This window comes from Benincasa hispida, chromosome 10 (genome assembly GCF_027475165.1).
Source record: "Benincasa hispida cultivar pf3 chromosome 10, pf3_genome.v1.1, whole genome shotgun sequence".
NCBI lineage: Eukaryota > Viridiplantae > Streptophyta > Magnoliopsida > Cucurbitales > Cucurbitaceae > Benincasa > Benincasa hispida.
Genome location: NC_143487.1, coordinates 6976290 through 7048378, shown reverse-complemented (window position 1 = coordinate 7048378; position 72089 = coordinate 6976290). Strand labels below are relative to the sequence as shown.

General features: G+C 34.7%; 3 protein-coding genes, 2 long non-coding RNA genes and 1 pseudogene across 5 annotated transcripts in view; 2 read left to right on the top strand and 4 right to left on the bottom strand.

Annotated features, from left to right (window-relative positions):
* The window catches only part of LOC150033078 (uncharacterized), a 1814-nt gene extending 1789 nt beyond the window's left edge, over positions 1–25 (bottom strand). Inside the window, exon 1 of the long non-coding RNA XR_016523865.1 lies at positions 1–25. This exon is cut by the window's left edge and continues 515 nt beyond it. This is a non-coding gene — a long non-coding RNA (uncharacterized LOC150033078).
* Positions 26–1182: 1157 nt separating this feature from the next.
* On the top strand, positions 1183–9531 carry LOC120088280 (linoleate 13S-lipoxygenase 2-1, chloroplastic-like). Its single transcript, XM_039045464.2, has 9 exons — positions 1183–1683; positions 6244–6512; positions 6634–6871; positions 6976–7296; positions 7399–7484; positions 7569–7679; positions 7798–8099; positions 8236–8502; positions 8630–9531. The coding sequence occupies exons 1-9, from the start codon at positions 1329–1331 to the stop codon at positions 9387–9389; spliced, it is 2709 nt and encodes a 902-aa protein (XP_038901392.1). The 5' UTR covers positions 1183–1328; the 3' UTR covers positions 9390–9531.
* A 23227-nt stretch (positions 9532–32758) lies between these two features.
* On the top strand, positions 32759–33536 carry LOC120088833 (uncharacterized; annotated as a pseudogene).
* Positions 33537–50471: 16935 nt separating this feature from the next.
* On the bottom strand, positions 50472–53132 carry LOC120088581 (G-type lectin S-receptor-like serine/threonine-protein kinase LECRK3). The gene has a single exon (XM_039045977.2). It carries the CDS (start codon positions 53093–53095, stop codon positions 50603–50605), a length of 2493 nt encoding a protein of 830 aa, XP_038901905.1. The 5' UTR covers positions 53096–53132; the 3' UTR covers positions 50472–50602.
* A 5182-nt stretch (positions 53133–58314) lies between these two features.
* LOC120088640 (G-type lectin S-receptor-like serine/threonine-protein kinase LECRK3) lies at positions 58315–61097 on the bottom strand. Its single transcript, XM_039046056.2, has one exon. It carries the CDS (start codon positions 60902–60904, stop codon positions 58457–58459), a length of 2448 nt encoding a protein of 815 aa, XP_038901984.1. The 5' UTR covers positions 60905–61097; the 3' UTR covers positions 58315–58456.
* A 4223-nt stretch (positions 61098–65320) lies between these two features.
* Positions 65321–68948, bottom strand: LOC120089211 (uncharacterized). Its single transcript, XR_005485094.2, has 2 exons — positions 68750–68948; positions 65321–65581 (listed from the first exon to the last, which is right to left on the bottom strand). It is a non-coding gene; the product is annotated as an uncharacterized LOC120089211 (long non-coding RNA).
* Positions 68949–72089: the final 3141 nt, after the last annotated feature.

The window sequence follows — 72089 nt, the reverse complement described above, 5'->3', positions numbered from 1 at the left end:
GCAACATGGTGAGTTGCTATTGGATGGAGTATAACCGTATGATATGAAAAGAGGAAAAATTCATTTTTAGAATATTCATCAAATTAGTACATTTAAGATAGTTGGCATGTGCCAACTAAGATTGCCAAGTCATAGGCCACATCATCGTAGGACACTATCCACACCATCATTTAACTGATCTTCAATATACTCAAAATGTTCACATATCCGTCCCATACTTCATGTATAAACTTTTTTCAATGGATTGATTTTTTTTTTCTTTCAATGAAAATTAAAATCCATTGTGCATATAATTTCAAAGTAAAATTAATAAATTATTGCATAGAAAATTAATTCAAATTATATTCAGATTTCAAATATGTAGAAAATTTGTCCCAAAATCCCTTAAATTTGAGCGACAAATAGGTACAAGGCCGTAGGCGCCCTTGGCCCATGACTCTCCCTGACATAACTGTTCCTTTCTGTTTTTTTGCATTAATTGTTTGGACGTGTAGAAGAGATTCGTAATGTTCGAATCAATATCATCCCACTTCTCTTCACCTTTTCGATGGAATTTAATCACCAATAAAAACTTATATCCGCGTTATCCAATAAAAATTTGTCACGTAATCCATGAGATATAAACATCTATGTAAGATAAAAGAATTCATTAGATACATATTAAATATCAATACTTTTAGATGTTTCTTAGATATGTCGATTTGATTTATCTATTTTTATGTTTACATTTTTTTTAAAAAAAAAGTAATTCATCTAATCTTTTTTAATCTAAAAAATTTACTACTCGAATTCAAGACTAAAAATAATAATAATAATAATAAAAGACAAAAACCTAAAATCATCTAATCTTCATCTCCACATTTGAGTCTCCGCAAAATCTACTAAAATATAATTCACTTAAACATCTTCAACAATTCAACGAAGAAGTATTTTGTTTATCTTCATACTTCTTTCTTTAATCTTTTTCTTCCTGTATGATAAATACGAGTCACTTTTTTATTGCATTTTATTTTAACATCTTAGATGTTATTTTTTATAGTATATTTCAGTATTTGTATTATAATTATTAACTTGTATATTAAATTTATCTATACTGTAAATTTTTTTTTTCAGAAAAAGAAAATATATTTTCACCGAATCAATATCTTGTACACGCTACATAACAGACATATACTCTTTTCAAAGAATTGAATTAATCATGGCCCCCGTTAATTACAATTGGGATGGTAAAATTAAACCACATTGGAAGTATATATACACACAAGGGGAAGTTCCCCGGGGGAATTAAGTAGTTGTGTAGATAAAAGAAAGTGATAAAGAGGGGAAAAATGCTGAAATCTCGAGTCTCCTCCCATACGGGTTTAGAAGCAGCCGTGTTTGTAAACCCAAAGCCTTTTCTTCTAAGTAATGCGAAGGCTCTGCTTCCAACACGGTGGGAGTGTGGAGGGCAGAGGAGGAGACAAAACGCCAAAGTCCATCGCCTCCGCTTGGCCGGGCGGCCTGCCGTTATCAAAGCCACCTCCGTCGCAAGTTCGACGGAGAAGGCGGTTTCGGTTAAAGCTTTTGTGACTGTAAAACGAATCCTGGGGACTGGGTTATATTTGGAAAGAGGGCTTGATGATATTGCTGATCTTTTTGGTAAATCGCTTCTTTTGGAGCTCGTCAGTGCCGAGGTTGATCCCGGTCAGTGCCCTTCATTTAACTTGAACTTACTCATGCTCTTCCTTCTCATTCAACATTCAAATGAAATCTGTTCAAAGTTACTTTTTTTTTAAAAAAAAAAAAATAATAATACATAAATAAAAACCTTGTAAATTTACTTTGCTTTTTCAACACTAAAACTTAACATTATCTTCTGGTTGCTCAGCATAGCTAAACTATTTGTATTATTAACTTTGAAAACTTATACTCTAGATGTGTTAAAAAAATCCGTTAATCCGAAAAACCCAAAAATCCAACATAATCCTTATAAACTCTTTTATATTGGATTAAGTTCAAATAAATGAAAATTTTATAAATAAGATTAATTTATTAGTTCACCTACAATATTTCAAAAAACTCGAAGCAAGTATTGTTTTTAAAAAAATGTTGTTTTTACTTATGATAATTTATTTTTCAATAATTTCTAAAAGTAAGTTTTACATTTTACCATTTTTTTTAAAAAAATTTTCACAGATAGAAAAAATGTCAAACTATTTATAGAAATAATAAAAAATGTCAAATATTAATAGATATTGACAGACTTCTATTTTCATCATGGATAGATATTGATAGACCTCTATTAGTCTCTATAAATCTCTATTCAAGAAGATTTAAATTTTGTTATTTTTGTATAAATAGTTTCCTTGTTTTTCTATTTTTGAAAATTTTCTCATATTTTTATAATAAAAATGGAAATAGAGTAATTAATCTTAATTCAATATATAAAAATAATTAAACAAAACTTTAACATATTAACATTTTACTTGTTTTTAAAACAAAATTAAAATAAATGACTCTATCAATCCGAACCTACTCACCCTAAATATTTCATGGTTAGATTGAGTTGGGTTAGGTTTATTAACATCATAAAGGTTATTTTGGGTTGAAAAAATTTACAAATCGAACAATTGAATTTAAAATGTGCTACAACTCCATCCAACCTAACCTGCGAATACCTCTACTCCCTCCATATATTGTCCAAAAAAAAACACTCACTATCATTTATTTCTTTTAACTATAATTTTTCCTTGAGCTTTGCAGAAACAAGTGTATTTAGTCTTAAATTTGAAAAATTGTGAAAAATAATAGATTTAGGTTTTTACCTTACAAAATTAGCACGTTTTTCGAAAATTTGTAAAAATAGTTTTTCTCAATCTATCTTTGGTGAGATCGATCGCCGAGAATAAGTTGAAAAATCTCATTGATGATTTTGTGCCTTCTCGATACATCTCACCGGATACTTACAAAGATTTGTTGATTTTTTTTTTTTGTAATCTTCCCAAATCTTATATTATTTTCAAATTTTTTCCAAATTCGGTTATGTTTACTAAATATTATATCAAATTATTAAGTAGTTTTCTAAATCTTTAGCATAATTTATGTTTCCACAATTTTATGAAATTCAAAAATTCTAAATGCATTTCCCATTGATTAAATTAGTTTTTCCAAGTTGATTCAACATTTTTAATTTCGAAAAAGATCAATTTTTTGAAAAATTGGGTAAGATTTGGGATATATATAAAATATTGGTGTTAATGCTGCCCAAGATTCTATTGAGAAAACTCAAATATGTAGAATCTCGGTGTTATTTTGCCCGAGATGCACATAATATCGGTGTATAATCTAACGAGATGTGTCAAGAAAACCTCAAACAATCGATAAGTTGAAAAAGTTGATTATTTAACTAAAATCTGGTGGTCGATCTCGTCTCAGATGGACTGAAAAAAATTGTTTTTAGGAGTTTTAAAGAAAGATGTTAGTCTTGTAAGTTAAATCTTAAATGTGATAATTTTCCCTTAAATTTCAATTGAGTCCCTCAAGTTTGAAGAACTTGTTTAAAATGTTGTTATTTTTATTATATATTTATATTATTAATTTACACTAGAAATATCATTTCTAAATTAAAGAAAATTGAAGGGGAAAAAATTTTCTACTTTCGTCCCTCTCCACCAACTTCTTTATTTTCCCCATTTTAAATCCAATAAGGCAGCGTTAGATTGTGTCATGGACAAAAGCCTGTGCTTTAATTATGCTATCGGCCTACTCATCGCCATCACTGAACCATGAGGTGTACGGTATCATCTTCATTTCTCACAGACACATCACGTTCAAGTTTCACAAGCGAACAAAAAGTAAAATAAAATAAAATAAACAGTGGAACCTCTCTCACCAAAATGGATATAATTTGGGGAATGGAAGGATAAGAGAGTAAGATGAGTAGATAGAGGAGTGAGAAACTATATATATATATATTTTTTAAAAATTCAATTAAAAAAAAATCATTTTCAGTATTTAAAATAATAACATTATTATATGATTAAGGTAGAAATTAAGATTTGAGACTTTTAAACTTATTTTTCATAATTGAGAGACTAAATCGATTAAATTGAAATTTTAGAAACTAAATTTATCTCCTCTAAAAAAACTAGGGGTTAAAAATATAATTTTCCATTATTATAAATAAACAAATCTTATATAGATGTTTCACAATTTTTTCTAGTTAGATAATTGATTCTTGATTTACATCCATACTTATCAAATGGAACCTACAATTATATATATATATACATTCAGGGGACGTTCGGAGCAAAGAGTTGTTATTATAGTTGAATTATAATAGTTTGTGTTTGGGGTTTACATTATTTTAATTTGTGTTATTATAGTATATGTTTGAGGTGTAAACTATTTAGTTTGAGGAGAAAATTGTAAATCCTATAGTAAATAATAAAAAAATAATGAATGTAAAATAGTAAAAACTGTAACAAATAGTAAATACTATCGCAAATTGATGTTTTGAAATAGTGTTAATTGTAACTAATTTACTAATAGTATGTACTATAACAAGAAGTAGTTATTACAGTTTTAGCACAATCTTTAATATCTTACCCCAAACACCCTCTCAATGATTATTATGAGCAACTACTTTACGAGGGCTAAAAAAAAACATGTTAGTTTTTTCATTTTAATAATTTGTTTATTATTGATGTAGTTATTGTTAATGTGGTTATATTTCAGATTGAATTTTTTAGTGTTAATAATAATTTTAAAAAAATCTTAAGAGTCGTTTGGTTTGAGTAGAACTCATAAATCTAGAGTCAATACGTTGAAGTTAGGAAATTTTTGTTGGGATATAGAGTTTTAAGATAAAATTACTCTATAATTTTGAAAATTAAATTAAGAATAGAAGATGAAGATATTCATAAATGGAAAGACAGAGTACATTGATAAATGTATAATAATAGATAAAATTAGTATTAAAGTTGAATTATTTAAACAAACTCAAGAAGTAGGGAAATGGCTCCTTAATGACTATTTCTATTTACTTAAATGAAACGTTATTATTATTATTATTATTTTGAGAAAAACTACAATAATCATGTTTCCTCTAAATTACAATAATTCTCTATATGTTTCACAAATAATTGAAAACAAACAAAAGCAAATTGTTTTATTCAATTGAAATCATTTAATATTTTTTAAAAATTACATAAAAATAAAAAATTGTAGTAAAAACAATTATGCAAATTTTGATAGGCGGTCTACCTTACTTTTATTTTATTCTCTAGAGAATAAATGCCTATTTTAGTGATTATAACTAAATTGCTACAAATATTCGTATTTACCCAGCTCTATTTTGGATAATTTTTTCTAAAAACAAAAGTGAGCTATCAAGTAATTTCAAACCGAGCATAGTTCAATTAACATGTGACTTTGCTAGAAACTACGAGGTCCGTAATTTGTATCTTCCCACCCCCCAATTTTACTTGGGACTTGTTCGTTTTACAAATTTTTTCATAGGATTTCAAAAAAACATTTAATATCGTTGTTTGTTTTACATAATTTTAATTTTTGAAACCTAGAATATTATTATCTAGAGAACTTCAAAACCCATCTAACATGAGTTTTTTTTAATACCTTGCAAAATTGTGGTATTTTTACGCATGAGAGACAATCAGTAAAAATATAGCTTAATTAATTAATAAATCAATATTAATTACTCATTATTATTAATTTTAGTCAGTTATTAAATATAAATATTTTAATTAGACTTAATAAATTTCAACTAAAAATTTTACCATTACTATTATTATTATTATTATTGTGATGATTATCAATATTCTAGTTATTTTAGTAATTAATTTAAATTAATTAATTATGTTTAATAAAGATTTAGTATAAACGTATCCGCTTATTTTTATTTTTATTGATTAAATAATGTTAAAATTATTTAATTACTACCATAATTGGCCTCTTGTATTTAATTAAGTAATTATTTAATTTTGATTTCTATGTACAAAATTGATAAATTAAATGCACATATTTAAATTCCAAACATTATATATAATGCATATCCAAATATACCTATTAATTATCTGAAAGATTTCAATTTGGGAGCCCTTAAAAAGAAAAAGTAATCCCAAGATTAGTTTTTGTTTAAGAATGAAATAGAGGAGAATGAAGTAGAAGAGATAAGGAAAAAAAGTAGTAAAGAAAAAAAAACAAATATTTAAAGAATAAATAAAAATGTGCGTACTGTTTCAGTAACGGGATTGGAGAAGGGAACAATAAAGAAGTATGCTCATAAAGAGGATTCAGGGCTTAATGAGATCAAGTACGAGGCAGATTTTGAAATTCCACCAGGCTTTGGTAAAATTGGAGCCATTTTCGTTGAGAATGAGCATCACAAAGAGATTTATCTCAAGGATATAGTCATCGAAGGCCTTCCCACCGGCCCTCTGCACTTCGCCTGCTTTTCTTGGGTTAATGAGAAGGACCATCACGATAGCAAGAGAATCTTTTTCACCACTACGGTCATTTCTAATCCCTCTCATGTTTCTTAATTTTTATTATTGGACAACGACAAAGATGTAGATAGATAGATAGATGGATGGATGAAGTGTTAACAACATTAGCTTGCTCCATCTTCCCCAGTCATACTTGCCATCCAACACTCCTAAGGGGCTAAAGAAGCTTAGAGAAGAAGAGCTCAAAGCTTTGCAAGGGGATGGCTCCGGCAAGCGTGAGGTTCACGACAGGATATATGATTATGATGTCTACAATGATCTTGGCGATCCCGACAGAAATCTCGCCCTCAAAAGACCTGTGCTTGGTGGGAAACAATTTCCTTATCCTCGACGTTGTAGAACCGGACGTCCACGAACTAAAAAAGGTTTCTTTTCTTTTGTTTTCTATATTATAAAGTCTAATTTACCAACATTAATACTACTCATGATGATACTAAGAGGGACAATGGGTGGTTTATTATTATTGTAGATCCTTTATCTGAATCAAGAAGTTCAGGCAATTATGTGCCTCGAGATGAAGCATTCTCACCAATTAAACAAACAACATTTAGTGTGAGGACATTGAACTCATTGCTAAATGGGCTAATACCGGCCTTGGAGTCAGTTTCTACAGACTCTAATATACGTTTCCCACATTTCCCTGCAATAGACAATCTTTTTGATAATGGAGTTCCATTGCCTAAATCCCAAGGCGGTTGGAAGCTTGCTACTCTTCTTCCAAGGATTATTGACACAGTTGTTGATAAGGCTGAGGATATCCTACGTTTCCATCCTCCTGAAACATTTGACAGTAAGAACTAAACAAAATATATAACCCAACTATATGGTATTTTTATATATTTCATTTATCTAATCAAGACATTATTGATGTTCCTTAATTATTGTTATTCAGGGGACAAATTCTTTTGGTTTAGAGATGAGGAATTTGCTAGACAGACCCTTGCAGGTCTTAACCCCTACAGTATAAGGCTTGTTACGGTATGACATTGTTTGAACCATGTTTCTTTGTTTAATGTACAAAACCCCATTAAGCTAACCTGTTAAGGAGTTTAATTAATGTAGGAATGGCCATTAAAGAGTAAGCTTGACCCTGCTGTTTATGGTCCTCCTGAATCAAAAATCACCGCTGAAATAGTGGAGCAACAAATCAAAGGTTTCATGACTCTGGATGAGGTACATCCCTTGGAGACCCCTTGGAGATTCTTCACACCTGGACTTATAGATTGGTTTCCTTAATTTTGTATAACTTTTTTTTTTTCTCTTTTTGATGATATGTTTTGTGGGGGTGCAGGCTTTGAAAAACAAGAAGCTATTTATATTAGATTACCACGATCTCTTCATACCATATGTAGCCAAAGTTCGAAAACTTAAAGACACCACATTGTATGGTTCAAGGACATTGTTCTTCTTACACAATGATAGCACTCTAAGACCGTTGGCTATTGAGCTCACTAGACCACCCATTGATGACAAACCACAATGGCAAGAAGTTTTCACACCCCTTTGGGCTGCCACTGAAATCTGGCTTTGGAGGATTGCCAAAGCTCACGTTTTAGCCCATGACTCTGGTTATCACCAACTTGTTAGCCATTGGTGAGTCTTTTCCTTTTAAATGTGGACAAACTTTGGTCAATTTCTTGTTAAAATGCTGCATTACTTTGATACTTTTGGAGTTTATATTTTGCATATTCACTTCTTGAACGATGCTACGCTTTGTTGTTCTTTCCAGGCTTAGAACTCATTGTTGTGTAGAACCTTACATCATTGCATCAAACAGACAACTAAGTGCAATGCATCCAATCTATAGACTTTTGCACCCCCATTTCCGATACACCATGGAAATCAATGCACTTGCCCGCCAAGCTCTTATCAGTGCAGATGGGATCATCGAGAGTTGCTTTTCTCCTGGAAAATACTCGATAGAATTTAGCTCTGTTGCTTACAAAGCACAATGGCAGTTCAACTTAGAAGCTTTGCCTGCTGACTTAATTAACAGGTGGTTATTCTTCAGTTCTCTTAATTAGCAACGCAATCTTATTTCTCTTTATAAATTTCTCTGCCTTTTACTTGGCTTAAACTGGTTTACTAAAGTGCTCCCTCGTGTACATTGTTGTTATGGGAAGGGGAATGGCCGTTGAGGACCCAAATGCACCACATGGACTGAAGCTTGCTATTGAAGATTACCCTTTTGCTAACGATGGCCTAATCCTTTGGGATGCCATCAAAGAATGGGCAACAGAATATGTCAATTTCTATTATCCAGATCCAAGTCTTGTGAAGTCAGACGAGGAACTTCAAGCATGGTGGACAGAGATTCGAACAGAAGGGCATGCTGATAAGAAGGATGAACCATGGTGGCCAGTTCTCAACACTCCTGAAGACCTTATCAATATTGTCACCACCATCATGTGGGTAACTTCCGGTCATCACGCAGCAGTGAACTTTGGCCAATACTCTTTTGCTGGATATTTTCCCAATCGGCCCAGTATTGCTAGAATCAATGTTCCCGTCGAAGATGTTAATGAAGAGAAGTGGAAGTACTTTATTGATAAGCCAGAGAATGTCCTTTTAGATACCTTTCCTACACAGCTTCAAGCGACGAAAGTCACGGCGGTTTTGAACATATTGTCGAGTCATTCTCCAGATGAAGAGTATTTGGGAAAAGATATTGAACCAGCATGGGCTGATGAGCCTTTTATAAGGGGAGCATTTGAGAGGTTCAGTGGAAAATTGAAGGAACTAGAAGGGATCATTGATGAAAGAAATGCTAACAAAAATCTAAAGAACAGATATGGAGCTGGGATTGCGCCTTATGAACTTTTGAAGCCTGAATCAGGGCCTGGGCCGACAGGACAAGGTGTTCCTTACAGCATTTCTATTTAGAACCCATGGCAAATTGTTTTGATGTGGGATCAATAACAATCTCACTTATGCTTTAAATAAAGAGATCATCCTAAGGAAAAAGTTGGAAGGATGTTGAATGTGTTCAAACCACTTGAAAGATTAAGGATAACATTCTTAGCAATTTGTAAGATCTTAAATATCCCCATATTATAAACGGTTAATTGAAGATATAAATGATTTAGAATATTAAATAATACTATTCGAGAAACTTTAGTATAAATGACATGCGTCAAGGCAAACATATATAAACAATTCTCATGTAGAGAATTTAAACTTAATGATAAAAAAGGAAGAAGAAAGAAATCCAAAGGTTTACGTAGAAAACCGTAGAACAGAGAGAAAAAAAATCACGATAGTCGACTGATATTTTATTATTTTTGATACACTGACTCAAATAAATAGACAAGTAGGAAAACCCTAGGGATATGACAAATTACAAAAAACCCCTAGGGAAAATATTTATTTTCAACACTCTCCCTCAAGTTGGGGCATAGGCATCAACAAAGCCCAACTTGCTAACATAGTAATCAAAGCTGATTTGATTTTCAACAAAGCCCAACTTGCTAACATAGTAATCAAAGCTGATTTGATTTTCAACAAAGCCCAACTTGCTAACATAGTAATCAAAGCTGATTTGATTTTCAACACCCCCTTTTGTGAGGACATTCGCACCTTGTTGATTCGAAGGAATTTAGGGAATGCATATGCTTCTACTGTTCAGTCTCTCCTTGATGAAATGTCTATTAATCTTGGCATGTTTTGTCCTATCATGTTGAATAGGATTATTTGCAATGCTTATTGCCGCTTTATTGTCACAAAAAAGTTTCATCGGGAGTTCACTGTCTTGATGGAGATCTGATAAAACTTTCTTCAACCAAATCTCTTCACATATCCCTAGGCTCATGGCTCTATACTCAGCTTCAATGTTACTTCTGGCTACAACCCCTTGTTTTTTACTCTTCCAAATAACCATATTTTCCCAAACAAAGGTGCAATATCCAGACATCGATTTTCTATCAACAATAGAACCTGTCCAGTCAGAATCGGTGTAAGCTTCAATGCAGCGTTTATCAGATTTCCTGAACGTCAAGCCCTTACCAAGAGTTGTCTTCAAATATCTTAAAATGCGCTCCACAGCCGTCATATGTTCCTTATAAGAAGCTTGTATGAACTGACTAACAACACTCATTGCATAGGATATATAAGGTATAGTATGGGATAAGTAAATTAATTTTCCAACTAGCCGCTGATATCTCGTTTTATTGACGGGAACTCTGTTATCCATATTACTAAGCTTTACATTATACTCCACAGGGGTGTCAACCTGCTTACATCCAATCATACCTATCTCATTAAGTAAGTCAAGAGTATATTTCCGTTGAGAAACTAAAATACCTTCTTTTGATCGAGAAACTTTTATCCCGAGAAAATATCTCAACTTTCTAAGGTATTTAATCTCGAACTCCTCAGCCATTTTCTTTTGAAGTCTCATAATCTTAGTGGCATCGTCACCAGATAGAACTATGTCATCAATATAAACAATGAGGATCGCAATCTTCCCTGATACCGACTTCTTTATAAACAACGTGTGGTCTGAGTGCCCTTGATTATACCCTCTTACAAAGGTTGTGAACCTGTCAAACCAAGCCCTCGGAGACTGTTTCAACCCATATGACTTTCTCAGTCTGCAGACCCGGTGCTTAAACTGATTCTCAAAACTAGGGGAAGGACTCATGTAAACTTCCTCTTTTAATTCCCAATTAAGAAAAGCATTTTTTACATCCAGTTATTGGAGAGGCTAATATTTGTTCATGGCTACTGATAACAACACCTGGGCGGTATTAAGCTTAGCCACTGAAGAGAAGGTTTATGAGTAGTCAATTCTAAAGGTCTGAGTAAAGCCCTTGGCAATCAGTCTAGCCTTGTATCTGTCAATCGTCCCATCAGACTTGTATTTTATGGTAAACACCCATTTGCATCCAACTGTCTTGTGTTCTTTGGGGAGAACCACCTGATCCCACGTCCCGTTGTTCTCAAGAGCCCTCATTTCTTCCATAACAACAACTTTTCATTCAGGAATCTCCATTGCTACATGTATGATACTTGGGATCATCACTGTATCTAGACCGGTAGTGAGAGCCTTGAACTCGGGTGATAGGTTACTGTAAGACATGTAACTATGCATAGGATACTTTATATAGGATCTAGTACCTTTCCTTAGGGCAATGGGAAGATCGAGAGAAACGTTATGACTCTTTATCTCGTTTGACTTGTCACAACATTCGGTCGTCTACTCTAGAGGTTTATCTTCTGAGGGATCTTTCACACATTCATCCTCCCTTGTAACATTTCCACTTTCTAGAGTCTTTCCTCAACACTGTTCTTTTCAACTGTTTATACATCGCATATAGTGTCCTTGACAAAACCGTCACCAATCTCTTCATTTTTACCCACAGTGCAAGCATCATTCTCAGCACAAGTACCAATATCATTAGTGGTAGGAATAAAAATACCTGAGCTGATGCTAGGTCGGACTTATGGACCGAAGTCGGAGAAACAACATGTGATATTGTTTCCTTCCTGAGATTCTTCCTGTAGTATGTTATCCAGGAGACTTGATTGGTAGGAAGGACTGTGTCATTACTATTTATGATAGGCTCAGGTTCGGGTGACAACTCTAAAGGTATTGAAGATGTGGACCAATTAGTCTCTTCACTAGAAATCTCCCCCTGAAGATGACTAATAGGGAAAAATGGCTGATCCTCGAGAAAGGTAAAATCCATGGAAACAAAATATTTTCGAGAAGGTAGGTGATAATATTTATACCCAGGCTGATGGAGTGGATACCCAACAAACACACATTTTTTTAGCATGAGGAGTAAACTTTATACGATTAGGACCATGGGCATGAATAAAAACTACACACCCAAACACTCGGAGAGGCACATAAGGGATAAGGTGGGTGGTTGTATATGACTTCTTGAAACAGTCAAGAGGATTGTGGAAGTTTAGAACAAGGAAAGACATGTGATTAATTAAGTGGGCGGCAGTAAGGATAGCATCCCACCATAAATAGAACGGAAGGGAGGTGGACAACATGAGAGAACAAACGACTTCCCACCAAATGGCGATTCCTTTGTTCGGCCACTCCATTCTGCTGAGGAGTGTAGGCATAAGAATTTTGGTGGACAACACCCTTAGATGCAAGGAAATCCCGAAAAGATTTATTAAAAAATTCACACCCATCATCACTTCGTAGAATTACGATTTTCGTGTTGAATTGGGTTTCCACAGTGGTGTAGAACTGTTGGAACAAAGATTATCTGTAAGAAGGAAAACCCATGTAAGCCGAGTGTGGTCATCGATAAAGGTGATGAACCAACGTTTACCTGTAGTGGTAGTGATGAGAGAGGGATCCCAGACATCACTGTGGATAAAAGTGAAAGGTTTGGATGGTTTATAAGGCTGAGAGTGGAATGAGATACGACTCTGTTTGGCCCGAATACACACATCACAATTCAAGAAAGAGATATTAACATTGCGAAACAGATGCGGGAATAAATATTTCATGTATTGAAAACTGAGATGCTTAAGGTGAAAATGCCATAACATAAAATCACTCTCGGAAGTAGAATAACACGAAGAAACTAAACTAGTCCTATAACAATCCCTAGAGGAAGTTTCCTCAGTCAGGAAGTAGAGCCCTCTATCGTGTCGAGCAGTGTCAATTGTCATCCTTAAGCTCAGATCCTAAAATAAAATAGAGTCCGGTGAGAAAATGGCTTGACAACTCAGATCTCTTGTAATTTTACTGACAAACAATAAGTTGTATGAAATCTTCGGAACATGTAACACATCACGTAACATTAAACCCTCAAAAGGAGAAAGGTGGCCTTTTCACTACAACTGGAGCAAAAGACCCATTTGCAATTTTAATTCTTTCATTACCAACACTCGGACAGTTTGAAATAAACGGATCAAAAGAGCCGGTTAAATGGTTTGTAGCTCCTAAATCTACAATCCACGTTTTTAACCATTGACACTAATAAGGCCAAAGGACTGAATTGTACCTGACTGTGCATTGGCACTGACACCAATAGCACCTGAATTATTCTGACCATCTGCTGGAGGTTGAGCTTGAGGATTTCCACTCGTCGAGTCACTCACAAGAGCCCGACCAGGGTTTAACTGCCGCTGTTTTCTATTTGGAGGTCTCCCATGCATCTTCCAACACTGATCTTTCGTATGCCATGGCTTCTTGCAATATTCACAGACAGAAGGGGGTCTATTATTCTTTTTATCACTATCAGATCTAGAAGACTTCATAGCAAAAGCAGCAATATTTGTTGCGGAGACTACTGGGTTGTTCATGGCACTTGATCTATCTTCATCCAAACGTACCTCCGAACTGACCTCCATGAGGTAGGGTATGGGACACTGGCCCAATATCCGACTACGAACAACATCAAACTTTGAATTCAACCCAGCTAGGAAATCATACACCCGATCTGTTTCTTCAATCTTGAAGTGTTGAACTCCCCCACAAGGACAATCCCAAACCATCTCTCGACACAAATCCATTTCCTGCCATAGTAGGGATAATGTATTAAAGTAGGATATCACATCCATCGATCCCTGTTTACATTCATGGACCTGTTGGCGTAATGTGTACAATTGAGACGCATTCTGTCTTTTTGAATATAACTTCTACACAGCATTCCAAATGTCTCGGGCAGTTGCAACATAAAGTAAAGGCTTGCCAATCTAAGGTTCTATGCTGTTAACTAGAACCGATTGCAACAGAGAATCTTCTCCTTTCTAGATTCGTTCTTGAGGATCACCAGGCCTCGATTTTGGTATCTCACCCGTTAGGACCATGAGAAATAGTTTTGGCCATTCAACTTTTCTCCAATGATAAACCCTGCAGAATTTCCCATTGATCGAGACAAAAAATTTGTTGTGGGTAAAGCAAGGAAAGAATTTATCGAATTCTCAGAATACATCGGTAGATTGACAGAGAGATTTGGTTGTGGGTTTGTACCAAGAACTGCTCCGAAAGATGCAACCTGCTGTTGAAGATGGGCAAATTGACGTTGGATCTCATTTGGTGGAAAACTTACGGGACCTTTATTGTCCTAAAACTGGGAAGAAGACTCTCCATGCTCAAAGCCCATTACCTGATTTGTGTTGGCGGTCCTATTTAGAGCCATTGAGATCAGACGGCGAGGTGCGCCACTGTCGCTTGGCATGACTATGAAGCTTTTTGAAATGAAGGATCCTTGCTTATCGGAAGGAACAACCATGACACCAAGTGAAGGAAATTTTTTGAAAAAGGTCCTTTGAGCGGAAGCAAAGATCGACCCAAATTCCATTTTTCATTGAGTAAAAGTTTTATAGTAAACAAGAACAAGATAAGCATTTTCTTAAAAATTATAGCATGCTTTAAATAAAATACCTAGAGTTTCAGAAACCCTTACCTTTGAAGAACCCTTTCTTCAAGAATTCCCTCGTACAAGCCATGAACGGAACTCTTTCTCCACGCGGATCTCCTTTTTCAAGAATGGACACCACCACTCGAGAACCTCTATGTTCTCTTGGGATAAAGGATTCAAGCAAGAGTTGTGGGTTTTTCTTGAATCCTTGGAAGAGGGAAAAAGATAGAGAGGAAGAGAGGGAAGATAAGAACTTTTTTTCTCTGTAAACTTTTTCTTGGAGAGAACTCTTCTCTCAGAGCCAATTGAGGAAGAAAATGAAAAATCTCAAACCATCTTATTCATCATCCCACGTAAAAATTGAGAGAATAAGGGGAAGGGGTCCTTTAATTAATTTCAATTAAATTGATATTAATAGTATATATATATAATAACTACTTTATTATATATACACACGATATGTTGTATCAAATATAATATATAGCCTATAGTTTATATTGCATCAAATACAACATAAATTATAGGTTTTATTTTCTCTCAACAATATATGACATTTAATATAAATCACATTTATATTAAATTCACTTATATGAATCTCATCCATATAATTGATATTTGGATCATATCCAAATATTTAATTCCTCTCAATATAAATATATTTTATATTTAATTACATGAATCTCATTCATATAATTGGTATTCAAACCATATTCAAATTCCTCTCATATTACCTTAAATTATAATGTATCAAATATAGTATTTTAATTATATCACATATATAATCAATTTAATTAATTATATCATATATAATTAATCTCCTCAATTAATTTGAATACTTTAAATTAATCTAAAATTAATTATCAATTAAATCCCTGTTGAGCTACAGAGGGGACCTTATGGACTTGTAGATTGAAACTCCAACGGTACTCGGATAATTAATTAAACTTTTTAATTAATTTACCCAACATCCATAAACTGTCGGTCACTGCACTAAAGACCGACAGCTGCACTCTTTGCACTACAAATAATTTTACAAATAATTTTTTTTTGTCTATTGGATATAACTAATCAACTGTTCGATGACGCTTCACAAATTGCTCGTAAGTACAGTTGAGCCAAAATACCATTTTGCCTCTGTAGTTACATCTAACTCTTTAAGTACCACTGATTTCTCAAATGAACAATAAGTCATACTCTCACTATGACCAAGTCCCTCTCGAGCTAGGAGAGGATGTAACCACTATGTTCAAGATCCGGAATCAGCCCTTTAGGGAGCAATTTATCTACTTGCCCCTATATCGGAGAAGGAGTGAATTCCATCTTGTGTATCTGTATTCCCAGCTCCCCAGTCAGATGAATCCTCAAAATGCTAGGCTTGTTGAGTTAGCAATCTGGCCACTCTCATCCATACAAATCAAAGGACCGCCTTCATGCGTAGGAGTTCACAACTCACTCAGGATTCAGGTTATGTCACCTATGGTCATCCGAGTGAAATGTAAGTCTCTATTATTAATTGAGTTATATAAAGAGACTAATCGTTTCATGATCCGGTCTTATACAAAATCTTTATATACGATAACCCCGCTCACATAACTCCACATGAATGATCATGATCAGATCATTTGTAGCATTTTACAACACTTGTAACACCTACAAATCAGGCTGTATCCATAGTGTCACCAGGATAAGGTACCCAGCCTTATCCATCTACTATAGACCGTTTAGGTTGTTATTTATAAGATCCACTTGTATGTCTCTACATACTTGTTTAAATTACATGAAATAACCTCGGATCTTAGTTTATTGGATTGAGTATATGCTTATAAAATAACACTTATTTTTATTAACAACAATATGTTTATAAACTATGAGATTACAAGGATATTTAGGATACAATTTCCAACAATCTCCCACTTGTCCTAAAGCTTAGGGAACCTAATGTACAATAAAAATAAAGTACAAAAATTCGATAAACTAGGGCATACATTATGCTTCAGTAACATCTCCCACTTGCCCTAGACAATGTGTTGCATATCTCGTAGACCCAGGCTTTCTAGATGATCCTTGAACACTTTAGTCGTAAGAGCCTTTGTAAATGAATCAACAACGTTGTGCTCCAAAGAAATCTTCGTGATAATCACATCACCTCGATGCACAATCTCCTGAATCAAATGATATTTTCGTTCTGTGTACTTGCCTCTTCGGTGACTTCTAGGTTCCTTAGAATTTTGCCACAACACCACTGTTATCCCAATAAAGTGTGATGGGCAAAGGCATATTTGAAACAACTTCCAAATCAGTAAGGAACTTCTTAAGCCGAACTGGCTCTTTAGTAGCTTTACGAGCAGCTATGTTTTCGGCTTCCATAGTGGAGTCTGTGATGCATCTTTGTTTGATGCTTCGCCATATTATAGCTCCTCCATTTAGAGTAAACACTGACCCTCATGTGGATTTTCGAGAATCCTGACCAGTCTGAAAGTCAGAGTCTATGTATCTTGTAAGGATCAAATCCTTATCTCCATACACGAGCATATAGTTCTTCGTTCTCCGAAGGTACTTGAATCATTTTAATCGTCGTCTAGTGATCTAATCCTGATTGGATTGGTAACGACTAATAATCCCTATTGCATAGAAAATGTCAAATCTAGTACATAACATTGCATACATAAGGCTGCCAACAGCCGGTGCATAGGGAATTCATCTCATTTCCTCAACCTCTTGAGGAGTCTAAGGACACTATTCCTTAGACAATACAATTCTATGCCTTAAAGGTATCTAACAAGCATCTTGTCATTATACGATGCCTGAGACAAGGCCAACCTTTTGTTCTGACGATTCCTTATAATCTCAATCTCCAAAACAAATTGCGCCTGTTCCAAATCTTTCATTTGGATTTGGGCAACTAGCCATTTCTTATTTAGTAAACCAACATCATTCCCAATGAGTAGGATATCATCCACATACAACAATAGGAAAGCTACTGAGTTGTTGATGATTTTCTTGTAAACATAAGGCTCATCAACATTCTGATCAAAGCCATAAGATTTGATCGCAGTATCAAATCTTATGTTCCAAGATCGAGATGCTTGTTTTAGTCTATAAATGGACCGATTAAGCTTGCAAACCTTTTTCTCTTGATCTTGCTCAATTAATCATTCTAGTTGATTCATGTAGATGGTCTCTTAAAGATTACCATTAAAAAAGGCAGTCTTGACATCCATTTTCCATATTCATAGTCATAATATGTGGCTATGGACAAGAGAATCCTGATAGACTTTAACATGACAACAGGTTAGAAAGTTTCTTAATAGTCCATTCTCTCAATCTGGGTATAACCCTTTGGCACAAATCTAGTTTTAAAGGTCTGTACCTTTCCATCTACACCTCTTTTTCTCTTGTAGATCCATTTACATCCTATAGGTTTTACCCCATCAGGTTGATCTACAATCTCCCAGACAGAATTGAAATACATGGACTCCATTTCTTGGTTCATGGCTTTAATCCATTCTTCCTTGTCAACATCGTCCATTGCTTGCTTATAAGACAATCGATCCTTAACACCATCATTAGTTATGATGTTTTGGGCTTCTGTTAAACCCATGTAGCGTACAGGTGGGTTCACAACCCTCCTACTACATCGAGGCAATCTCAACTCTTGAGATGGATGACTAGATGAACTTACATCAATAACCTTTGTTGATCTATCTGCCTGTTCAACGACTCTTGTTGAAGTCTCAGTAGTCTCATTAGAAATCTCACTTAAAATAAGTTTACTTCGTGGTTTATGATCTCTAATGTGGTCTTCTTCCAAGAAGGTAGCATTTGTTGATACAAACACTTTATTCTTAGATCATAGAAGTATGTACCTTTTGTTTCCTTGAGGTAACCTATAAATAGGCACACTTTTGAACGAGGTTCCAACTTTTTAGGGTTTTCCATTAGTAGGGGTGTTCAAAAAACCCGGTAACCCGACCAACCTAGACTACCCAACCCAAACTGCAAGAGTTAGGTTGGGTTAGATTTTATTTTGGTTTGAGTTCGGTTAAAAATGTTAAAAAATATTAAATTCGGGTTGGGTCTCGGGTTACCCCATTTCAGGGTCGGGTCAACCCGACCCGACCCGAATATATATAAAAATAAAAATTAAAAAAAATAGAACCGGTGACCCAACCCGACCCAACTCGAAAATTTTGGGTTGGGTTGGGTTGGGTTGACTTGACCCTCCAAAAAAGAACTAATAGGGTTCATTATTAGCCAACCCAAATTTTTGGGTTGGTCCACAAAAAACTTCCAACCTGACCCAACTCGGACTATGTACACCCCTAGCCATTAGCACATGGGTTGGACATTCCCAAATCCTGAAGTAGCGTAAACTACCTTTATGACCTCTCCATAACTCAAAAGGTGTTTTAGAAACACTCTTTAAGGGAACGTTGTTCAAAATTAAACTACAGTCTCTACTGCATATCCCCAAAAAGTGTCAGGAAGATGAACATAACTCATTAAAGACCAAACCATGTCCAACAGGGTTCTGTTTCTCCTTTCTGATACACTATTCTGTTAAGGTGTACCTGAGGCTGAGAGTTGGAATGTGATTCCATATTCTATCATATACTTTTGAAATCTTAAGTCTATATACTCTCCACCACGATCAGATCGTAGTTTTTTTTTTATCTTTTTACCTAACAAGTTTTCAACTTTAGTCTTGTACTCTTTGAACTTCTCAAGAGCTTAAGAATTATGTTGACGTATAGATACCCAAATCTAGAATAATCATCTATGAAAGAGATTAAATATTCATACCCACCTCGTGCTCTTACATTCATCAGACCATAGAGGTCTAAATGTATATGCTCCAAGATTTCTTTGGCTCTATAACCTTTTCTAGTAAAAGAATATTCGATCATTTTGCCTTCAAGGCATGACTCACATACTGGTAAAGATTTTTCTTCTAAACCATTTAGAATTCCACTTTTCACCAACCTCTTAATCCTATTGAGATTGATGTGACCTAACCTTAGATGCCAAAGATGGGTATTTTCTTTAGGAGAAATTCTTGGTCTTTTTATAGTTGTTGCTGTTTTGAGCATTTCAGTATTGAGCACAACTTTTATGACTAACGACCTTAGTACATATAAGTTATTTTCCATTGAACCAAAACCTATCTCCATTCCATTCTTAAAAATAAACACTTTATTCTCAGAGAAGGATATGGAATAATTTTGTTCAATTAGACAGGAAATAGAAATTAGGTTCCTCTTGATATGAGGAACTACATATACATTATCTAATAACATATATCGTTTCTTGTCCAAAAATAACTTAAGCTTGCCTATAGCAACAACTGAAACGGCCTTATCAGTACTAACTCTAAGAGTTATCTTTCCAGCTTCCAACTGTTTCCAGGAACTAAATTCTTGATGGGAAGAACACACGTGGTTAGTAGCTTCTGAATCAACTATCTAGGTAGAATCATCATTCTCTACTAAGCATGTGTCCAAGACAAATAAATCAGATTTATTTTCTTTGAAGTTATTCCTTTTCTAGAGAGCAGTGGGATCAACTCAAGAACCCAAATCATAAACTCCAAGTTTCATCTCAGAGCACAATCCTCGTTAGTGAACTTCATTAGAGTTAGCAACGATTGTTTTCTCTGTACGTCCCTTGACATTCAATATGGACTGGAGATTATCTTGGGAATTGACACTACTGGTTTCATTGTCATCAATCTCGTTTTGCTTGAATGATGAGAACTTTCGTTCAAATAATTCTGGTATTGGTTCCATGATCTCACGTACAATGTCCATGTTCTCAAACCTTTTGGCCAACGCATCAGGTATGCTTGCCAAAATATGAACTCTGGCCCTCGAATTAGCTTTCATCCACATCTCATATGCATTACGAACATTTTGTGATGCATCAGAGGTTAGAACTTGAGGACAATCCTCAATCATGACAATTTCAGGGTCGTTTACCACGAAAAATGTTTTAATGGATTCTTTCCACATCGTGTATTTGAAACTAAAACTAGAAAAGAAAACTAATGGAAAATTGCTATTTGACATATTTGCTAAAAAATAAACACATTAATCTACATTAGATTTTAGCATCTCTTAAAAAATCAAATCAGTTTTAGCAAAATCTAAATGAACCCCATTTAACATCTAATTTTACAATGACGCTTCAGTGATTTAGGACAAAAGCCACCGAAGAACAATCAGTTATCCCTTCACTAAATTGAGACATTCTCAACCAATGATTACAGTAGAATAACTCTTATTCCTATAATGGTCGGTCATCATTTATTCGGTCAAGAAATCATTAACTTGATTAATAATTTTCCGTAAGTGTGACTCTTCATTTTAGATCCTTGAGTTCCGCCCTAATGAGCCAACCAAAGGGAAAAAACTGATTGGTGCAAAAAGTAAAGCAATCCTATCCATTTTTGGAGTTCGCCTTGATATTGACCAACTGCACAAACAATCCAAATGGGGATGCTCCCAGGGCACCCCGAGGCCGTGCAAGAAGGTCTCACGGTGGAAACCAATTAAAGAGACAGTAGGACATGTTGACGCACATTAGGACATGTTGACGCACATTCCTCTCCTACTTACTATAAATACTCTCTCCATTCATTTTGATATTGACCCATGCAAACACCATCCGAAGGGGGACGCTTCTAAGGTGCCTCAAGGCCAAGTATGAGTCTTATGGTGTGGATATTAAGGGAGAAACATGAGTGAAAAAACGACGTATCATATACATCTTTTCCTCTCTCTGAGTATTTTAACAATCTAGGGTTTAATTTACTTAGGAAAAATACGACTAATTATTTTTACTAAGTGATTGTTTAAGTTTGCTCAAAGTTAACACTTACTTTGGAAAGTTAAACAATTTTGATTAATATTCGCTAAACACTTTAACAAATTTTAATCAACAATTGCATTCTTGTAGCAAATCTATCTAATTCACCTTTCTAAGTAGGTTCCCAGGTAGGGGTGTTCCATTCCGTCATCTTAAGTACCCCAACCTAGCCAGAACCCACCTTATATAAAAGGTCCCTTGTAGATATATTTGCTATAAATTCAATCTTTTATTGACATTAATTTAATCTTATTAAACTAATTTAAAAGATTACTCTAATTTATAATCACATTAGACATTTGTGAACTTAGGTCTATCTCAATCATATTTTAAAACTATTTTTAAAAAATGATTTTACCTAAGTTTGTATGCAACTCTTATTTATTCATTTTAATTTCTAATTACATTTATTTATAACTCTTATAAAGTAAATGAAACAAATTAAAACCTATATTGCATTGATTGACATACTTTATAAAATTATAACGTTTATAAGATTACCTACAGTAATGTTATGCATCATGCAATGTTCATTTCCTTACTACATATACATAACACTTACATATATCAAAGTAATCAAATTAAATAACATACATCTCATGCATACATTCAAACTATATATTATAACGATTATAATATAAATGATGCATGGCTATGTTATTTATGCATGCAAGCATATAGTATAACACTTACAATTATATGATGCATGAGCATGCTATAAAATTAAAACATGCATATAATATATTATAACACTTGCAATATAAATGATGCATGAAATTAAATTATGGTAGATTTAAAACTACATGACATACATTATGACATATAATATTAAACATGCATTGCATGTATATTTATACTAATAGTTGACGGACCGGGATAGGACACCTAAAAAGAAATTCAAAAGGCTAACTATTAAAAAAAAATGGTCAATCGGTTCGAAACAGGTGAATCGAGTTGTGAACCGCTCGAACCAAACCGTCTTTCAATGAACCACCTTACAGCTGATCGTGTAGCAAATGAACTATGCGATCAAGGCAAGGCTCAATTTCCAAGCCAACGCTTGCAATCACTTGGCCGCATACCTCTTTCAAACAGTGCATCGCCCAACCTTGGCCGACACATAGCTCACCTTGAGGCTATTGCGTCCCTCCCATGGTCGCAAGCCTAAGACCATTGCAAACCTCATTGCACACTGCCTAGCTTCATCGTATAGCTCCAGCGCACATCGTAGGAGAGTGCACAATCGTGTAGTAGACAATTATGCGATCAAGTAGGAACAACTACACATTCGCGTAGCAAGCAACTATGTGATCTTGTAAGAAAGACTGCACGATCGCATAGTAAGCAACGATACGATCTTGTAGGAAAGGCTGCACGATCGCGTGGAAAGCATCTATGCGATCTTGTAGTAAATGCTACACAATGGTGTAGCTCTTGCTATGCGATCTTGTAGCTAATGCTACACGATCGTGTAGCTCTTTCTATGCTATCTTGTAGCTTTGCTATGCAATCTTGTAGCTTCGACTTCTCCATCGAAACTTTGCTCCACAACCTTTCTTTGAAGCTTCCCGAGAACAGCACGAGCAACTCAAAGTTACAAATTATAGACTCAATTACAAGATTAATGCCCAAAAACACAAGGGCCTTTACAAACCAAATTTGTAAATAAATAAAGCCTTAAAATAGAGAGTTCTATCTCGAAACATCCATCAACAAATTACGTCTACAACCATTCATCGCATGAAACAAGATGCAGATTATAAAACCTACCTCTATTGTAAAAACGATTCAATAGAATAGAATGGAATTTGGGATCAAAATCTTACAACCTAGCTCTGATACTAATTAAAGAAAATTTTTGAAAAAGATAATTTGTGCTGAAGCAAAGATCGACCCGAATTCCACTTTTTATTGAATATAAGTTTTACAGTAAACAAGAACAAGATATGCATTTTCTTAAAAATTATAGCATGCTTTAAATAAAATACCTAAGGTTTCAAAAACCTTACCTTTGAAAAACCCTTTCTTCAAGAATTCTCTCATAGAAGCCACAAACGAAACTCATTCTCCACATGAATCTCCTTCTTCAAGAACGAACACCACCACTCGAGAACCCTCTGTATTCTTTTGGGATAAAGGATTCAAGCAAGATTGTGGGCTTTTCTTGAATCCTTGGAAGAGGGAAAGAGATGTTGGGTTTTATGTCCCAAAACTCGCAGTTTGTAAAAATTAAACTTATTCTATTATCAATAAAAGATATTATTCAACATTTCTTCAATAAAGGTATTGAATCTATTAATTGCATTCATAAAATCTAAATCCAAAAACTAAGATCCATGACTATTATATGAGTACTTGAACTTTATGTAGAGACATAAAGATGGATCAAAGTTCAAGTAAATAGCCAAAATGTTCTATAGTACATGATTAAGGTTGGGGACCTTATTCTGGTAATACTATTGGTTGCGGCCTACTCTGTGGTTGTTACAAGTTATTGTAAAGATACTACAAATGAAGTGATCTAGATTTGTTCATGTATTGACATGGGGAGTGGGGACATCCTATGCAATGAGTTTGCATAAGATCGGACCAAGAAATAAGTCACTCTTACTTTTTAATGCTGTTTACTATTTAAGATTGACTATTTCGCTTAGATGACCTAGGTAACTCGATTTTAATCCTGAGCTAACTATAAATTCCTATTTATTCGGGATTATTCTTAGATTTACATAGGTGAGAGTTGCCTCAATAGCGCCGGCTCAATAAGCCTCCTATTTTAGGGGTAAGACCGGGTAGATAGTTGGGGACATAGGGTGCAAGACGGAATTCACGCCTACCCGCTTTTAGGGATAGTAGAGAGGTGGTTCCTTTAAGTGCTGACTCCAAGTCTTGAACAAGGGGCCCCACCCTCTCATTGGCCTTAGAGGGACTCAGTTTGTTGATCAGATCACAAACCAATTGTTCATTAGAGGATTATTGACTTAAGAAACAAGAGGTAATTTCGGGGGTAAAACAGACATTTGACCTAACCGTTATTTCGAATAACCTATGAAGGGTTAACTTACTAATCATGGTTATATTGAGTGGACATAATATATCTATAGTGAGAGGAGTACAACTATGGGCTTTAGTGGAGTGACCCATTAGTTAACAAATGGGGGTTAATTTAGGCTAAAGAGTTTAGCCAATTAATCTCGGATCGTTGGAGCCCATGATTTGTAGGTCCACGAGGTCCCCTTACTATTTCGTAAATAGATTAGCCTTAGAGTAGCGTGATAAGTTAATTTGAAACGTTCAAATTAGAATCAAGGGAATTAATAATTATATGTGATCTAATTACGCATGTAATTTTAGAACTAAACGGAATTAGAGAATTTAATTAATATTTAAAGGATTCATGAAGGTGGAATTTGTGTAAACTTAATTTAATATTTGATATTAAATTAATTAGAATTAATTAAATTATCAAATTAATTATTTATTATTAATTTTATTAAAAAATTAATTTATGAAATTGATTTTGTAAAATTTATAATGTTTTCAATTTTGAAATCATTTTGTAAATTGGAAAAAGATTGGAAAATGAAAGGTTGGAAAACTCATTATCTCAATTGACAAGTTCACTCAAACTCCATCATTTCTTGATTCAAATCTCCAAGCATGAGTTGCAACTCATGCAACCTTCTTCTATGCATGATTGTCTTGTAATAAATAGAGAAGATTGAAGTGGAAATCGTTAATGCAAATGGTTTGTAATTGCTGAAGTTTTGTTGAAAACTCAAGAGGTTGAAGAAGTGTTCTTCAAGTTTCTACAGTGAGCTTCTTCTCCAAATCCCCTTCTTTCAAGCTTATTTTGAGTCCCACAACTCAATCAAAGACTCCAAGAGAATAGTAGGGAAGACCTTGAGGTGGTTCACAACAAGATTTGAAGAAGATTTGCAGTTGAATTTGAGATTCCAAAGATTCTACAAAGGTATGACTTGAAACCCTCTTATTATTGTATGTGCATGCTTTATTATAGCCAAAATTGATGAATTAGAATGTTTATTGATCCTTGTTGCTTCCATTGCATGCTAATATACTCTTACAAGAGATGGAGAGGAGGAGAGGGAAGAGAAAAACTTTTCTTCTCTATAAAGTTTTTCTTGGAGAGAACTCTTCTCTCAAAGCCAATTGAGGAGGAAGATGAAAAATCTCCAACCATCTTAATCATCATCCCATGTAAAAATTGAGAGAATAAGAGGAGGGAGTCATAGCTCCTTCCCTTTAATTAATTTCAATTAAATTAATATTAATATATATATATATAGTAACTACTTTATTATATATATACACTATATGTTATATTAAATATAACATATAGCCTATAGTTTATATTGCATCAAATACAACATAAACTATAGATTTTATTTTCTCTCAACAATACATGACATTTAATCTAAATCACATTTATATTAAATTCACTTATATGAATCTCATCCATATAATTGATATTTGGATCATATCCAAATATTTAATTCCTCTCAATATAAATCATATTTATATTTAATTACATGAATCTCATTCATATAATTGGTATTTGAATCATCTTCAAATTCCTCTCATATTACCTTAAATTATAATGTATCAAATACATTATATTAATTATATAACATATATAATCAATTTAATTAATTATATCATATATAATTAATTCCGTTAATTAATTTGAACAATTTAAAGTAATCCAAAATTAATGATCAATTAAATCCCTGTTGAGCTACAGAGGGGACCTTATGAACTTGTAGATTGAAGCTCTAAAGGTACACAGATAATTAGTTAAACTCTTTATTTAAATTACCCAACATCCGTTAACTGCTGGTCACTCCACTAAAGACTGACAGTTGTACTCTTCACACTGCAGATAAGTTTCTGTGTCCATTGGATATAACCAATCAACAAAGCGATGACCCTTCACAAATTGCTCATAAGTACAACTGGACCAAAATATCGTTTTGCCCATGTAGTTACATTTAACTTTTTAAGTACCACTAATTCCTCAAATGAACAATAAGTCATAGTCCCACTATGACCAAGTCCTTTTCGGGCCAGGAGAGCGTGTGGTCACTATGTTCAAGACCCGGAATCAACCCTTAAGGTAGCAATTTGTCTACTTGCTGATGACGGACAGAAATGCAAGTTATTATAGGCCTTTTATTTAGAATTATGAGGGCTGTTAAGTAGAATATCCGATGATTGTATTAAGAATTTATGAGAAAATGAGCTTGCGTCGGTCAGCAATGAAAATCTCGGCTAACCCACTATTATGCGTTATTTTACGTCCAAATGTCTATTTTTGTAGCTAACGTAGGAATTGATTGCATGCGGTGAATCTCGCCATCACAGAGGCGTCGCTTACCTGTTCGCATACGTTCGACGCAAGGATGTTGCGGCCATTAACCGCATGCGTCCATCGCATAAAGGTTGCGGCTACGAAATAATAACCATAATAGAGGGATGAACGCAAGGGTGGTGGAATGCGTTGGTACTTCGGAAACCAAGCATGAACGCATACCTCGGAAGTATCAAAAGGTGATGTTAACATTTCACCTACCATGCCGTTAGCAGTAGAGATTCAGAACAGGTCCATCACGCTGTTAGTTGCAGAATTTCCGAGGAGGACCATTAATGCTGTCGGTGAATCGAGCTGTATAAATAGAAGCCTTAGAGCTCAACTTCAATTCATCTGAGTTTTTGCCTTCAGGTAGATCCTTGTGATCCAGACGAAAGCGTGAGAAGATAGTCTTGAGAGTTCTTCATTCCTCCTACCATTCTGAGTGACGACCGGAGCTCTGTTGGAGGTAGATCTCAAGAGAAACTACTCTGCCACCCATCCATGGCACCAACGGCAGCCTTGACACACATCTGATGGATGCAAGACATTGCCCATCTGGCCCTCCATATGTCTTCTATTTCTGTATTGTATTACATTGTGTCTTAAGAGATTAATACATTATGTGATCAATGCATTTCTCTATTTCCTTCGATTCCATCTTCATTTCTTATCATCCTTTCCTTTCACTGCAAAGACTAAGTAAGATTGCTCGAGTATCGCATACTTAATCATGCGGCATAGACATATAAAACAAGTAGCAAGCCACCGAGAGGTGTGTGTTGCGCGAGTGTTGTGAGAAAATCCTAATTGCTTAGTGAGATGTTGTAGCCACGTTTTTCTATGAGCTGATCAGCGGTAGCTAACTGCCCGAGAGGGTAAGTGGTGGAACGCATTAAACAAAATAAGCAGTGTTCCTAGAGATAGGAATAATCTTATGTCAACCATGTTTATGTGATTACCTTGTCTTATGAGCGCATCATTCATCATTTAGGCACACTTGAGAAAGTAGTCTAAAGACCAAATCTAGGCTTGAGAGAGTCAGATTGGATCGCATAGGCAAGAATAGAGGCTTAGAGACAAGCTCTGTTTGCTATTACACAACATATGCACCCTATAGATAGGATATGGTGGTATGCGGTCATCTTGTTTATGTGTGAGAGAACGTGAGTAAGAATAGAGACTTAGACATAAGGCCTCTCGACACTATCGCACATCGCATGTGTCTTTGTCATGTGTGTGTAGCACAATCGCATAGCTTGCGTTGCCTGGGGTTACCCTTGCGATCAAGCTTAGTGATGTGGAAGTCATCCCCGCTATTTTATCTATTTTCCCATGCATCTTATTACGCGTTAATCATTGTCGTGTCTCTACCTCTCATAGTCATACTTCCACTGCTTAATCTGTTAGTTAGGAGTAGAAGTAGCGCATAGCCCATAACCTTCAATATTCTTTTATTCTTCATGCAAAGACTTTACTTCATAACATTTAGCTACAAGTTCCTGAGTTCGACCTCGGATCACCCGAGAAACTTACGATCTCGTTATAGTTAGCGAGAGAGCAAGAAAACTTGTGGCAGGAACGCATGGTCATCAAACAAATATTGCATATTCCTTAGTCCAACGCATGACCAGCGATGCATGAAGAACGAACAATGAATGCATAATTATTTACACCATTTTCCACCATCACTTGCCCTTACATCGAGGAAGGACTGAATTTCATCTTGTGTAACTATATTTTCAGCTCCCCAGTTAGATGAATTCCCAAAATGGTAAGCTTGTTGAGTTGGAAATCTGGCCACTTTCACCCGTACAAATCAAATGACCGCCTTCAAGAGTAGGAGTTCACAACTCACTCAGGATTTAGGTCATGTCATCTATGTTCATCCTAGTGAAATGTAAGTCTCTATTATTAATACCGTTATATAAAGAGACTAATCATTTTGTGGTCTGGTCTTATACAAACTCTTTGTATAGGATACCTCCGCTCACATATTTTCACATGAATGATCAGGATTAGATCATTTGTAGCACTTTACAACACTTGTAACACCTACGAAGTGGTCATATCCGTAGTGTCACTAGGATAAGGTACCAAACCTTATCCATCTACTACAGACTGTTTAGGTTATTATTTAAACAAGAACCACTTGTATGTCTCTACATACTTGTTTAAATTACATGAAATAACCTCGAAACTTAGTTTATTGAATTGAATATATGCTTGTAAAATAACACTTGTTTTATTAACAACAATAGTTTACACAAAGTTTACAAACTACGAGATTACAAGGAGATTTAGAACAACATTCCCAACACCAAGAACAGTAGCCAGGGTAATTGAAGGGTTGATTGGCTTAATCGAATAGGAATCCAGTCGCGTAGGTCGAAGGAAGTCAGTGGCATGGTCGGCTTGATTGGCTTCATTTATGACTGTGCCTGATGAACAAACCGGCGGCTGACGCGAGCATGGATGACCGACGATGGCTAGATCAAAACAAGTGGCTGCGTGGTGATCTGACTTCGCCAGATTTAACTGTGTCAGGTGGTTTTTTGTCGGCCGGCTGAAGCCAATCTTAGCGTGCGTCTGGTGGATCTCCGCTGGGCTGTCCCTGTTGCACCCGTGAATGAAGTCTGCTAAAGAAGATGGGGTAACACGGTCTGGAGATAACCTTCCATAGCCACCTGTATTGTGGCAGTAATGCCAGCACCGGTGGATCCACTTACTTCTGCAGAGGCTTCTAAAGAAGATTGTGGTTGATTATCGTCAATGACAGTTAGGGTTTCATCGCCATGCTCTAATACCATAATGAAAAAGGAAGAAAATAGAAACACAAAGTTTTACGTGGCAAACCCTAGAACAGGGAGAAAAAACCACGATAGTTGACTGATATTTTATTATTTCTGATACACTGAATACAATAAGTCTGCTAAAATAAATAGACTGATATTTTACCCAAAACAAAAAAAAAAAAACCCAAGGGCAAATATTTATTTTCAACAAAAAAAAAAAAGAAGGAAAAATCTAAAACCAATTAATAATAGGGACTATGGTAGGTATCTTGGATTGAACTCATGTTCTCTTAGCCATATGAAAATATCAACTTAAACGTAGCTTCCTAGATGAGGTAAAACTATCATTTTAAAGAAAGCAAAACTGATTAGTTCTCTTTTATCGAAAAACTGATTGGCTCTCTTTTATCTAATCGATCAGTTCTCTTTTATCTAGTCACTTCAAATTGAGTAGCAAATAGAGTCCTACAGATAAATAGAAGCAAGATATGAGCAAGATCCTTTATGCTTTAGGAGTTGAGAGCTTGATGTATGCCATGGTATGTACTAGACCTGATATTGCTCATGTTGTTGGTGTTGTTAGTTATTTTATGTCTAGGAAAACGACATTGGCAGACAATCATGAGATATTTACGAGACATTTCTATTTTGAAGCTCACAGTTGGAACTGGAAAGCCAATGCTTGTTGGTTATATTGATTCAGATATGATATGAGATCTAGAGAACATAAAGCCTATTTTCGGTTACTTGATGACATTTGCAGGTGGTGCAATGTCTTGATAGTTAAGGTTGTAGAAATGTCGTGCACTTTTTACAACTGTAGTAGATTATTGCAATAGTAGAGGCTTGTAAAGAGATATTGTGAATGAAGTGATTTATATAGGAGCTTGGCTTCAAGAAACAACAACATGTGATATACTACGATAATCAGAGTGCTATTCATCTTGGTAAGAATGCTACATTTCATTCTAGAACGAAGCATATAGATGTGAAGTGTCACTAGATTAGAGATGCTTTAAATGATGAACTGTTTAAGCTTGAGAAGATACAGAATAACCATAATAGATCTGATATGTTGACGAAGAATATACCAAGAGAGATGCTTAATTTTTTTCGTTCCGTTGCGGGAATGACAAGTTCCTCAACAAAGTGAAATAGGAGGAGATTTCTTGGGTTATTTCACAAATTGTGAAGGCCCAACATTTATGGCCCAAACATGGTTCAACTAGGTTTTATTTGTAGAATTATTGTAGCCACCAAATGTGAAAAATAGCACTTGCACACCGAGAGACTAAAAACAATAGAGAAGAAAATTCAAGAAAACTTCATTCCACCAAGCAATGTTTTTCAACCGTTGGAAATCGATCTGTGGTTTGATAAAGTTGAAAATTTGACAACATGTTCTTGACACGAGGATCTTCAATCTGAACGGTGGAGATTTTGTTTGGAGGCTTGAACCTACCTATAGTTAAATATAGTGGGTAATTGGGTGCCACTTCAAGTGAGACGTTTCTAATTCTATTCTTTTCTGTTTGTTGTTGTTTGTTGTCGAGATGTTAATCTTGAGATATATATTGTGTATGCCTCTAGTTGTGATTAGGGAGAACTTGTTTGTACCCATTGTTGATTATAGTGGATGTTGAGATATATATTATTGTTGTTGTTTCAAGTTGATTACTATCCTATTAAATTCACACAAGAGAGGATAATTGATCTAAAAGATATAGTGTTTATCCCGATAATATTAAGCCTAAAAAAAATCCTTATGGACGACTCTTTTATTGCATGCACTGTAGATTTTGGTTTGGCAAAATTTTTGAATAAAAATCAAACTCTAACCATGATAGCAATTACAGGAACCAAAGGATATATAGCTCCAGAGTGGTTTAGAAGCCTCCACATCACAATAAAGGTTGATGTTTATAGTTTTGGGATATTGTTGTTGGAGATTATATGTTGTATAAGGAGTTTGAGGAGAAAGCAAAGAATGAAGAACGAATAGTGTTGGTAGATTGGGATTATGACTGCTTCAAAGAGAGGAAAATGGAGATGTTGGTGGAGAATGATGAGGAAGCAAAGAAAGACCTGACAAATGCTCTAGAAGGTGCTTTTGAAGTCTCCTTCCCCCCTAACCCACCTTCCTCCAGAATTGAAAGGCAAATGTTTTCTAAAGTATGACATGTAAAATATTTGTTTTCTTGTTCAATTCTTGATCAACTCTTAAAAAAACCAAAAAAAAAAAAAAAAAGAAAATCATAAAACATTTGACATTTTAATTTGAGCTTTCCAAATTACGACAAAAAAAAAAAAATGGAACATTACTACTTTTATTTGATGACCCATATCAAAAGATCGGAAGCAGGAGACCATACAGAGACATGTGTACAAACTAGGATGTAGATTTAAAAAAATGTTAAACTAGATCTAAAATGTCCACTATGAAGAATGGTATAGGAGTTGCAAACCTCGTCATTCACATCGCAAAATTTGAATCTCTTAGTAAAAATACTATCTCCATTGTTAATGTCGATTGGTGTGAGCCAATGAACTCCCTATTAAAATATATAGTAACACTAACTAATCTAGAAGATTCTTGAAGTATCTACCATATGACATAAATATGTCAATTAGTTTTTTTTTTTTTTCTAGAACTATGTTGTAGTTTTAATAAATATCTCAAAAGAAAAAGCTTAGAAATATTTTAGAACAACCTTAGATTTGAGATTCTAGAGAATTTCTTTAGATAAGAATAAACTAAAAAATATCTAGATATTTAGAATCTAAGAATAATCTAGAGAGATCCTTTTGCTTGGGCTCTAAGGATCTCATGCCTATAAGTAGGAGGTGTAGCTCCATTTGTAAGCCAAGCAAGCAAAGAAAGGAAGAAAGAGAAACAAGAGAGTTAGAGAAACCTAGAGTAAAAAGTGATTAAGTGTGTCTTGAGAGAGTGAAAAAGTATTCTCTCAAAAGTGTCCAACCTTGTACATTCATTAAAAGTTTCTTTCTTCCAAGATTGTCTTTCTTCCTTTTGTGCCAATTTCTTCAACAAGTGGTATTAGAGCCAAGCTAGCATAGCTTGATGTGGTGGAGCTTCTGAAGATCAAGTACAGTCTTGCGACTGTAAAGCTTGTTGTCTGTGACACAGTTACTTGTGGAATGCATTCATCACTACAAGACGATGGGAGACCTTCAAGTTGTTGGAGGAATCAAGAAGCTCAACACCCAAAACTACAAAACATGATCCACATGCATGAAATTGTATCTCCAAGGCCAAGACTTGTGGGATGTTGTAGGAGGCATTGAAGTCAATCGACCTGAGGATCCTGCTGCTTTGAAGAAATGGAATATCAAGGCAAGTAAGGCCATGTTTGCAATTAAAACTACAATTGATGAAGAAATATTGGTGCACATCAATACAACAAAGATGCCTAAGAAAGCATGGGACACGTTCGCCTCACTTTTCTCAAAGAAAAATGATGCAATATTGCAATTTCTAGAGAATAAGCTCTTGTCAATTGCTTAAAGGGAGATGACTATCAACCAATACTTCATCAAGGTAAAAACTCTATGCTGTGAAATCTCTGAATTAGATTCTACTTCTACTATTTCATAATGAAAAATGAGGAGAACTATTATCCATGATCTTAAACCCGAATATATGTAAACTTCTAAGCTTGTTTTCTTAGCTAATTATGTTTAAGTCCTTGTAATCATGTAATTAAGCTCTTGTAAGTAAGTATTTATTATGATTGTATTGGTTGAAATGTATGAAATATTTATTGTGTTTGTTTGTAAAAGCTTTAACAAGGAAAAAATATTCTAAATGTAGGAGGAAATGCTCTCAAGGGCTTAGAGGGCAAGAAAATATTCTATGGTTTGAATGTTAAGCTGTCAAGGGAATAGAGGAGAATTAACACAGAGAATAACAGAGAAATTTATGCGATGATATTATGTCAAGCTATGCAACCAAATTCGCATGAGGCTGGTGATGGTAAATGAAGGCATTGTGTTAGGAGAGTCGTGAAGTAAGTATCAGTTGAAAGGCTTAGAAGTTGGCCAGTGAGGCGGTTGTGGATCAATGCGACGAAGATGTTGTTCAGAGGATGCAGTGAGAATGGAAGTATGCGATGACCAGGAGAGGGTTTTGATGGTCCTAACTTCATACAATGGAGTTATGCTAAAGAGTACAATTTAATCAACCAGTGAGTGGGCTAGATGGAAGTCTTAAGAACGTTCATTAAGGATTAGGATACCAGATGGTATTTAATTAGGTTAGCTGATTCATGAAGCCCACATATAAAGAGAAGTTGAAAAGAAGGGAAATGTTTTGTCAATATTTTTCTATGCCTAAGAGAAAGTGTTGCTGCCATCTGAAGCTTAGAAGGAGTCGAAGAACTCTCGGGCAGGTTTGAGAGAGTTAAGGATTTCCAACCGATCCAAAGGAATTTGGTGCTCAAATTCTAAGGTAAAAGAGTTAAGATGTTTATGAGAGAACTCATTAAAGAAAACCTAATTAGTTAATGGCTGGAATTAGAACTATGGAATCTAGAAGATTGAAATCTAAAATGATATTGTGGATGAATAAGTAGGCAACTGCATACGGAGAATAAGTAGCAACTAACCAGTTGATGATATGCGTTGATGCATGTACAAAATATTCACAACTGAGACACTTTGAGTGTGATGCATAGTGGATGCTCATCACATAAGCTAAAAGGGGTGTTACAGTGCCTACCCAAGCACCGTGAGAGAGAGTTTCCATTTTCCAGCCAAGTTATAAGATAAAATGACTAAGTGTAGTCGATGTGTTGAGATGAGCGATGCGAGGAACTTAGTCATGATGTGATGAAACCAATAGTATGCGATGATGCAAAATTTATACATTAGGCTCAAAAGGGAGCTAATTATACTGATCAATGGAACTTTTTTTATTTCAGGGCAGACACAAATAGGAGAGGTTTACAGACCTTTGGATAAATAGCTTAAGACAGTGAATGACAAGTTTTGATAAATGTTTTCTAATGATTGGTTTTTCATGTGGTTTTTAGCGCAAAATCGATTCAACATGCAGTTTTAAAACTATGATTTCTATGATGCATGCTTTACTCATCTGTTGGACGCACGACCCATTTTTTCAAATAAATGAAATTTCATATGTGAGTTTAGCATGTCATTTCAATAAGTTTATGTATATGATTTATACTTAATATTTACAAGGCACTATGTGGTGGCATGAAATTTATGAAGTATGGTTTGAAGGAACTTTTAAATAAGAGTATCTATGAGCGGGTATGGATATTTCTGCTTTCATTGTGATCGAATTACCTCACACATATTCTAACAAATAGATATACATTGTAACACTAATTATAGGCATGCTTTAACAATTAAAATACAAAAAAACTGAGTAAACGTACCAGTTGAGGACAATCTTCACTCGAACTCAGTCCATCGGAAGCGACTCCCCTACGCTTCTTATCGCCCAACAATTAGTCGTCTAATAGCAGCACGATCGTCTACACGAATGGTAGTGCACGAACAAACAGCAACCGAGGATGACACCATCACTTGAAGTCCTTGGTATTCTCGGAGTGAGAATCCAAAAAGTGGACTTTGATGGAATTGGTAGACGGAGGAGGAAAAGAAGATCGTGTAGAACGAACAAACAAGTGGGAGATAGTAGATGACTATCGTATAGTCGGGGTGTTTGTCGTTTAGAGAAAGATATACAAATGTATAGGTCTTACTATAGCAAATGTTAAGCTAACGTTTAGGTCTGCTCAGCGCGGTAAGTGATCTTTTAGAAAAGGTAAGCGATCATTTAGAAATTGCATACGATCGTTTAGTGCGCGTGTGTGCCATCTTTTAGGATGATGGGCGTTATTGTATAGGCTCTTAACGTTAAGTGATCATGAAGTTTTCACACCGTGAGTGAATTTTCGAACCCTTTACAAAATGAAAAAAAATTTCATTTTATTCTTCAGTTACAATAACCGAAATTGATCTTCCCACTTTCGCACGATTCAGGAGAAATTCTCAGTCAATTATCACATAACCGTCTAATTAATTAATTAATATAATCATATTCTATTCTTAACGTATAGTTTGATATCATATATCTACTATAGTAATTTCTCCTCTACTTGATATAAATCATATTTATATCTAATTTCCTCCAAAATAATGTATCTCATACATTTAGTCAATTTTATCATATATAATTAACCAGTTCAATTATATCATATATAATCAAACTCCCTCTTGTCAATTTGAACATTTCAATCTGACCCAAAAACTGATTCTAGACTTTATCCAAGCTACCAAGGGGACCTTATGGACCCGTGGCTCGAAGCTCCAACTGTATGTGAATAGCTAACTAATCTTTTTAACCACGAGATTCACCATTCGTTAACTGCCAAGCATTCCATTAAAGAGCAACAACTGAACTCTTCTTACCACAGATATATTTTCGTGTCCATCGAATATAACCAATCATGAGTACGATGACCCTTAACAGATGCTCGTAAGTACAGCTGGGCCAATTTACCATTTTCTCCTGTAGTTACATCTCACTCCTTAAGTACCACTGATTCCTCTAATGAAGAACATAGTCCAACTATGTGTGAACACCTCTCGGGCCAAGAGAAGATGTGTGGCAACATCGTTCAAGCCCTGGAATCAGCTCTTAAGGGAGCTATCTATCTACTTGCCCCAACTTTGAAGAAGGAGTGAATTCCATCTTGTGTAGCTGAGTTCCCAGCTCCCAAATCAGACGAATCCCCAAAGTGATAGGTTTGAGTCGTCGACCTGGCCACTCACATCCATACAAATCAAAGGACCGCCCTCAATGGTAGAAGTTCCCAACTCACTCAGGATTGAGGTCATGTTACCTATGATCATCCTAGTGAAATGAAGTCGCTGTCATGAATCGTGTTATATAACGAGACATTAACACTTTGTGGTCAGGTCTTATACAAACTCTTTGTATAGGACGCCTCCGCTCGCATGTCCCCTACATAAATGATCAGGATTAGACCATCTGTGACAATTCACAACGCTTGTGACCATTCCATAAAAGGGGCCGCATCCGTAGCGTTACCAGGATAAGGTTCCCCTCCTATATCCATATACTATAGACCATTTTGGTTATCACTTAAGACAGTATCTACTTGTATGTCACCGCATACATGCTTAAGTTACATATAAGATAACTAGGGATTTTAGGTTTATTGGTTTATGGTAAAGCAAATAAAGCAAACAACTGAGCAAAATTAAGAAGTGAAGTAAAATATCATATATTATACATTACAAGCATTCGTACAAACTGTTTACAAACTACAGGACACGAGACTTTAGGGCATCAACCCCAACATGGTTAACTCACATAAGTATTCTATTATTATATTTGTAATATGTCTTAAATGTTTAAATGGCTTGTATAAACCCTACTCAAATGTTGATATCGAAGGCATGGTAAGGTACCCAAATTTCAGGTACTCTAGGGATATTTGACATCGAAGGTATGGTAAGGTGATCAGGACCCAATCCAGCTCTACGTGCATGTATGACTCATATTATCGACATCGATGAGATCGAGCAAAAGGGCTCTATCTCAACTAAGGCTATTAGGGATTGAGCAAAATGGCTCTCCCATATGTTCAGACAGGAGTAGAGGTGTTTTATAAAAATAATATTGAGTTTCAATTCAGGGTTTAACGTATGATATGCTTTCGTGTTTCCAGTTTTAATTCTAAATCCTGGACGTGATCATATAAATGTTTTATGAGAAGTCATGTCTATGTTATTTATGTTAAAACATGTTTTTTTTAAATAGTCACTCACTGGGAATTTTAAGCTCATTATTTTATATGTTTGTTTTCTCTCCCTAGGTAGAGGTGAAGGTCCCGAAATCAAGTAGATCTACCAGTCAGTCACTGATCAGGATTCTTCAGTAGTTTGAAGTTTAGATGGTCCACCATGTCTATTAACTTTGTTTCTATCTTGTACATGTCATGAAAGTCAGGGTAGGACTTGTATACACTGATGATGTATTTGGACATGGATTTATGTAATCGTTATATAGTGTAGTAATATTTTGATTAGTAGTAGTTGTATGAGATGGGCTGTTGATGAGATTTGTTTTAAGTTGTGGAGGGTATAAATTGATAACTAGGTTTAACAAATGCTAAGGAGATAGGTTCATAGGAATAGGTAGGACAGTAGTTGTCACAATATAAAGTTTAAAGAATTCAAAGAACAAGTTGAAGGTGAATTAGGAAAAGAATTCAATGCCTATGTATAGATAACGAGGGAGAATATATGTCTAATGAATTATCTCAATACTTGCAAAAGTATAAGATACGTCATTAAGTGACATGGAGTGGTTGAAAGAAAAAATAGACATCTTATACAATTATGTCACAGCATGTTACATACAAATAATATGTCAGGAAGATTTTGTGTTGAATGCATGAGAATAACATCCCATGTGGTTAACAAACTTCCTTAACAAAGGCTTGGGTTCAAGTCGCCCTAAGAAAGATTGTTGAATATCAAGCCAATAGTTAGACATTTTTTAGTCTTTGGTTGTGTGTGTTATGTATTTGTACCAAATCATCTAAGAAAGAAATTTGACAAGAAAGCAATCAGATACATTTTTGTTGGATATGAAAAAAAGGGGGGGGGGGGTGGAGATGCTTTGATCCTATCAGTGGATGATGCTATACATCAAAGAATGTGATATTTGATAAAGCATCATCATGGTGAGCACCCGAATTAGCAAATGCATCCAAGGATGATAAGTCTTTCAAAGAAGGACCAAAAGAAGAAATAAGTTAGGTACAATAAGCTCCAATAGAAAGAGAAGAAGAAAATGACAAAGATGAAGAAGAGTAATTAAGAACACAAAGTTCTTGGCAAAGTGGAATGCATAATCAAGAGCCATAATTACAAAGATCAACAAGATTAAGAAAACCTAATTTTAGGTATGTGAATGCAACATTAGCAACATTTGAAGAGCCAACAACATATGAAGAAGCATCAAAGAATATCCAATGGAGAAAAGCCATAGAAGAAGAAGTTGACGCATAAAAAAAAATCGAACGTGGGACTTGGTATCGAAGCCTAAAGATGCTAAACCTATATCTTGTAAATGGGTTTATAAAACTAAAATTCGTACAGATGGGACAGTAGAAAGATACAAAGCTTGACTAGTGGCTCGAGGATTTTCTCAACAGTATGGCTTAGACTATGATGAGACGTTCAATCCTGTAGTAAAATTCACCACAGTTCGAGTCTTATTAGCACTTGCTGCCAGTAAGGGATGGAAGCTGTGGTAGATGGATGTTAAAATACTTTCTTAAATGGAGAGCTAGATCAAGAAATATATATGGAGCAACCAAAAGTATTTAAGGATGAAGCTCATCATGACTATATTTGTAAGTTGAGAAAGGCTTTATATGATTTGAAGCAAGCACCAAGAGCTTGGTATGGGAAAATTGCAGAGTTTCTAGTTGACAGTGGCTTTGCAGTAGCTCTAGCAGATTCTAGCTTATTTGTCAAAGCTCAAGGCTCAAACGTCAGAACCATATTAGTCTATGTGGATGATCTAGTCATAACAGGAGGCCACATAGAAAAAGTTTGACAAATAAAGCAGAATCTATTAGTCCGATTTAAAATAAAGAGCTTCGAGGACTAAAGTATTTCCTTGGACTAGAGGTGGAACACTCAGAAAAAGGATTGTTCCTTGGACAATAAAAGTATGTAAAGGAACTTCAACAGAAGTATGACATGAGTGACTGCAAGCCAATATGACTGCAAGCCAATATCTACACAAATGGAGGTTAACAAAACGTTTTTCATATATGAAGATGAAGATCTTGCAGACTTAACGATGTATCATTAATTGGTAGGTAGTTTAATCTACCTTACCTTAACTAGACTTTATATCTCATATTCCGTCGGAGTTGTAAGTCATTACATGTAGAATCCGAAGAAGCCTCATCTTGAAGCAAATAGAAGAATTTGAAGATAAGTAAGAGGAACACGTGAATATGGCCTTTTTTTATAAGAAAGAGGAGGATTGGAAGTTAGAATACTTCTATGATGCTGATTATGTAGAAGATCACAATACATGACAATCAACTATTGGTTACTTGTTCAAACTTGGTTATGGAGCAATTTCTTGGTGAAGAAAGAGGTAAGCATCTACCACAGAAGCAGAGTATAGAGCAGCAGTTATGGCAGCACAAAAGAATATGTGGATAAAACAGCTAATGAAGAATTTGCACCAAGAAGCTGATAACTTGTAGAAATACAAGTTATTTATGATGCCTTATTTAGATATTGTGGCCAAAAGTGAGTAAATATGCGTCGATTGTATGAAAATTAGCTTAGAAATACAATAATTATGAATTATCGCAACTACACCCACTAACATCATCAAGATGGAAGAAAAGAATATTTCTACTCTGTTTTGCAGGAAACCAAGTCACTGCTTGCAATCAAGGCTCAAGAAAAACTGATCAACGCATCTCTGTCACATTGCAATCGTCAATCAACAATGAAGAGATGATCAACGCAATGACGGTGCAATGCGACAGTCGATTCAGAGCTGAATTTCAACTGCATGCAGTAACCTGATCGAAAGATGTAGCTGAGCAACGCAAACACGAAGGATTGTGACACGTGTGCAACTAACCGTTGTACAGATTTGACGGTCTGATTGCATAACAGAAGGAATAATTATCCCACCATTTTCGGAATCTCCATAACAAAAAGTGGGGTCCACCAGCCAAGAGTTAAAGCTTTTCACGTTTAAATACCCCCATAGACTTTAGTGAAAGATATACTTGATACGGGGCGAATTGATGCTAGATTACTGACAGAGAGGCTGAGTTGAGTTCTGATCGGAAGAAATCCGAGAAGAGAAAAGATAAGACCGAGAAGTGAGTCTCAGAGTGATTCTACTAAATCCCCGCCGCGAAGCTCTATACTTAGATCCCTGCTACCAGTTGAGCAAGCTTGAGAGGGAAGCTCATCCTTCCGCACGATCCATCCACGTCGGCATGCAAATCTCCATCCAGATCGGCACTAAGACGTTGACACTCGTTGATGCTTATTTGTATTTGTTTCTAACTCTATTCATCACTATATTTCATCTTCTTAATCTCTTCATTTACAAATCATGTATCAGCCGCTGAATAGCAATATTGAATGTCTCGATCGTTTCCATTCCCACTTTTCTGTCTATTTTCATTCCTCCGTTAATTGTTTTCTTCATGAAGTCTTCTTAATCCCTTGGTAATTAATATGGATTAAACGAGTAACTTAATATGTGCTAAAGAGATAAATGCATTTAGCTAAGGCATGATAGACGACATCTTCACCTGTGAGAGTAAAGGTGAAGATGCCATCTGATCTATCGAGAGAAGGTTAGAAGAATGCGTTAACTAGAGTGAGTAGTACTTCCAGACATGGAAGCAACCTTGCGTTCATTACGTTCGTCCCTGTTTCACCACAAAAATGTAGGAACGCGGCCGATCACCGAGAGGTGTACGCTAAGGGAAAAGTGGAACCACAATTATATCATTAACGCAATTGAGGAACTTGCGCTGTTTATATTAGTTATCTTTTCTTTTTTGCTTCACATGCCACCACATCACACGATCTTTATATAATCTTCGTAGTCAGCCTCAACCTCTGTATCTTGTATCATGAAACCTGTATCTTGTATCATCATAGCTTAGGTTTATTTTATTGCACTTTATTTTATTATCGCAATTTTACTGCTTTACTTTACTTTATCGCATGTTTATATTCTTGTACACAACAACTTTCATAAATTGAAAAACCCCTGGTCACATGTATCACAAACATAACGCAATAGCCTTAAACAGCCCCTGTGTTCGACCTCGGATCACACCGAGAAACTTATGGTGGAATTATACTTGGTTCCAACGTGAGGAAACTTGTGACAACGCATAGTATATTACAAGGTTCTCATAATTAACACATATCTAGAAGTAGTATCGCATGGACTTGTATCTTGTATGCATCATTTTATATCTTAATTTCATGTCAACAAGTTTATGCCTCTTACATCATATATTGCTATGCGTATACCTAAGATAGAAACATTTAGCCATAGTATATCAATTTCGCGTTACAAGTTTATGGCGCCATTGCTGGGGATTGGTTAACGGTTAGTGTTAAATAGTATATCAATTTCGCGTTACAAGTCCATGCCTGGTGTAACTCAAGAAGGTCTTAAACTATATCTGTTCCTGTACACACTGCAGGATGAAGCAAAGAGGTAGGCTCAGTCGTTAGAGCCAGACGAGAGTAATGCATGGGAGCAGTTGGTTGATAGGTTCATGAACAGATTCTTTCCTCCATTCGTCAACGCAAAGAGGCGGAGGGATGTTTTGAATTTTGAACAAAAGGGTTACGAAACCTTGAGCACCGTCTGGGTGCGATTCCGACAGTTAGTGAAGAGTTGTCCACATATCGGGATTCCCAATAGTATTTTGATGGAAACCTTTTACAATGGCTTAGATCGATCAACGCAAGCAGTTGTTGATGCCTTTGTAGAAGGGGGATTAATGAACAGATCATATACGGAAGCAAAGAATATCTTGGATCGCATCTCGCGACATTCTGTTGAATGAATTGATACCGGGCTTGAGGTAAGAGGTCTGGAGCAAGAAAGAGTAGAAAGTGTTGATGTGACAACTGATACAATGAGCGCCCTGGTCGAGCACAATGACCTCACTCTTCCAGATGGTGGCTAACCAACAGAGAACTCTCTCGCAAGGATCAGCGCAAGTTAATGCAAGGACTCATGTGGCCGCAATGAATTGCGTCCAATGTGGAGAGGGACATCTAGTAGAAGTCTGCCCATGGAATCAACAACCCGTATAAGCTATCTACGATGAATCATTTGGCAACATCTACAACCCTGGTTGGTGGGATCACCCAACTTCAGGTTGGGACAGGAATCACAATCAGGAGAGCCATAGTTTCTATTAGTATAGTTATCAAGGGGATCGAGGCAACCCTCCGGTCTTCATTAATCCAGATTGTAGCCTAAGTAATGCTCAAGGTATACCACCCTGTGACCAACCATTCTTATATGATACCTCTTGCAGCACCTCGTCTCTGGAGACATCGTTAAAAGATTACATTGAAAAGAATGAGGCAATGAGACAATCGCAAGCTGACTTCCTTAAAGAATTAGAAGAGCAGATAGATCAGCTTGCGAGGGAATTAAAGAAGAAAGCGCCTGGTATGCCACACAGAAACTCAAGAGCTTCGGGGCCTAGAGGTAAAGAACAATGTCATGCAGTGACATTGAGGAGTGGCAAAAGAACAGCCCCTATGACATCAGTACTAGATGCGATAACAACACCAATAGATTTAATTGTTGATGATGACCAGTCAACTAATATTGAAAAAAATACCAGTTCAGAAGTAAGTTCATCTACTAAAGATGAAGCTACTCAAGACATGAATTCTAAATCAACGCAACCTCCAGCTAATGAAACACAACAAGCATCAGACCTCAACAAAAAGCCAAGTGAATAAGAAATACGGCGAGATCCTCCACCTTTCCCGTCCAGGCTGAAGAAGAAGGATGATAGCAAGAAATTTAAGAGGTTTCTGGATGTTCTCCAACAACTACACATTAACATTCCCTTGATAGAAGCACTAGAGCAAATGCCGAGTTATGTAAAATTTCTCAAGGATATTCTTGCAAATAAAAGAAAGATCAGGGAAAATGAAACAGTTGCGTTAACATATGAATGCAGCGCGTTGTTCTAAAACAATCTTCCTACTAAAATAAAGGACCCTGGGAGTTTTACATTGCCCTGCACGATAGAAGGGAAAATGGTCGGGAACGCGCTGTGCGATTTAGGGGCAAGCATAAATCTGATGCCCTCGTCGAATTTTAAGAAGCTGGATATCGGCAACGCAAGACCAACCACGATCACATTACAGTTGGTCGATAGATCGATAAAGCTTCCTGAGGGTAAGATAGAGGATGTTCTCATGCAAGTGGATAAGTTTATCTTCTCGGCGGACTTTGTCATATTGGATTATGAAGCAGATAGAGAAGTCCCTATCATCTTGGGTCGTCCATTTCTCGCAATAGGGCGAGCACTGATCGATATGCAAAAAGAAGAATTGACCATCGGGGCCGACGATCAGGAAGTAAAATTTAACTTATTCAATGCGTTGAAGTACCCAGGTGATATGGAAAATTGCCAATATATTGAGGAACTGCGGGAAGAACATTGGCATGAACCCTTGAACCGCTCAAGTTTTCTGAATGGACATGACAACGCATTACGCCATCTTTGGAAGAACCACCTGTGCTAGAGTTAAAACCGTTGCCCGTGCACCTTAAATATGCTTACTTAGGGAGTAACAACACGTTACCGGTTATCATTTCTGCATCGCTGAGTAAGGAGAAAGAAGATGCTCTCATTCAAATCCTAAGAAATAATGCAAAGGCCTTGGGATGGACCTTGGTAGACATTTGAGGAATCAGTTTCTCGTATTGTATGCATAAGATTCGTCTGGAAGAAGGAATTTCTAGATCAGTAGAAAGGCAATGTCGCCTGAACCCTGTTATGAGAGAGGTTGTAAAGAAGGAAATAGTAAAGTGGTTGGACGCAAGTGTCATCTACCCGATATCTGATAGTAGTTGGGTGAGCTCAGTGCAGTGTGTTCTGAAGAAAAGAGGGATGACAGTCGTCACTAATGACAAAAATGAATTAATTCCCACAAGAACAACTACGGGGTGGAGAATTTGTATGAATTATCACAAGCTGAATTTGGCCACTAAAAAGGACCATTTCCCACTCCTGTTCATTGATTAGATGTTAGAGTCAGACAGACTTGCGAGGAATGAATTCTTCTGTTTTCTTGACAGGGTACAACCAGATAGCAATTGCGCTAGAGGACCAAGGTAAGACAACCTTCACGTGCCCATTTGGTACGTTTGCATTTCGACGCATGCCATTTGGACTCTGCAATGCGCCGGGCACTTTTCAACGATGCATGATGGCAATATTCTCAGATTACTTGGAGGAGTCAGTCGAGGTATTCATGGATGATTTCTCAGTCTTCGACAATAATTATGACTCCTGTTTATCTAACCTTGAAAAGGTCTTCAAGAGATGCATGGCAACAACTCTTGTTTTGAATTGGGAAAAATGCCACTTTATGGTTGAAGAAGGAATATTGTTGGTCACAAAATCTCTAAGGTAGGATTCGAAGTTGATCAGGCAAAGATCGACGCAATTTTCAAGTTACCCCACCCAGTGAACGTAAAAACACTTAGGAGCTTTCTGGAACACGCTGGGTTTTATAGAAGATTTATTCGCAACTTCTCCCAGATCACAAGACCCCTAAGTGCATTCCTAGAAGCTGACCGAGAATATAATTTTGATGATGCATGCACTAAAGTATTCAACACATTGAACGATGCGCTTATCTCTGCACCCATTTTGATTACGCCAGATTGGACGCAACCATTTGCGTTGATGTGCGATGCTAGCGGATATGTTGTGGGCGCAGTTCTGAGTAAGCGAAAAGATAAGGTATTGCATCCTATTTATTATGCAAGTAAAACATTGAATGATGCGTAGGAGAACTATACAACCATAGAGAAGGAAATGTTCGCAGTGGTGTTTGCACTGGAGAAATTTCGACAGTACTTAATCGGAATAACTGTTGTGGTATATACGGATCACTCTACGATCAAGTATTTGATGACAAATAAGGATGCAAAATCGAGGCTTATACGGTGGGTGTTGCTACTGCAAGAATTTGACCTAGAGATCAAAGACCGGAAGGATATCAAGGACCAAGTCGCTGATCATTTGTCAAGATTAGAGAATTGCGAGGTTCAAGGGAAAGAAAAAGATATTGAAGAAAGATTCCCTGATGAGCTGCTGATGGCAGTAGACATTAAAGTTCCCTAGTATGTGGACATTGTGAACTTCATTGTTTGTGGTCAAATACCGGATGACTATACTTACCAAAAGAAGAAGAAGCTAAGACATGATGCCAAATTTTATTTATGGGACGATCCATTCCTATATCGACTTAGACCTGATCATCTATTACGTCGATGCATTTTGGGGTCAGTGGACTGCAGCAAAGGTCCTACAGTGTGGCTACTTCTGGCCAACACTGTTTAAGGATGCCCATGCCCATATTGTGCAATGCGACAGATGTCAGAGAACGGGGAATATGTCTAAAATAAATGAAATGTCATTGACGTCAATCTTAGAGGTTGAATTATTTGATGTTTGAGGAATTGACTTCATGGGCTCGTTTCCACCATCAGAAGGTCATCACTATATTCTGGTCGCGGTTGATTACGTATCAAAATGGGTTGAGGTCATCGCATGTGCCAAGAATGATGTGGCCATAGTGGCAAAGTTTCTGAAGAAGAATATTTTTGCTCGATATGGGACGCCACGGGCCTTAATCAGCGATGAGGGCTCTCACTTTATCAACCGCATAATTGCCAACTTATTGACTAAATTTAACGTCAGCCATCGAGTCGTAACTACTTATCACCCACAGACTAATGGGCAGACGGAGATTTCTAATCGAGAGATCAAAACTATCTTAGAGAAGGTAGTCAATACTTCTAGGAAGGATTGGTCACCCAAGCTTGATGAAGCACTGTGGGCATACAGACTGCCTATAAAACACCAATTGGCATGTCCCCGTACGCCCTGGTCTTTGAAAAAGCTTGTCATCTGCCGCTTGAGTTAGAACATAAGGCGATGTGGGCATGCAAGAAACTGAAGTTTGATTTAGCAAGTGCGGGGAAAGTTCAGAAGCTGCAATTGAATTAGTTGGTTGAATGGCGAATGGATGCCTATGAAAATGCCAAGATCTATAAGGAGAAAATAAAGAAGTGGCATGACGATCGCATAAACGATCGAACATTCACCGAAGGTCAACAGGTATTATTATTTAACACTCGTTTGCGATTGTTCCCAGGAAAGTTGAAGTCTCGCTGGTCTGGGCCATTCCGAATCAAGACAATCTTTCCTCACGGCGTAGTGGAACTAACAACTTTAGACGGGAACAACGTGTTTAAAGTCAATGGTCAACGAATTAAGCCTTACTACGGAGGCGACTTCGAACGACGCATGAACACCATTGACTTGGGAAAGCAGGATTAAACCGCTTGTAGGGGAAGCGATTTCGGTAATTCTAAGAACTTCTTTCAATCAGCATCCCTATCTATGTTTACTTGCTTTCTTTACAGATTTCTTTTACCGCTTTCTAAATTCCGCTATTTACTGCTTATTAGAATAGTCTTTAATGCTTTATGCATTTTCTTTCAATATACTTTCGTATGCATTTCCATTCCTTAGATTTTGTAGCGTTGTTCGTAAATTTTTGTGAATGAGTGGTGAATAATTAAACACAGCAAATTCTTTGTTGACTTGCATTTTTGGTGAATTGAAAAGAAAAAAAAATATATGAACTGGTATGTAACGCGATGATGGGTGCAGTGTGTGGTAACAAGAGATACTTTGCATCCATTACATCCAAATGCATTGCGTTGAGGGGTGTGTGCTCTTTGCCCGTCCTTAGCTAAATGCACTATGTTGAGGTAGTGATGCGTTGGTAGAAATATCGTGCGCTCGATCCTCCAGAAATGTGTTTAGTTAAGGGGTGTGTTGCGGGAGTACATACGTGTTGCCCGTCCTTAGCAAAAATGTATCTGCATTTATTGGAAGCATAGTGTGAATTTTTAATCGTGCACCCTTCTGAATCAAATTTGAAAGAAAACTTCAATTCATTTATTCTTTTATAAGTTAATCAAATTCTTTGATTCTTGTACAGGCAAAACAAATTTTGTATTGTGTTCATTTGTAATTATTTATACTTTGTTAATATTCAATACAAATGAGTACATATTCACTCCACTTTTTTCCTGTGCCTTTCTCTTTATCATCCTTTGTCAATATTTGCAATGTTTTTAATATTTTATTTTTATGTTCTTCATTGCGTTGCCATGATGTAATATATGTTTATACTTAGAAATATTTCCCACACTTTGTAATTCTGACTAATACTTAGTTAATTCTTAGTTTAGTAGTACTTTACCTTTTATCTTTCAAAGTTCTGCTAAAACCTTCTTTTTGAAATTTTTCTTCTAAGTGTTTGTCTAGTCTATCCAAACAACACAATGAGGACCTTGCCCATCTTTAAATTTGGGGGTGGGGAAGGTCTGAGTAGCTAAGATCAAGAGTATGCAGTATTTAAGAAAATGCGTTCATTTTCTGTGGAAAAAAAAGTTTTAATGTGCAATAAAATAAACCTAAGCTATGATGATACAAGATATAAATTTCATGATACAAGATACAGAAGTTAATCATGCAGTGACTTTATATTGCGATAACCAATATGTAGTTCGCTTAGCTGAGAATCTAGTATCCCATACAAGGACCAAACATGCGGAGATACATTACCACTTCATTAGTGAAAAGGTACTTCAAGAGGAAATTGAGATAAAGCTAATAAAGACGGTAGATCAAATTGCAGATATATTCACAAAAAGCTACCAGCAAACAAACATGTAAAGTTTCAACAGCAACTCGGGATGATTGAACGACCCAAAATAGTTAGTGTTGAGGGGGAGTGTTAAAATATATAATAACAATAAATAGTCTAGAAGGTTCTTGAAGTATCTATCATATGACATAAATATGTAAATTAGTTGTTTTTTTAGAACTATGTTGTAGTATGAATAAATATCTCAAAAGAAAAAGTCTAGAAATGTTCTAGAACAACCTTAGGTTTTAGGAGATTTTCTTTAGATAAGAATAAACTAAGAAATATCTAGATATTTAGAATAAAAGAATAATCTAGAGAGATCCTTTGCTTGGACTCCAAGGATCTCATGCTTATAAATAGGAGGTGTAGCTCCATTTGTAAGCCAAGCAAGCAAAGAGAGGAAGAAAGAAAAGCAAGAGAGTTGGACAGAAACGTAGAGTGAAAAGTGAGTGAGTGTGTCTTGAGAGAGTGAAACTATTCTCTCAAAAGTGTCCAACCTTGTACATTCATAATAAAAGTTTCTTTCTTCCAAGATTATCTCTCTTTCTTTTTTGCCAATTTCTTCAATACTCCTCGATTCTTTTCACTTTTATTTAGTATGAAGGATCACTTCGGGATAGGTTTCAGATGTCGCTGCTGTGCATGGAATCGTCGTGCCATCGATACTAACTTGTCGTCGCTTGAAAATCGTGTGTGGTCGTGTTAGTCATGCCTGGTAGAGAGAAAAAATGTCTCGGGAATTAGATTATTATTATTATTATTTTTTTTTGGGGGGGGGGGGGGGTGGGATATTTTAGTTTTACAATTAAAATGTCTTACTATACATCCAAAGACTCATCTATTTGTACCAATATAGTCCAAAAAAATGGACAAATTGCAATATATAGTTAAAATGGGGAGATTTTTGAATCGATAACCTAATCTTAGAAGTATTAATGTGGCATGACTCAACCTTAAAAACTAATGAAAATACTGATGGCCCAATCATAGAAGTATTAATGTGGTATGATGTTACAAAGCTTACTCGCATGAGGGATATCTCACTCATCACAAAATAGTCGGAGCCGGCCTAACCCGAAGTTTATTTGTATTGCGATATTATAGTGGAACTCAATCACAATTTTTTAAAGCTTGTTGCAATTTATAAAATATCCATACTTTACAGAGCCCTTTGTTATGATTTTGCAACGAGAAAAAAATTTGTGATTGTTGATTTAAATTATCCTCTGATTTAAGAAGAATGAACTGTAGTGGCCAATTCTCAACATTCTTGAAGATCAGCCTATCAATATTGTCACCACCATCATGTGGGTAACTTCCAGCCATCAAGCGACAGTCAACTTTGGCCAATACTCTTTTGTTGGATATTTTCCAAATTCCAAATCAACCTAGTATTGCTAGAATCAATGTTTCCGACGAAGATGTAAATGAAGAGAAGTGGGAATACTTTATTAATAAGCTAGAAAATGTCCGTTCTACCTTTCCTACATAACTTTAAGCGACAAAGGTAACAACGGTTTTGAACATATTGTCAAGTCATTTTCCAGATGAAGAGTATTTGGGAAAAGATATTGAACCATGGGCTGATGAGCATTTTATAAAGGGTGCATTTGAGAGGTTCAGTGGAAAATTGAAGGAACTAGAAGGTATAATTGATGAAAGAAATGCTGACAAAAATCTAAAGAACAAACATGTAGCTGGTGTTGCACCTTATCAACTTTTCAAGCCTGAATATCAGGGCCTGGGATGACAGGACAAGGAGTTCCTTACAGTATTTCTATTTAGAACCCATGCCATATTGTTTTGGTGTGGCTGCAATAACAATTTTACTTACGGTCTAAATAAAGAAGAGATCGTCCTAAGGAAAAAGTTGCAAGAATGTTGAATTAACGTGTCAAAACCACTTAAAAACATTATAGCAATATAGAAGATCTTAAACATCCTCATATCATGAACAGTTAATAGAAAATATAAATGATTAAAAAAAAATAATTAAAGAATACTATTAGAGAAAGTTAGTATATATAAATACATTTCTCATAGAGAATCTAAACATGTATGATTGCCAAATAGACATACTATTACAGTTTATCCATAGACTAATATATAACATCAACATTATAAAAAAGAAAAGTATTAGAGAATTGTACTAATGAAGGAAGATGGGTCAGGAGGAAAGGAGACTTCAATAGCACCCTCCAACATTTGTAAAACTTTCTTCATGGTAGGCCTTAGGGATGGATCCTCTTGAATGCACCAAATTGCTATCATCACAAACTTCTTTACCCTCTTCAAGTCCATCTTTGCTTCCTCATCATTTTCTACCAATATCTCCACTTTCCTTTCTTTGAAGCAGTCATAAGCCCAATCTGTTAGCACCATTTGTTCTTCATCCTCTACCTTCTCCTCGAAACTCTTTCTACAACATATAATCTCCAACAACAATATCCCAAAACTATAAACATCAACCTTCATTGTGATGGGGAGGCTTCTAAACCACTCTGGAGCTACATATCCTTTGGTTCCTCTAATTGCTGTCAAAGTCCGAGTTTGATCTTTTTTCAAAAGTTTTGCAAGACCAAAGTCTGCAATTCGTGCAGTAAAAGAGTCGTCCAGAAGGATATTATGAGGCTTAATATCACAATGAATGGTTTGAGTGGTGCACTCCTCATGTAGATAACATAGTCCTCTGGCTGTCCCTAAAACAAGTTGAATTCTAATACACCAAGTTGGTTTCAAAGTCCCAAAAAGAAAATCTGCAAGAGACCCATTATGCATGAATTCGTATACCAACATTCTATGTTCTTCTTCATTGCAAAACCCAAGAAATCGAACCAAGTTCTTGTGGTTTGTTCCAGCAATGGCACTCACTTCAGTTTTAAATTCCTGGTCTCCTTCTTGCACCACATTGTCAAACTTTTTAATAGCTACCAAGTTATTGTTATCCTCAGAGTCAATAATCCCTTTATAAACAGTAGCAAAAGAGCCACGTCCCAACTGGTGAATGAATCCATTTGTGGCCTTATTGAGCTCTTCATAGCTGAAGATCCTCAAATTCACACCTAAAATGGAAAGGTCTTCTTGAACAAGCTTTGATTTTCTAATTCTCCTAAGTTGATAGCCAATGTATAAAGTCAAAAGGAATAAGAGGAAGTTGAGAAATATAGAACTTCCTAATAGAACTGATCCAATGACGACTATTGTAGGTTTGTTCCTTTGTTTGTGAACAAGATTATTAAGTTGAAAAGTAAAGTTTTGTTTTCTAACTTTGAGGAGTGCTCTTCCACCAACACTTGGGTCCATTCGTCCATAAGTTAGAGGAAACATCTTCTTTGAACATTCACCATTCCTGAAAGTGGCAACCGCACAAAAACAATCGTTCAAACATTCGTTTCTGCACCATTCCTCGCTTACTGATTTGAAATAGCCGTAATCAGCCTGAGGCCAATTCGTATTTTCTAAGGTGACAAATTCGAAGTTATCAGTTTCAAGAGAGGATGGATCGCAACTCTGAGCAACAAAATTGGGTTTACAACTCTTAATCTCATCATTAGGATCAAGTAAGACATAACGAGGTGGGCAAGTGCAAAATGGCCTCTGGTCATCCCCAAGCCTACAATAGCTATTAAATCCACAAACTCCAATTCCCCAACCAGTATTCAACATGGTACAAATGTTTATAGAGTCTGACACTTGAGACCAAGCTTTAGGCATAGACGAATTATGTGTGGGCTTTGGGTAGACATACATTCTAAAAATTCCATCATGCTCAACAATTGCTCGAAGGTAAAAATTTTGCGGCGAAAGGGTATTTGTTACCACAGAAATGAGAATGGTATTATTCTTAGTAATGACATTAATGGAGCCAGTGAGGTTGAACACAAGCTGGGAGCCAGAGACTGTAGTGTTAGTTTCCCAGTATGCTTTGCCTACTCTATCGAAAGGGAATGCTCTGGGGCAAAGCACAAGATTTCCATCACTTTGCATCTGAAGTTGAAATCTTCCACTAGAGTAATTGGTTTCTGAATAACGAGCCACAAGAGTTTGGTCCATATTCAAAGTTTGTGATGGTAATATCGTATCAGTAGGAACATCAAAGCTTTGCCATAAAATTTCAGAATTAGCTGCAGCCAACACAAAGTTGCCACTATCAAGCATCGCAGCATAGGAAACATATTGATTAGTACTTCCAGAGGAACTTGGCGTCCATATTTGATTGCCGCTAGGATCGTTCAGCACAAGTTGCCCACCACTAGTAAATTGAATTGTGGATCCTTTAGGTGCCAATTTATCGCGATTTGCCGACCATACCACAGTTTTTTCTTCAATTTTATTGAACCAAATGGCCAACAAAAAGCCTTTACTTTCCAACTGAAGAAATCCAAAAGCGAACTCACCAAATTGGGAAGTCCAATAGAGGTCATGTTGTTCCGTTGCTGTGAGAGATGAACCCAGAGTTACATTTTTATGAGGCTCAGAAAACGAACAAGTTGGTAAACCAAGAAGAAAAAGATAAACAAGAAAGCAATGCTGAAAAGGTGGAAAGAGGATGTAAGATGACTTGTTTTCAAAAGCCATGAGATGAACAAGGTAGCCTTTCTGAAGAAGAATCGTGTGGTAAGAGTCCATATATATAAATATATAAATATATAAAATAACCTCTTTTTTTTTTTCCTTTTTTCTTTTTTTTTTCTTTTTTAGAAAATATATACAACCTTCTCTTTCATCTTTCCTGCTCTTTTCTACTTTGTCATATTAGAAGGAAAAAACTAGCACCTTATTGTGCCGTGACAATTTATTTTAAATGATTTAAATTTTTTATATGAGTAAAAAGGAAAAAAGTATGAAAATAGATACAAGCTACTAGGGTATTCAAATAAGCCTGACAACCCAAATAATTTGGACTATCCAATTCAAAATGTTAGGATTGGATTAGGTTCAATTTATACTATTTTTGTTGGGTTGGATTGGGTCGTGAGTTGGCTAAAAAAAATTTTGGTTGACCCAAATCAACCCGAATTTTATATATATTAATAATATATATACATCTATTCGATTAGTTTGTATTAATTAATTTGTGATTTTTTAATATTTTTATTTTAAAATTATTATGATATTTGCTTTTGTTTAAAGTTTGCCATAAATATCATAAATATTTAGTGTTTAGCATTTGATTATGAAATTCTAGTTATTAGTTATATAAATTTACATTTTTTCAATTTAAAAAAAACATTATAACCAATAATCCAATCCAACCCAACTCAAATTTTAAGGGTTGGGTTGGAGACTTTATTTGGATCATTGACGTTACCAATTCAACCAATCCAAAATTTGGAGTTGGTCCTAAAAATAACTTCAATCCAATCTAATTTAACCCATGTACACTCCTACAAACTATATCTAATCATATAAACAATAATTGAGAGACTTGAGATGAGAGGAGAAGTGCTGGTTACCACAGCTTTTCAGAGAAAAAAGAAGCCCAATCCAGAGACTTTGAAATTTCTTTATTTCTTTCCTTTTCTTTCTATTCTGAAGATAGAGACTATGAATGTCTAATCACATGTGGCCTTCAATTAAATGTTACGTTTGTGTTTCACATGAAAACAAAAATTGCTTTAACGGTAATGAATCTTCAAATATCTTTTTTTTAACAAGGAATATATATATATATATATATATATATATATATATTATGCATCTTCTTCTTATCTAGTCAATATGAGATTTTGTTCGCGTTCCAATATAAATAATAAATGTATCAATTTAAACTATAATTTTTTTAAAAAAATATGTCAATTAGTACTTCAATTGAAATATATTCGAAGAATATTGTATCAATCGAACTCCTACATTGCATAAGTAAATTAATTTAGATTTTATTTAGATTACAATTGAAAATGGTTCATGTATAAATTTTTCCATATAGACTTCTTTAAATATCATATTAACAAAATGGTCTATTATAATTGATATATAGACAATTTTTAAAGATAACCTAATCAAAAGTCAAAATTTATTCAATTATGAAAATTTAAAGATTTAATTGATAAAATTTTATTTAGAGGGATTGTAAGAGATGATATAAATTAATTCCTTTACTTCTCGAGAATTAAATTACTACAATCATTAGTTTTTTTTTTAATTTTTTTATTTACAATTTGTGAGGTGGGAGATCGAACATCAAATCTCAAAGTTGATAATATAAATTCATGTTTGTTAGCTTGATAATATAAATTCATGCTTGTTAGCTATACTCATATTAACATTAGAATTTTAATTGATACGACCTTCAAAACTGACGATAAAAATTGATATAATTTTTTTTAAAAGATAAACAAAAACAAAGTAGTCCAGTTGGAAAGACTTAAAAATTTGTCGTCAATTTTTCTCAAATCATTCAAAAGTCACTCTTTCTCCTGAAACAATAATTTATATACTTCATCAATTTCAAAATAAATGTAAAATATACATTCAATTTCTAACATAATTTTATAATATCTCAAACATTTAATTTCTAAAAATCATAATCTCAACTGAATCATGACATTACATAAATTTTCATTTACGATTCCTGAAAATTCATAACAATTTCCCTAAAATCTTAGATAACCGTAAATCCAATGAAATTTTAGAAAATTTAGTTGAAGAATAAACGATTATATAAAATAATCACTCACGGTTCTATTGCACTAAATTTTTTAATCACAAGTCATCTAGATCTCCAGCTAACCTGAAGTAATAATTTTATAAACCAAGGCATCAAGATTTTGGGTCACCAATTAAAGCATAACATCACTTTTTTAACAACAAACCTTAATTTTAATTTCGTCCATTATTATTATTATTATTATTTTATGAATTCAACCTTAATTCAACCATGTTTTTGTCTTCATTCTGGTTGAAACAAGTATGCTACTAGATGTTTCTTAGGATGTTGATTATGCAAATTATTTTTTTCTAATATTCAACGATTTTATTTTTTTGACATGCTTTCTTTACTAATAGTTTCCCAAATTTGAATGAGGTGATTGATGTTGTCTTGCTAAGATTGTTGCTTTTGTGTTGTGTTATTAGTACGATGGTGTATTCTCGATGAACGACAAAATTCTCGGTGATTCAAGAGTTCGTAAAGCAAGAAGTTTAAACTGTATCTAGTGGCATGTTCTATTAGTGTTTTTGAAGTTTTTGAATCAATCTTGAGAAAAGATCCTTGTCCTTAGGATAGCCTAAGACATTATTGATTGAGAAGGGATTCTCATACTTAAGGGATCCTAAGGTGAATCGAACTGACCAACATTTCACTCCAAACTGTCCGATTCTGACCAAACCGCCCATTTATTATTTTATTATTAGTATACCTTTAATTTTATTATAAATACTAAAATAAAATATCCTACAAAATAAAAAATCTCTCTTTTCAAATATCTTAATGATATTTTCACTCTTCTTTTCAAATCCTAATTTTATGTTGAAATTTTCTATCAGTATTAATTATAAATTATCCTGAAATTTTGTAATTTGCATGGCTGGTATTATTTGAATGGATATTTGTTTGAAGGAAACTAATTAGAACAGAAAAATTAAGAGTGTAGTGCAAAAAAAAAAAAAGGTCAAAACTTCATAAAAAAAAGGACAGTTTAAACCGACCGACTGACTCAACCCCAAACCGACTGATTGGTTTGAACAAAATTTTTTTGATGAGTGGTTTTGACTTTTATAAACTGAAGAGGGTGGTTTTTGTAGTAGTTTTCATAGAAAACCGACCCTGCCTGACCGATGCTCACCCCTAACTTGAAGAGATTAATATTTTAATAGAATGATCATATGTGACTTGACCTTAATCTTGGGTGAGTTGTGAACTTCTATTTATGAGGACAGTTTTTTGATTTGTATGGGTGAGAATGACCAGATTCGTCAACTTAATATGCCTACCAATTTAGAGAGATTCGTCCGAGTAGGGTGCCTCACCCTCGTCTAGTTTATAGTTGGACTATAACTGGTTATTCATTTGAGGGATCAGTGGTACTAAAGAGTTTGATGTAACCACAGGGGCAAAACAGTAATTTGACCTAGCTGTAGTTATGAGTGATTCGTGAAGGATTGACTTATTATTGATTAGTTATATCCATGGACACAAAAATATATCTACAGTATGCAGTTGCAAGTCTTTAGTAGAGTCACTTGTAATTAATGAATGCTGATTAATTAATTAAAGAGTTTAGTTAATTAATCTCATATCATTGTAGCTTCTAATCTATAGGTCCATTGTCCCCTTGCTAGCCCACTAAGGAAAAAATAAAGAATAAATAGTTTTGGAATAATTTGAAGTATTCAAATTATTTAAGGAAAATTCTATACTAATGTGATTAATATAAAGTATAATATATATTGATACATTATAATAAATAGTTAATTATGAATGTGATTTATAATTAATACTATGTGTAAAAGAGAAAAATATTTGAATGAGATTCAAATTAATATAATGTTATAATATATATTGATGCATCATAATATATAGTTAATTATAATTATAATTTATAATCAATATGATTTATATAATAGAGAGTGATATATTAGAACATGATTTATATGATTTATAATCAATATGATTTATATAATAGAGAATGATTTATAATCAATACTATATAATAGAGAGTGATATATTTGAGGAAGATTCAAATATTAATTATATGAATGTGATTCATATAAATACTATGGATTAAAACTAATATGAATAAAATTCATATTAAAACTATATTTTATGTGAGAGGATATCATTTGAATATAATTCAAATGAAATTAAATATATGATATTGAATTATTAATTATAATATTATTAATTTATTTATATATGTTAAATGGAATTTAATATATATCTCAAATTGATAATAACAAAAATAACTTCGAAAGGGGAGTTATTAGGCGTTGAAGGGATATGGAGTCATAAGAGCCCTCCTTCAATTCTCTCACATTGAATTCTCGTGTGTGGATTATTCTATAAGAGTTATAGAAAACAAAGATAAATAATTCTCAATCTCTCTCTAGTATTCTTTCGGTAATTTCTTTCTTTCTCCAAAAATCAAGAGGATCTCATAATCCTTTATTCCTTGTTGGAAAATACAAGGAAGAAATTGAAGTACATTGAGTTTGAGGCTCGTATTGCTCTGTATCGTGGAAAGGTTTTGCGAAAAGAAGAATCTCTCTTCTCCCTTTTCATCTCAGCTGTATGCTTATATATCAATGTTCATTTTGTTCGTTTTCTCTGATTTATGTACTTTTCAAAATTGATTATACATCGGTATGACGTTCACACGCTTCCGCGAGGTATTCAATTCCTTCAGTCTTGATGAGAAAGTGTCTCACAATTAGGGGGAGCCTAAGTTTTTCTTCACTAATATTCATAAACTTAGGAGAAGCCTAAGTTCTATTGAGAAAATGTCCCTTATCTAAGGGGAACTTAGGTGATCAATTATAAGTTAGACTCTATGTGTGTCGCTTCTATTTGCCATTATTTTATAGATAAATACAACATTATAAACACTTGACCTTTTTATATTAGTGAGCTTCTATTTGTCATTATTTTATAGATAAATACAACATTATAAACACTTGACCTTTTTATATTAGTGAATTTATCTTTCCCAGACACACTGCCTCCCAAATGTTGGTGGTATATCATAGTTACCAAACTCTGTGTGTTATCCTCTCTGTTCGTTGTTGGTACTTTATTTGTTGTTTATGTGATTGCCAAGACTCTCTGTGGAACATTTGCGTTATGTGTAATGGATCACCTTATTATTTCAATTCTCTTTCCAATGACTTCTTGTTATACCTAAATGGACTTTTAATAGTAAAATAGTATATTCTTTTATTCCACTATACACAGATGAGACATAATTTATCCCTCTACAGATTCATAGTTTTGATCTTTCATATCTAGCAATTATTGGAAATAATATAAAGTAAATTATAGAAAAGAAAGTATTAGGAAATTGAACTAATGAAGGAAGATGGGTGAGGGGGAAAGGAGATTTCAATAGCACCTTCCATCATCTGTAGAACTTTCTTCATGGTGGGCCTTAAGGATGGTTCCTCTTGAATACACCAAATTGCTATCATCACAAACTTCTTCACCCTCTTCAAATCCATCTTTGCTTCCTCATCATTTTCTACCAATAGCTCCACTTTCCCATCTTTGAAGCAGTCATAAGCCCAATCTGCCAAAACCATTTGTTCTTCATCGTTTGCTTTCTCCTCAAAATTCCTTCTACAGCATATAATCTCTAGCAACAATATCCCAAAACTATAAACATCCACCTTCACTGTGATGGGGAGGCTTCTAAACCACTCTGGAGCTACATATCCTTTGGTTCCTCTAATTGCTGTCAAAGCTAGAGTTTGATTTTTTCTCAAAAGTTTTGCCAGACCAAAGTCTGCAATCCTTACGGTAAATGAATCATCCAGAAGGATGTTATGAGGCTTAATATCACAATGAATGATCTGAGTACTACACCCTTCGTGTAGATAACATAGTCCTCTGGCTGTCTCTAAAGCAACTTGAATTCGAACACACCAATTTGGTTTCGAGTTTCCGAAAAGGAAATTTAAAAGAGACCCATTATGCATGAACTCATACACCAACATTCTGTGTTCTCCTTCATTGCAGAAACCAAGCAATCGAACTAAGTTCTTATGGTTTGTTCGAGCAATAGTGCTTACTTCAACTTTAAATTCTTGGTCTCTACCTCCCACCACATTGTTGAATCTTTTAATAGCCACCAAACTATTGTTGTTGCCAAAATCAATAATACCTTTATAAACAGTAGCAAAAGAGCTACACTCCAATTGGTGAATGAATCCACTTGTAGCCTTGTTGAGCTCTTCATAGCTAAAAATCCTCATATTCACACCTAAAATGAAAGGGTTTTTTCGAATGATCTTTGGTTTCCTTTGGCTGAAATGGTAAGCAATGAATAATGTAAGAAGGAATAAGAGAAAGTTTAAAAATACAGAGCTTCCTAATAGAACTGATCCTATGACTACTATTATTGAAGTTTTGTTGCTTTGATTCTGAACAAGATTATTAGATTTGGAAGTAGAGTTATGTTTCCTGACTTTGAGAAGAGATTTTTCATCACTAACATTACGATCCATTCGTCCAAAAATTAAAGGAAACCTCTTCTTCCAACATTCACCATATTTGAAAGTGGAAAGCACACAAAAACAATCATTCAAACAATCATTTCTGCACCATTCCTCACTTACTGGGTTAAAATAGCTATAATCACCTTGAGCCCAATTCGTATTTTCCAAAGCAACAAATTCGAAGTCATCTGTTTCAGGAAAAGATTGATCACAACTTTGAGCAACAAAGTTGGGCTTACAACCCTTGATCTCATCATTTGGATCTAGTAAGACATAGCTAGGTGGACAAGTGCACAATGGCCGCCTTTTATCATCTCCAAACTTACAATAGCTATTAAATCCACAAACACCACTTCCTATGCCATCATTCACCATGATACAGATGTTTACAGGGTCTGACACTTGAGTCCATGTTTTAGGCATAGATGAATTACTTGTCGCTTTTGGGTAAACATACAATCTAAAAATTGCATCATGCTCAAGAATCGCTCGAAGGTAATAATTTTGTGGTGAATGGGCATTTGATACCACGGTTGTAAGAATGGTTTTATTCTTTGCAAGCACATTAATGGAACCAGTGAGATTGAATACAAGCTGGAAGCCAGAGCCTGTAGTGTTACTTGTCCAATAAACTATGTTTATTGTATCTAAAGAGAATGAATGGGGGGAAAGCACGAGATTCCCATCAATTTGCATCAAAAGTTGGAATCTTCCACTAGAGTAATTGGTTTCTGAATAACGAGCCACCAGAGCTTCGCCCATATTCAAAATTTGTGATGGTAAAATTGTATCGGTAGGTACATCGAAGCTTTGCCATAAAATTTCAGAATTAGTGGCAACCAACACAAAGTTTCCACTATCAAGCATTGCAGCATAGGAAACCGATCGATTAGTACTTACCGAGGAACTTACCATCCATATTTGATTGCCTCCCGGATCGTTCAGCACAAGTTGGCCATTATTAGTAAATTGAGTTGTGGATCCTTTAGGTACTAATTTATCGCGATTAGCCGACCAAACCACAGTTTTTTCATCAATTTTGTCGAACCAAATGGCCAACAAAAAACCTTTACTTCCCAACGGTAGAAACCCAAAAGCGAAATCACCAGATTGGGAGACCCAGTAGGAATCATTAGTTTGTTGAGTTGCTGTGAGAGATGAACCCAAAGTTACATTTTTATAAGGCTGAGAAGACGAATAAGTTGGTAAAACAAGAAGAAAAAGAAGAAGAAGGCAATGAAGGAAGGATGGACAGAGGATGTAAAATGATTTGTTTTCAAAAGCCATAAGCCAAATAAGGGTAAGCCTTTGCGAAGATGAATGGCGTGATAACAGTCCATATATAATATAGCCCTTTTTTTCTTCCTTCACAACTTATTTTTTACTGTCATATCAAAAGAATATAAAAATATTGTGATATAAACAAATTTTCTCCTCAGGACTAGAAATATATTACAAAACATATTTCCCAATCTTATCACTCTCTAATTCATTTCTCTCACAAATTATTTAAAAAGAAACAAACTAGCCCAGTTGGGAGACTTGGAATATCTTGTCCTAGTCAACTGCGGTCCTTAATATTTAAAAATTATGTTTCTGCTTGACACATAATTGAGAGGAGAGATGTTGGTCACCACAACTTTGAGTGGGAAAAAACAGAAAAATAAAGTAGACCACAATTGATAGACTTGGAATTTCTAATCAACTTGGGCCCGTCAATTAAATGTTATGATACATACCAAACGACCAAAACGAAACCGTGTTTTAGAAAAATGAGCAAACACATTTTTCTTTGTAAAAATGACTTGGTTATTTCAAACAGAAACTCTAACCATCTAAAATATGATCTAATCTCATGAACTTATATTTTGAATATATATATATATATATATATATATATATATATAAATAAGTAAAACTATTTAAATCAAGTAACAAATCTAATCTAATTTAGTTTTAAAAAACTATGTATAAAATAATATCATGAAAACAACAATAATTTGGATCTACAAAATCTAACAAACATAATTGAAAATTAATGATTGAAAACTAAAAAGTTATACGGCTCGTTTCCACAATATTAATTTGCCACTAAATAAGCAAATACTCTCTATCTAAGATAGGTATTTAATGAAGCCTACCTCATACTAAGTCCCACATATATGAATTTAAACTTTATCATAGGTTGTTACACATACAAAGCAACTGAAATCTTATTTAGCTTAAATCATGTAAACCAACCAACTGCCTATATCTTTTACCTATACAGAGTTAAAACCATTCTTATACTAAACCTCACAAATAATTCTATTAGTAAAAAAATAATATATTTTCATAGTCATCTAATATATAAATACTATGTATTAAAAAATTGTCAAACATTAATTGTAGATTGTAGCAATGACATCAACACACTAAATTTCATCACCACCACCATATTCACATTCGTCTCCTTCATAATGTCGTATGCTATCTACCCATTCCAATCAACATCGATTCAAATTTTCAGTTCATCTTTTATCCCAATCCTCGTTGATTTAAATTATAAAAAATATATACACATTTACATACTGAAAAGGGAAGGGAAGAAACCTTTTGTTGATTGCACACCTAGACAACATAGCTCTCGAGCAACGGGATGAATCCTTTCTAAAAAAAATTAAGAAAACAACATGGTAATTTTAAATAAATTTAAACCATATCTAATAATTAAAATCCAAATTCCAACAAAATCTCACCTAAACAAGTTTAAAAACTAAAATGAATTTTGCTAAAATAGTGGGAAAATATACTTTCGATTTGATGGAAGCGTTAGATTCTTGGGGTAGGATTGAAAAATTAAGTAAAAGATAGGCCCTACCCATCACGGGTAGGATTGAAAAATTAAGTAGGAGATAGGCCCTACCCATCACGTTATTTTTTTCATAAATTAATTATACCGTTCAAAAAATGGTCATCTTTCTAATTGGATATTTTGTTTTGACCATCTAGTACAATTTCTCAAAATATTAAATTGTAAAGAAAACATATGCGATCGTGAGAATTGGAGTTTCTAGCCAAGATCCTTGGTCTCTTTAAAATAGTTTTTCAAGTGTTTAATTAAATAAATAAGTTATTTTAGAAAAAATTCAAGTGTTCGAACAACCATTCAAAATAAATTTTGAAAAAAATGAGTTTATGAAATAACTTAGAATAAGTACTTAAAATCAATTTTTAGAAAAATGCTTTTAAGTATTTAATTGTTAATTTCTCCTTAATTTGTATAATTCATAAAATTATCAAAACAACCTAAAATTATCTATCTCCCTTCTACTATATATTGTCGTAACTACCACTGCCCCCTGTTGGTCAACTCCAACCAATATCGCCGTTAGTCGCCACCTTCGCCATCGGTCACCTTGGACACCACTATTGCAAAACTTATTTTTAATGATATTTAGAACAAGAATTATTAGAAGGTAAAGTTTGTAATACTTCTTAAAGGAATTTATGGTTAAGACTGCAACACATATGTAAGTTTGAGGTGTAATTTGTTGAAAGTAATTGTTTTCATGAAAATTGATACAATTTGACAAGTTTAAAGGTTTGTTGCTTAATCTTTCAATGTGCTATACTCCAAGTGTACAAGATAAGGTTTATGGTTTGAGATAGGAGGTCTAATGACAAAGAGCAGATGTCTTATCTTAACGAAGAAAATGTATGACAATTACCATTAAGATTAATTTACTTCGGTGCTACAATTTGGTGAGTTATATCTATTGGTTCAATTCTTAATTTGATTAGAAAATATAGCATAGGTTTATATTTTAAAAAGATGAAAAAAACCGGTAGAAAATAACAAAGTTTTTTAAGTGGGTTTTGTTGGGATTTTGGAAAAATTAAAGGCCAATGGCATTTTCGTAATTATTTAGTAGTGACAAACTTGTAATTATCTCTTCTTTCCGAAAGTTATTCTTCCTTTTCGTGTAACTTTTTTTTGGACGTGAGCAGCCGCTGAACCGAGTATAGAAGCAGCCGCCTGGGAGTTTCGTGCAACCGCTGAAGTCCACGAGCCGCTTGAAGCAAAACGTCTGCCGCTGTCCGTGGGTGACGAGGTCTGACATGGGCGAGCGTCCGCGGCGGTGGCGTGGGTGTCCGGCGAGATTGATTTCCGTCCGGCGTGCGAGGTCGACGGCGAGGTGTGGGTTTCGCGTTGGTTCTTGCGTGGAGTGGCAGCAGAGATACGCGTGGGCCTGCGCGTGATTCACCGGTCAGAGGCAATAGCACACTGTTTTTGATCTGTTTTTTCAGAAGGTGAGTATCAGTGGATACAAAGATTACAGATCGGTGATTTCATTGATTATCTGTAATTTGTAAAATTACTTATTGTTCATTAATAAATTAATTCAAGCTGGTTCTCAAAGTGAATTTATCTATCTTGGTGTTAACGTTTTGTTTGGCCACCTAAGTTAGTTCAGAAATCCTCACAAAAACTATCTTTTTTATCCTCTTGAAGGGTAGGTATGTTTGGTTAAACTTTCAAAATGTACTATTTTTTTTCTCCCAGTTTTTAAGAATAGATACATTGGTTCCTAAGTTTTGAAAAGGTAACTTGTTAGTCTCCAAATATGTTTAAAAAGTTCATAGAATAATTTTATCATTTTAAATAAATATATAACCTTTTAAATAAGAAAATCATTTAAGAAAAAATAGATATTTTTAAAAATTTAGAATTATTATATTTACTCTTAAAAACTCAATATAAGTTTTAAAAATTCATTAACTAAAAAACACAATTTTCAACACTACCAACAAAAATCACTTTACCTTACAAAATTTAGGTTTCACTTTTAAAGGAAAGTAATCAAGTATATAGCAATATTTTTAAATAATTGTAAATATAACAAAATCTATTAATGATAGAATCTATCGTTGATAAATTGCTACTAGTAATATGACCCATCATTAATAGGACCCCTATTGTAGATATAATCTATATAATTAAGAAACATCGAAAACAAGATCTAAATTTTATTATATTTACAAATTATTTTATGTTGTGTTATATTTACAAATAGTTAGATTTTAATGGTTATATTAACAACTACCCTAAAAGTATTCCATCTAACTGATGTTTATGTAAGTTTGCAGTGGGTGGGACATCTCAATCTCAAAAATAAAGATAAAAAAAAAATGGAGTATTTTTTTGGTGGGGATTGGAGTAGAATAAGGACTGTGGCGATCAATTGGGGGACATGAGCTCGTTTGATTTGGTGGATTAATTTGCAGGAATCAAGTAAAATGAAGGGTCGTTTGGACAAATGGTCAAATAACTAGGAGCTTTCTAAAAAAGGGCCAATAAAGTTTCTATTTTTATAAATGGCCAAAAATCTATGACGTTCAATCTCATGATTTAAAATAAGGATAAGTATACCCTCATAATTTAGTCCCCACATATTTTGTGTATTTAAAACAAATTCTACTATATTAAACAATATTTAATTATTTAACTACATAACTATAGAATACTAGAAATCGTCCTAAAATCTAGGTTGATCGTTCAAAAAATAACAACAAAACATCTCTATCATTCATCTAAAATCTATGTTTGATCATCCAAAAAATAACAAAAAAAAAAAAAAAGATCTCTCCAATTTTTTTATAAAAGAAAAAGGTATGAAAATTTAGAACGTTAAGAAAGATTACTATGCAAATGCAAGTATGAATACAAATATAGGGTATATAAAACAACACGCCACTCATGCTTACAATTCATATTCAATAATCATGGTACGTTAACCAATATTCCACATTCAAATCACAACTCATACTCAAATACCAAGCAGTAAACCATTTAAGACCTGCAACCACCGACATATTCTTCTAGGGCAAGGCACCCTACCCAACGAGGAACTCTTTTATATTCCAACCTTTTCATTTCATTCTCTCAAGCACCTCTCCATATTTCATCCATCCTAAGCAACCCTAGATTACAATGAAAAATATTTCCCCTATTGAATATGAAAATAATATGTACTAAAAAAAATGAAGCTCAACTTGACTACTGGAATAAAATTATCGCAGCCGCACAAATACGTTGCACTAACAAAATTAAGATTATTTTGGAACAATAACCTAGACAAAAAACAACTCTCTGAAAAATAATTATTATAAAATTGTGTGCAAATACTTGTATTTGAATATGTTCAATAATGTTCCAACTTTTAGCTTTAACAGTCTTCTTCCTTATCTTTTCTAAAAGTTTATAATCCACCGGAAAATACAACGAAGAAAATCAAGATCCAGATGACATTACTCTAACACTATACCATGTTTTTTCAGCTAAAGCTAAAATTTACTTCATAAGTTAAAACTTCACGAATAAAAAGGAAGGGGAAGAAAAACAAGAAGCTTAAAAAAGCTACAATGAGAAAAAAAAAAAAAAAAAAAAAAAAAAAACTCTTGGTATTAAAGATAAAAATAGAATTTGGAATGAAGACACTAAAGCAATTGAAGATGCCTCTTTATCTTATTTCAAAAACATTTTTAAATCAACAAATCCATCTCCTTTTAATATTGATGTTGTTTTAAACACGGTTTATCATAAGGTTTCTAAAGAGATGAATGATATTCTTTTAACCCCTTTACTAAAAAAGAAATAGAGGAAGTTATTAGTTGTATGTTTCTTACTAAAGCACTAGGTCTGGATGGATTTTCTCCTATTTTCTTTCAAAAATATTGGAGTATTGTAAGTAAAAAAAAAAAATATTCATACCTAAATATCTTGAAGTTTTAAATGAAAGGAAAGATTTTCATTCTATAATTCTACTAATATTGTCTTAATACCTAGAACATAATCCTTCTTCAGTTGGAGATTATAGGCCTATTAATTTATATAATGTTTCCTATAAAATTATATCTAAGTTTATAGCTAGCAGAGTTAAACCTTTTTTAGAGCAACTGATCTCTATTTCACAAGCTACTTTCGTTCTTGGTTACTCAATTCACAATAACATTATTATAGGTCATGAGTGCTTACATTTCCTCAAATCTCATAAAGGAAACAAAGAAAAAGCAACAACTATAAAACTTGATTTAAGTAAAACATAAGATCGTGTTGAATGGAACTTCCTACAAGGCATTTTATTTAAATTAGGCTTTGATTCATCTTAGGTATCCTTACTTAAAATGTGTTTCTTCTGCAAGTTTCTCAATTATAAATAATGGTTACGCTAAAGGTAATATTACTCCATCTAAAGGTTCGCCAGGAAAATTCACTATCCCCTTATCTTTTTTTTTTTCTCTCTCTCTCTGAAGGATTATCATCTATAATTCAAAATGCAAATCAAAATAATTTGATTTTTGGAATTCGTCTCAATACATCTTGCCCTAATATTTCTCATTTACTATATGATAGTTTAATTTTTTGTAAAGCATCTGAAACTGAATTAATTCCCTTAAAAATATTTTACTTCTATTTGAAGCAGCTTCTGGTGAATGTATAAATTTTGACAAGTTCTTTATGATTTTTTCATCTAATGTGAGTTCTGATTGTGCAGATTTTTTAAGCCATTTTTTAGGAATTTCACATATGAAACAACCTTGGAAATTACTTGGGTCTTCCATCATATCTATTAAAGTTTAAATCAAGAAAGAATATGGACGGCTATTCAAAACTGGAAAATGGCATTTTTCTCAAAAGCTGGTAAAGAAATTTTAATTAAAAGCATTGGGCAGTCTGTTCCTACTTATGTCATGAGCTTATTAAAACTTCCTAACTCTTTTTGTGAAGAGATCAACTTTTAATAAAAGGAGGATGAAATGGAATAAGTTAGGCCTACCAAAATCATTGGATGACCTTAATTTTCATGTTTATCTGGCTTAAACCAAACATTAATTTCCAAACAGGTGTGGAGAATAGTAGAAAATCCAAATTCTTTTGTATCTACAATCCTTAAAAGGTTATACTTTACTAAGTGTTCGATCCTTGAAGCCTCCGTCAAATCAAATTCATCTCTCATTTAGAAAAGTTTCATATGGGGAAGAAAACTTCTATCTAAAGGTCTTCGATACAGAGTTGGGAATGGTAATTCAATACGTTTCTTTTCAAACCCTTAGATTCCAAGGCCTTCATCATTGAAGCCTACTTGCTTTAACCCTTTAACATTGAATCTTTACGTGGTTGACTTCATTCTTCCAATGGGTGGTTGGAAAGAATCTATCTTAGAAGATTTATTAAATGAAGCGAATATAGATTATATCAGAAAAATTCCTACTAATAATAATAATCTTCCTAGCACACTAATTTGACAGTACAATAAGTTAGGAATCTATCATGTGAAAAGCGACTATAAACTTTTCATGAGAATTATTATAAATGAAGACAGTCCAAACTTCAACCTAATGGCTAATATTTGGGAAAATATTTGGAATTAAAAATTCCTAAGAAAATAAAACGTTTTATTTAGAGAGTACTTCATAATATTCTTCCTACCAGAACAAATTTAAGGAAGAAAAGTTTGAATATCACATCTTACTGTCCTTTCTATCATGAAGAATTTGAGATTATCGATCATGTATTATTCAACTGTCAGCGAGCGAAGGAGATTTGGGAAAGAATTTCAAACTGTCCTTGTATTTATGAGGATTTCAACAGAAGCTTCAATGACAGATGAACATTATTGCAAGAGAATCAGTTGGAAATTTGATCTGGCTTGAAATGCTAAACATGCAAACCAACCCCGAGCCTCCATTATCAGAGATGTTGAAAGATGGGGTTTATTTGATATTATTTTAGAATCTGATTGTCTAATAACAATTAATCTTCTAAATTATAAAGCCTTTATCCCATTGCGAGGTTGAGTGTTTAAAAAAGAAAATAGATGAGCAGACTTCTTTTTTTAACTCTTTAATTTTTGTATATGTTAAAAAAAAATGGAAATAGAATGGCTCATGAAGTAGTTAAAGGGCTAGAAATTTCAAGATGTCAGGTGTATGGTGTGATAGTCTCTCTAATTGGGCTCTTGCTATCAACTCAGAGGATGTATCACTTTCTATGCCTCATGAACCTTAATAAAGATGTATTTAAAAAAAAAAAAAAGAACAGAAAAGAAAAACAAGAAGCTTAAGTAGGAAAAAAAACAGAGCACATACCATGAAGCAATCCTTTGTAAAAGCAACCTCTCCCTTTCATTGTATATAAGCTTAAAGTTTAAGTAAATTTCATGTTTCTTTTACTAAAAAAAGAAAGGTTGAAAAAAAATTATAGATTTTGTCTTCATCCTTTCTCAAATTTTCTCGAAGAAGGATGTCCACCTTCCCTACTAACATTTTTCCCTAATCAAATCTATATGAAGATCTTTTTTAGAGAAATTGCAATATATGTCTAAAACGAGGGGTGGTTTTGAAAATATCTATTTTTTTATTGGAAAAATATCTACCTAATCTAATGGTTGTAATTTATTTATTTTGTTTTCCATTTTTACCCTCTAACTAAATTTGTAGGCCACGTCATCTTTTTTATAATTTTCAAAAAGGATTTTTTTTTCATTTCTAATTTATATTATAACTGAAAAAAGACTTCAACGATAAAGAATCACAAAGGCAAATTCACAACAGAAATGGACAATAGAGAAATTCACGAATGACAAATTGATTTCATCTGCAATAGCGGGTGGACGACAATAGGTAATAAATCCAGGATCAAGAAACCCACGAGAGATGGCTTTAAGCGTGGTGAATGAGATCATATCTGAGCAATCACAGCAATGGTCTGAACGGTAGCGACTAGGTATGGACAAAGTGGCTAATCGACGGGGTTGAATTGCAAAGGAAAATTATGAATTTAGACGAATTGAGCAGTCCCACCTGTTGGGATCCGAGTTGTGGGTGGTCAGATTTGAGCGTCAACGATGACTTTTGAAAGAAGATAGCCCAACATTTCAAATATACTGTGTCTATGCATGGTAACAACGCACAATTAGCAATGCAAATAGGTAAAAAAAAATGTGAATGTCATGGATTTGAAAGGTTTGGGAAGTTGGTTTTGTGACATTGTTTTATTTTTGTTAATAAACCTATTTTTCTTTCATATATTGTATATATGTTAGCATAATGTATAGACATCGTGCTTTATTTTATTATTAAAAAATTATGAAAAGCACCATAAAAGTGCTATCGTCTTTAGCTTAATTTTGGTTCGTTCGTAAAATTTTATGTGTTTGTTATGTTATTTTGTAGATATTAAGCAACTAAGATGTAGAACGGACATTTAGAGCTAAAACGAGACTTAAACGAACAAAATTGGAGCTCCGTAGCATCAAATGAGGAAAAGAGTTCAAAATTACCAAAAGGCTCTTGAGAGAGCATTCCAACCCTCCAACCAAGTGTAAAGCTACACTGAAAATTCAAGATGTTTGATTGTTTAGGCGAGGTACACGACCGTGTAGGAAAAACTAGGCGATCGTCTATATGATCGTTGAGGAAATGATAAACGATCGTTTAGAGATGCGCGCGCGGGTATGCGATCGTTTAGTAAATGATGCACTATCGTATAGGCTCTGAATTACTATGCGGTTGATTGCTAATCACATCGTGAGCAATTATGCGTCTATCTTTACAAAATGAAAATCATTTTCATGTTATTCTTCAGTTATGAAAACCGAATTGAACTTCCCAATAATGCATGATTTCGGAGAAAACACCGGGCAATTATCTCATAACTGTCCAATTAATAAAATAATAAATATAATCATAGTATATTCATAACTTATAGTTTGATATCATATATCAACCATAGTGTTTTCTCCTCTACTTGATATAAATCATATTTATATCCAATTTCCTCCAAATTAATGTATCTCATACATTTAGTCAATCATATCATATATAATTAACTAGTTCAATTATATTATATATAATCGAACTCTCTCTTGTCAATTTGAACATTTCAAACTGACCCAAAAACTGATTCTCAACTTGTATCCAAGCTACTAAGGGGATCTTATGAACCTATAGCTCGAAGCTTCAACGGTACGTGAATAGCTAACTAAACTCTTTAGCCACAAGATCCACCATCCGTTAACTGTCAAGCATTCCACTAAAGACCGACAACTAAACTCTTCTTACCACAGATATATTTCTGTGTCCATCGGATATAATCAATCATGAGTACGATAACCCTTCACAGATGCTCGTAAGTACAGCTGGACCAATTTACCGTTTTGCCCCTATAGTTACATCTCACTCCTTAAGTACCACCGATGCCTCTAATGACAATACAACATAGTCTTACTATGTGTGGACACCTCTCGGGCCATGAGAAGGTGTATGGCGCCACATCGTTCAAGCCTCGAGATCAGCCCTTAAGGGAGTAATTTATCTACTTACCCCTGCTTCGGGGAAGGAGTGAATTCCATCTTGTATAGCTAAGTTCCCAGCTCCCTAATCAGACGAATCTCCAAAGTGGTAGGTTTGAGTCGACAACCTAACCACTCGCACCCATGCAAACCAAAGGACCACCTCAATGGCAGGAGTTCCCAACTCACTCAGGATTGAGGTCATGTTACCTATGGCCATCTTAGTGAAGTGAAATTTTTGTCATGAATGATGTTATATAACGAGACGTTAACACTTCATGGTCAGGTCTTATACAAACTCTTTGTATAGGACGATCCTGCTAGCATGTCCCCACACGAATGATCATGATCAGACCATCTGTGGTAAGCCACTATACTTGTAACTATTCCACAAAGCGGGTCGCATCCGTAGAATTACAAAGATAAGGTTTCCATCCTATATCCATATACTACAGACCATTTTGGTTATCACTTAAGACATGATCCACTTGTATGTCACCACATACATGCTTAAGTTACAAAATGACAACCAGGGATTTTAGTTTATTGGTTTGTGGTAAAGCAAATAAAACATCCAATGTGCAAAGTCAAGAAGTGAAGTAAATATCATATATTATACATCACAAGTGTACATACAAACTGTTTACAAACTACAGGACATGAGACTTTAGGGCATCATCCCCAATACAACATTACAACGCTTGACCCAAATGCTACAATGCTGCAATGAGATTAATTTAAATTGACCTATAGGGAACAGACGATCGCTCGACGTTAAACATCGTTGGGTGTCCACTAGTCAAGAGATATGCTATCTCGAGATGTTGCGAGACCACTTTCGAAAGTTATATGAAACCCCCGACGTTGGTTTTACTGCATCAGGAGATAGGTCGTGAACTCTCAATGAATGAATTTATTCATCGGGAGTTTTTCATATCTTCTAATGCTTACATTTTAAGTGTTGGGTGATAACCTTTAAATCTTCTAGACTAGATATGGAAATCGATTTCGCAAAGCGCTAGGGTTTGTGCGTCGATTTCTCTTTGTCGGATTTCGTTGCCTCTTGTCGTTCTTCTATTTCATTACCTTTTGTCGGTGCCCTTCAGTTGATCGCCGCCATCGCCCATCGATCTTGA

What these genes read in the sequence shown, in the direction of transcription:
- LOC120088581 (XM_039045977.2), bottom strand. Translation starts at nt 53,095, where the DNA reads ATGGACTCTTACCACACGATTCTTCTTCAGAAAGGCTACCTTGTTCAT.
- LOC120088280 (XM_039045464.2), top strand. Translation starts at nt 1,329, where the DNA reads ATGCTGAAATCTCGAGTCTCCTCCCATACGGGTTTAGAAGCAGCCGTG. An exon ending in GAATCTTTTTCACCACTACG is followed by an intron (nt 6,513 to 6,633) that starts GTCATTTCTAAT and finishes CATCTTCCCCAG; the next exon opens with TCATACTTGCCATCCAACAC. An exon ending in GTTTCATGACTCTGGATGAG is followed by an intron (nt 7,680 to 7,797) that starts GTACATCCCTTG and finishes GTGGGGGTGCAG; the next exon opens with GCTTTGAAAAACAAGAAGCT.
- LOC120088640 (XM_039046056.2), bottom strand. Translation starts at nt 60,904, where the DNA reads ATGGCTTTTGAAAACAAATCATTTTACATCCTCTGTCCATCCTTCCTT.